General features: G+C 39.7%; 3 protein-coding genes, 2 non-coding genes and 1 pseudogene across 5 annotated transcripts; 1 reads left to right on the top strand and 5 right to left on the bottom strand.

Moving 5' to 3' along the window:
• Window positions 1-20,184: 20,184 nt before the first annotated feature.
• On the bottom strand, window positions 20,185-22,856 carry LOC147940072 (uncharacterized; annotated as a pseudogene).
• An 8,942-nt stretch (window positions 22,857-31,798) lies between these two features.
• On the bottom strand, window positions 31,799-31,905 carry LOC147940071 (small nucleolar RNA R71). Its single transcript, XR_015564808.1, has one exon. It is a non-coding gene; the product is annotated as a small nucleolar RNA R71 (small nucleolar RNA).
• Window positions 31,906-38,568: 6,663 nt separating this feature from the next.
• Window positions 38,569-38,675, bottom strand: LOC147940070 (small nucleolar RNA R71). Its single transcript, XR_015564809.1, has one exon. It is a non-coding gene; the product is annotated as a small nucleolar RNA R71 (small nucleolar RNA).
• Window positions 38,676-57,603: 18,928 nt separating this feature from the next.
• LOC147940069 (uncharacterized) lies at window positions 57,604-59,934 on the bottom strand. The gene is made up of 3 exons (XM_087461130.1): window positions 59,248-59,934; window positions 58,869-59,097; window positions 57,604-58,277 (listed from the first exon to the last, which is right to left on the bottom strand). The coding sequence occupies exons 1-3, from the start codon at window positions 59,932-59,934 to the stop codon at window positions 57,604-57,606; spliced, it is 1,590 nt and encodes a 529-aa protein (XP_087317256.1).
• A 2,633-nt stretch (window positions 59,935-62,567) lies between these two features.
• LOC147940068 (uncharacterized) lies at window positions 62,568-64,898 on the bottom strand. The gene is made up of 2 exons (XM_087461129.1): window positions 63,833-64,898; window positions 62,568-63,241 (listed from the first exon to the last, which is right to left on the bottom strand). Exons 1-2 carry the CDS (start codon window positions 64,896-64,898, stop codon window positions 62,568-62,570), a joined length of 1,740 nt encoding a protein of 579 aa, XP_087317255.1.
• Window positions 64,899-66,000: 1,102 nt separating this feature from the next.
• LOC147940067 (uncharacterized) lies at window positions 66,001-69,457 on the top strand. Its single transcript, XM_087461128.1, has 5 exons — window positions 66,001-66,037; window positions 66,248-66,838; window positions 67,936-68,027; window positions 68,069-68,950; window positions 69,221-69,457. The coding sequence occupies exons 1-5, from the start codon at window positions 66,001-66,003 to the stop codon at window positions 69,455-69,457; spliced, it is 1,839 nt and encodes a 612-aa protein (XP_087317254.1).
• The last annotated feature ends 2,433 nt before the right edge of the window (window positions 69,458-71,890 follow it).

The following is a 71,890-nucleotide window of genomic DNA, read 5'->3' as shown; positions in this document are numbered from 1 at the left end:
AAATTCAACCCGAACTCTTATAATTAGTCAAATGCATTGGATCTTTACATATATTGACCCTATAAACAGTAACAAAACTGTTTACTACTGCGAATCAATGTTTTCTCGGCTTAAGCTTGTTTTAGGATAAAAGAGGTTTAAGTGTTGTCTAAACACTTCAAATTCATCCCAAACTCTTACAATTATTCAAATGCATTCGATTGTCACATATTCTGACCCTAGAAACAGTAAAAAAAGCTGTTTACTGGTTCAAATCAAAGTTTTCTTGGTTTTAGCCTGTTTTCTCGGTTTAAGCGTGTTTTGGGATAAAACAGGTTTAAGTGTTGTCTAAACACTCCTAATTCATCCAAAACTCTTAAATTAGTCAAATGCATTGGATTTTCACACATTCTGACCCTAGAAGCAGTAACAAAGCTGTTTACTGCTTTGAATCAATGTTTTCTTGGTTTTAGCATGTTCTGGGACAAAATGGGTATAAGTGTTGTCTAAACACTCCAAATTCAACCCGAACTCTTATAATTAGTCAAATGCATTGGATTGTTACATATTTTGACACTATCAACAGTAACAAAACTATTTACTGCTTCGAATCAATGTTTTCTCGGTTTTTGCCTGTTTCGGGACAAAATGGGTATAAGTCTTGTCTAAAACTTCCAAATTCAACCTGAACTCTTATAATTAGTCAAATGCATTGGATTGTTACATATATTGACCCTATAAACATTAACAAAACTGTTTACTGCTTCGAATTAATGTTTTCTCGGTTTTAGCCTGTTTCGGGACAAAATGGGTATAAGTGTTGTCTAAACATTCCAAATTCAACCTGAACTCTTATAATTAGTCAAATGCATTGGATTGTTACATATATTGACCCTATAACCAGTAACAAAACTGTTTACTGCTTCGAATTAATGTTTTCTCGGTTTTAGCCTGTTTCGGGACAAAATGGGTATAATTATTGTCTAAACACTTCAAATTCATCCCAAACTCTTACAATTAGTGAAATGCATTAGATTGTCACACATTCTGACCCTAGAAACAGTACCAAAGCTGTTTACTACTTCAAATCAATGTTTTCTCGGTTATAGCTTGTTTCGGGACAATATGGGTATAATTGTTGTCTAAACACTTCAAATTCAACCCGAACTCTTATAATTAGTCAATTGCGAATCAATTGTTGTCTAAACACTTCAAATTGTTGTCTAAACACTGCGAATCAATGTTTTCTCGGCTTAAGCTTGTTTTAGGATAAAAGAGGTTTAAGTGTTGTCTAAACACTTCTAATTCATCCCAAACTCTTACAATTATTCAACTGCATTCGATTGTCACACATTCTGACCCTAGAAACAGTAACAAAGCTGTTTACTGCTTCGAATCAATGTTTCACTGTTTTAGTCTGTTTTCTCGGTTTAAGCGTGTTTTGGGATAAAATAGGTTTAAGTGTTGTCTAAACACTCCTAATTCATCCAAAACTCATAAATTAGTCAAATGTATTGGATTGTCACACATTCTGACCCTAGAAGCAGTAACAAAGCTGTTAACTGCTTTGAATCAAAGTTTTCTTGGTTTTAGCATGTTCCGGGACAAAATGGGTATAAGTGTTGTCTAAACACTCCAAATTCAACCCTAACTCTTATAATTAGTCAAATGCATTGGATTGTTACATATTTTGACACTATCAACAGTAACAAAACTATTTACTGAAAGTTTTAGATTCAAGGAGTAAGAGAGGAAGACAAAGTGTATTGAGAGTAAGTGAGTTTGCGGTTTTAGGTTTAGTGATTGGATAGGAGTGTAAGAGAATAGAAAGAGAACTATAGAAGAAGAAAATAGCTTCTTACTTGATATGGTACCTAGATACAACCTACTTATAGTCATTTACAAAGAGGATATTCTAATAAGATGCTGTACACGATTTTGCACAAGGATAGCGACATATCCTTCCTTAACCTATACATGTGATATATGTTTGACTTAAGGCCTCCCACTTGCCTCAAACTCGCCAACGGCTAATAGGAGAAGGATCTAGATGTTCCTTTGCTTTAGAAGGCTTCTCAACATGGGCTGGACTTGTTTAGACGCCTCATGGTACGGATGGCCCATCGCATTGTACGGACAATATGGGTATGGCCGGATCAAGTGTGGCCGGATCAAGTGTGGCCGGCCTAAGCATCTCAAGCTCAGCCCAAAGAGACCTAAACTTCCCAAAGTGTTTGGTGAACTCCATGTCTTCTTGGCTTAGGTTGTTAATGGCCCTCTTGATCTCAAATACTCGGTTTATGTTGTTGGTGTTGCCGAACACATTTTGTAATGTGTCCCACAGATCCTTGGCCGTCTCGCAGTATGAGTAGGCTTCAAGTATTGGCGCATCAAGAGAGTTTTGAATGATGGCAAGAACACTTTGGTCTTCTTGAAACCATTTGTCTCCACCACTTGTGACCGCTTCTTTGCCGTCTACGGTGGACTCTTCCCTTGGAGCCTCACTCGTGGTAATATGGGTCCAAAGCCCTCGGCCGCATAGCGCCGTCTTTGTGGTCCTCGCCCACAGCAAGTAGTTCTCTCCTTTGAGAGTAACTGGAACGATCAAGGTCTTGGTACCTTCCATGGTGTTTTGTCCGCTGGTCAATAGCTTTATCCAATGGTTAAAAGAAATCGCTTCTTGTGATTGAAACAGAAATGTTGGGAAGTAATAGGAGCGGAAGTGATGAATGGATGAGAGATTGAGAACTAGGAGCAACTTGGCTCTGATACCATGAAAGTTTTAGATTCAAGGAGTAAGAGAGGAAGACAAAGTGTATTGAGAGTAAGTGAGTTTGCGGTTTTAGGTTTAGTGATTGGATAGGAGTGTAAGAGAATAGAAAGAGAAGTATAGAAGAAGAAAATAGCTTCTTACTTGATATGGTACCTAGATATAACCTACTTATAGTCATTTACAAAGAGGATATTCTAATAAGATGTTGTACACGATTTTACACAAGGATAGCGACATCGCCTAACTTAACCTATACATGTGATATATGTTTGACTAAAGGCCTCCCACTTGCCTTAAACTTGCCAACGGCTAATAGGAGAAGGATCTAGATGTTCCTTTGCTTTAGAAGGCTTCTCAACATGGGCTGGACTTGTTTAGACGCCTCAAGGTACGGATGGCCCATCGCATTGTACGGACGGTGCTTGTACGGACGGTATGGTACGGATGGTGCTTGTACAGCCGGTATGGTACAGATGGTGCTTGTGTGTGTGAGTTCTCATATTTACTGCTTCGAATCAATGTTTTCTTGGTTTTAGCTTGTTTCGGGACATAATGGGTATAAGTCTTGTCTAAACATTCCAAATTCAACCTGAACTCTTATAATTAGTCAAATGCATTGGATTGTTACATATATTGACCCTATAAACAGTAACAAAACTGTTTACTGCTTCGAATTAATGTTTTCTCAGTTTTAGCCTGTTTTCTCGGTTTAAGCCTGTTTTGGGATAAAACAGGTTTAAGTGTTGTCTAAACAACACAAATTCATCCCAAACTCTTACAATTAGTCAAATACATTGGATTGTCACACATTCTGACCCTAGAAGCAGTAACAAAGCTGTTTACTGCTTCAAATCAAAGTTTTCTTGGTTTTAGCATGTTTCGGGACAAAATGGGTATAATTTTTGTCTAAACACTTCAAATTCATCCCAAACTCTTACAATTAGTCAAATGCATTGGATTGTCACACATTATGACCCTAGAAACAGTAACAAAGCTGTTTACTACTTCAAATCAATGTTTTCTCGGTTATAGCTTGTTTCGGGACAATATGGGTATAATTGTTGTCTAAACTTTTCAAATTCAACCCGAACTCTTATAATTAGTTAATTACATTGGATTGTTATACATTCTGACCCTAGAAACAGTAACAAAGCTGTTTACTCCTTTGAATCAATCTTTTCTTGGTTTTAGCCTATTTCGGGACAAAATGGGTATAAGTGTTGTCGAAACACTCCAAATTCAACCCGAACTTTTATAATTAGTCAAATGCATTGGATTGCTACATATTTTGATCCTATAAACAGTAACAAAGCTGTTTACTGCTTCGAATCAATGTTTTATCGGTTTTAGCCTGTTTCGGGACAAAATGGGTATAAGTGTTGTCTAAACATTCCAAATTCAACCCGAACTCTTATAATTAGTCAAATGCATTGGATCGTTACATATGTCGACCCTATAAACAGTAACAAAACTGTTTACTGCTTCGAATCAATGTTTTCTCGGTTTTAGCCTGTTTTCTCGGCTTAAGCTTGTTTTAGGATAAAAGACCTTTAAGTGTTGTCTAAATACTTCAAATTCATCCCAAACTCTTACAATTATTCAAATGCATTTGATTGTCACACATTCTGACCCTAGAACAGTAACAAAGCTTTTTACTGCTTCGAATCAATATTTCACTGTTTTAGCCTGTTTTCTCGGTTTAAGCGTGTTTTGGGACAAAACAGGTTTAAGTGTTGTCTAAACACTCCTAATTCATCCAAAACTCTTAAATTAGTCAAATGCATTGGATTGTCACACATTCTGACCCTAGAAGCAGTAACAAAGCTGTTTACTGCTTTGAATCAATGTTTTCTTGGTTTTAGCATGTTCCGGGACAAAATGGGTATAAGTGTTGTCTAAACACTCCAAATTCAACCCGAACTCTTATAATTAGTCAAATGCATTGGCTTGTTACATATTTTGACACTATCAACAGTAACAAACTATTTACTGCTTCGAATCAATGTTTTCTTGGTTTTAGCTTGTTTCGGGACAAAATGGGTATAAGTCTTGGCTAAACATTCCAAATTCAACCTGAACTCTTATAATTAGTCAAATGCATTGGATTGTTACATATATTGACCCTATAAACAGTAACAAAACTGTTTACTGCTTCGAATTAATGTTTTCTCAGTTTTAGCCTGTTTCGGGATAAAATGGGTAAAAGTGTTGTCTAAACACTCCAAATTCAACCCGAACTCTTATAATTAGTCAAATGCATTGGATTGCTACATATTTTGACCCTATAAACAGTAACAAAGCTGTTTACTGCTTCGAATCAATGTTTTATCGGTTTTAGCCTGTTTTGGGACAAAATGGGTATAAGTGTTGTCTAAACATTCCAAATTCAACCCGAACTCTTGTAATTAGTCAAATGCATTGGATCGTTACATATATTGACCCTATAAACAGTAACCAAACTGTTTACTGCTTCGAATCAATGTTTTCTCGGTTTTAGCCTGTTTTCTCGGCTTAAGCTTGTTTTGGGATAAAAGAGGTTTAAGTGTTGTCTAAACACTTCAAATTCATCCCAAACTCTTGCAATTATTCAAATGGATTCGATTGTTACACATTTTGACCATAGAAACAGTAACAAAGGTGTTTACTGTAAGTTTAGACACAAAAGAGAGTAAGAAGATCGAGTGTGTATAACAAGAGAGTTTGTGTTCGGTTGAGTGAGTCTACGAGAGAAGGAGAGAGTGTAAGTGACAAAGTGTAGAAGAAGAAAGAAACTTTCTTGCTTAATTTAGTTCATGGGTACATACCTAATATAGACATAAGCTAGAGGAATATTCTACAAGATGCTACACGGTTTTACATAGTGAAAGCGACCTATACAATCCTTAACTACACATGTGACTACTTAGTTGACTTCTCCCTTCCCACTTGCATCAAATCGCCAACGGCCACCTTGGGAAGGATCTAGAGGCTTGATTTGAGTCTCACACAAGTCATGGAAGGCTTTTCATGGGCTTTCACTTGAGATGGTATGAGTGGCCCGGTGAGGATTGTACGGACGGCCCGGTGAGGATTGTACGGACGGCCCGGTCATGGTTGTACGGACGGCGACTGTACGGTCATGGTGATCATGATCCCAAATTACACTCCCCCTCAAGCTTAGTCATTTGACCCTATGACACAAGCTTGAACCATTGATCACCTACCTCATTAAAAACCTTAGTATAGAAAACCTCTTGGGAAAAACTATACTTAAGGGAAAAAGAGTGTAGGATCTCAAGGTTTGGTGAGGTGCATGAGTCCAAGCTTTGAGTGTGTGTACTCACACACTTGAGGGCTGGCCGACTTGGTGAAAACATCGGCTAGTTGCTTGGAGCTCTCGGTATGGCATGGAAGGGTTACGCCTACTTGGATTTGCTCTCGGACTTTGTCGCAATCAACTTCAATGTGCTTGGTTCTCTCGTGAAACACTGAGTTGGTTGCAATGTGAATAGCTGCTTCATTATCACAGTGCATTGTGATCGGCTTCATAATGTTGACTCCAAGATCTTTGAGTAGGTTCTTGAGCCACATCAATTCTGTAGTCAGCTTGCGCATCGCTCTATACTCGGACTCGACGCTTGATAGAGACACTACCTTATGTTTTTTGCTTTTCCATGTTACTAGGTTGCCTCCAAGGAAGGTGCAGTAGCCGCTGGTTGATCTACGGTCTTCTTTGTCTCCAGCATAGTCCGCGTCACAATATCCCACGAGCTCCGTGTTGTTATTGCACCCCATCCATATTCCTTGGCCCGGCGTTCCTTTAATGTACTTGAGGATCCAGTTGACTATGTTCCAGTGGTGCACCTTCGGAGCTTGCATATGTTGACTAGCCTGGTTCACAGCAAAACAAATATTGGGTCTAGTGATGGTCAAGTAAATAAGCTTACCAACCAATCGCCAATATTGTGTCACATTCTTGAACGGTTGGTCCTCGGGCTCCCCCTCATGGCAAACCTTGTAGTTCTCATCCAATGGTGTAGTGACCGGTCTTGATCCGAGCTTTCCTACTTCATTTAAGAGGTCAATAGCATATTTTCTTTGAGATAGGTATAATCCCTCTTCCGAGCGACACACTTCTATCCCTAGGAAATATTTCAACTCACCAAGGTCCTTAATATCAAAAACTGACTTTAAATATGCCTTAGTTTCTTGAATCCCTACCGTGTCATTCCCGGATATGATTATGTCATCAACATATACAAGAATGACAATGATACCTTGGTCACTTGGGTATGTAAAAAGAGTGTGGTCAGATTCTGATCTCCTGAATCCACGCTTGGTCAAGGTTGAGCTTAGTTTATGGTACCACGCCCTTGGCGATTGCTTCAGGCCATAGATCGCTTTTTTGAGTTTGAATACCTTGCCAGGACTAACCGCGTCCTCTAGGCCCGGTGGTGCTCTCATGTATACTTCTTCTTCCAGTTCGCCTTGTAGGAACGCATTCTTCACGTCCATCTGCCACAGCTCCCATTTCAGGTTGACGGCCAAAGAGAGAACTACACGGACCGTGTGTAGTTTGGCTACCGGGGCAAACGTATCCTGATAGTCCTCCCCGTACGTTTGCGTGAAGCCTCTTGCCACAAGACGAGCTTTGTACCGTTCGATCTCCCCGTTACTTCGATATTTGATCGTGAAGATCCATTTGGACATCACTGCCTTCTTTCCTTTGGGTAGGTCAATCTCATCCCACGTGTGGTTTTTCTCCATGGCCATTCGTTCGTCTTGAACGGCATCACGCCATACCTTGTGGTCTTTAGCTTCCTCATACGTTTGTGGGATCCAGTGGCTATCAACCTGAGTGAGAAAGACTTGGTGTTCTTCCGGTAAATGGGCTAACGTGCACATGGCTTGAATTGGGTGAGCTACGGCAGCATTGTTGTAGTACACTCGCGTGTTTTGCCAGTGAGATGGTGGGAACTTGAGTCTTTGGCTACATCTCAAGGGGATAGCTTCCTCACGGCCATCATCTTCGTTGCCACTGTCATGTTGCACAATGGTTTCTTCCAGATGAACCTCATCCTCAAGATTCTCCGGGTGAGCCGTTTCATGATCGGATGGAGCTAGTGGTGTGGATTGGTTGGTAGACTCGCTGGGGCTGCTTTCTATAGGTGGCTCAGGCTCTCCTGGTGGATTCGGCTCGGGTGAAATGGGGGCGTCCCGATCATTTGAGACACCTAGCCGTTCGAGGATGATCCGGAGGTTCATTGCCCGATCGGATGTAGAGTTTGATAAGTCTCGTAGGTCTTCCCAATTTTTCTTACTATAGTACCCTTGAGACTCCAAGAACTTCACATCCCAAGAGACTACAACCCTTTTGGCTTCATGATCATAGCATTTATACCCCTTTTGTGTAGTCGAATAGCCAATGAACATTGCTTTGGTGCTTTTGGCCTCAAGTTTATCGCGTAACTCACCTGGTCTCAACACAAAGCAAGTACACCCAAATACTCGTAAGTGATCAAATGTAGGTTTATCATTGTTCAATACCTCAAATGGCGAGAGATCATGTAGGATCTTTGTAGGGATCCGGTTAATGAGGTAGCAGGCTGCAAGGGCTGCGTCTCCCCAAAACCTCCGAGGAACGTTGGTGTGAAACATCATGGACTGGGCGACTTCCATTAGATGTCTGTTCTTTCGTTCAGCCACACCATTTTGTTGTGGAGTATAAGGACAGCTGGTTTGATGAATAATTCCATGGTTGGTCAAGTGTTGTTTGAAGGCATGACTAGTATATTCACCACCATTGTCTGAGCTTAAGATTTTGATCTTAGCATTGTAATGGTTAGTGACATACTTTTGAAAACTAATAAAAGCTTCAAGGACCCGATCCTTAGTAGGTAAAAGAGTTAACCAGGTATATTTAGACTTCTCATCAATAAAAGTGACAAAATACTTTTGATTTTCTCTAGATAGACAAGGTGATGTCCAAACATCAGAATGAACCAAATCAAAACAATTTTCATAAATAGTAATAGACTTAGGAAAAACAGATTTGCAATGTTTACCAAGAATACAAGCCTCACACTCATCATTTTTAAAAGAAATATTAGGAAACATCAGATTTAAAGCTCTAGTGTGAGGATGTCCTAGCCTAGCATGTAAAATAGAATCACTAGGTTTAATAATAGCCGACTTAAAACATGATGCAGAAGAAGAAGATAGGTTCAAGTCCTCAAGCACATAAAGGTCCTCCTTGGAACCTCCTTGGCCAAGAACTTTACTTGTCTCAATATCCTGAAAATGAACCTTGTTAGGACCAAATATTGCATAACAATTTAAATCAGTGGTGGCCCTCTTAACTGAGAGTAAGTTAGATGTGAAATTTGGCATATACAAGGCTTTAGTTTTCTTATCAAACAATTTCAAATTTCCTATGCCCTTAACTGGTACCTTTTCACCATTAGCTATCACAACATTACCATTAGCAGGTTTAATATCACTAATCAACCTAGAATCACTAATCATATGATGTGATGCACCAGAATCAACTATAAGCGGTTTAGCTTGATTTAGAGCAAGATAGGAGTTACCGGAGTTTTCTTTAAGGGCCTTAATGAGGGCGTCGAGGTCAGACTTCCTCACAAGGTCAGTGTTGGCTGCTAGGGCAGTTCCGTTCAGGTCAGACACTCGTGGGTTTGCCTCGGCGCTTGGTGGCTCCACAGTCGCTTGATGAGCTCTTGGTGCCCCACGGTTGTTCATAGATCGGCTGGTTAGGAGATGTGGGTGGAGAATCCAACACTGATTCTTGAAGTGGCCCGGCTTCTTACAATGGTTGCATACTGGAGGGTTCTTGTCGTCACCTCGGTAGTAGCCCTTGTTTTCGGTTGCTCCATCAGCCTTGTTAGCGGTTATAAGCTCCCCCTTGCTTCCAAACAGCCCCATGGAACCATGTTCCTTTTGAATCTGGCTGCACACGTCCTCTAGGCTAGGGAGCTTGTCTGACCTCAATATGTGCTTGATGAGGTCGTTGTAGGATGGGTTTAGCGTGAGGAGGAGGCCGAACACCTTGTCTTGCTCGCGCCTCTCGTTCAAGATGGCCGGATCAAGTGTAGCTGGCCTAAGCATCTCAAGCTCTGCCCAAAGGGACCGAAACTTCCCAAAGTGTTTGGTGAACTCCATGTCTTCTTGGCTTAGGTTGTTGATGGCTCTCTTGATCTCAAATACTCGATTTAGGTTGGTAGTGTTACCAAAAACATTTTGCAAGGTATCCCATAGATCCTTGGCCGTTTCACAATACGAGTAGGCCTCGAGTATTGGAGCATCGAGAGAGTTTTGTATGATGGCTAGAACACTTTGGTCTTCTTGAAACCATTTTTCTTCACCACTTGCGGCTACAGCTTTGCCGTCTTCGGTTGGCTCTCCTTTTGGAGCTTCACTTGATGTAATATGGGTCCAAAGCCCTCGGCCGCATAGAGCCGTCTTTGTGGTCCTTGCCCACAACAAATAGTTCTCTCCTTTGAGAGTAACTGGAACAATCAAGGTCTTGGTGCCTTCCATGGAGTTTTGTCCGCTGGTCAATGCTATTATCCAACGGTTAAAGAGGAATGACTTTCAAGTCGGAACGAGAATAAAAAGGGATATGAGGCGGAAGTATAAGGTGGGTGAGAAGTTCAGACTTAGGAGCGAAATGGCTCTGATACCATGTAAGTTTAGACACAAAAGAGAGTAAGAAGATCGAGTGTGTATAACAAGAGAGTTTGTGTTCGGTTGAGTGAGTCTACGAGAGAAGGAGAGAGTGTAAGTGACAAAGTGTAGAAGCAGAAAGAAACTTTCTTGCTTAATTTAGTTCATGGGTACATACCTAATATAGACATAAGCTAGAGGAATATTCTACAAGATGCTACACGGTTTTACATAGGGAAAGCGACCTATACAACCCTTAACTACACATGTGACTACTTAGTTGACTTCTCCCTTCCCACTTGCATCAAATCGCCAACGGTCACCTTGGGAAGGATCTAGAGGCTTGATTTGAGTCTCACACAAGTCATGGAAGGCTTTCCATGGGCTTTCACTTAAGATGGTATGAGTGGCCCGGTGAGGATTGTACGGACGGCCCGGTCATGGTTGTACGGACGGCGACTGTACGGTCATGGTGATCATGATCCCAAATTACATTTACTTCTTCGAATCAATGTTTTCTCGGTTTTAGCAAGTTTTCTCGGTTTAAGCCTGTTTTGGGATAAAACAGGATTAAGTGTTGTCTAAACAACCCAAATTCATCCCAAACTCTTACAATTAGTAAAATGCATTGGATTGTCACACATTCTGATCCTAGAAACAGTAACAAATCTGTTTACTGCTTCAAATCAAAGTTTTCTTGGTTTTAGCATGTTTCGGGACAAAATGGTTATAATTTTTGTCTAAACACTTCAAATTCATCCCTAAATCTTACAATTAGTCAAATGCATTGGATTGTCACACATTTTGACCCTAGAAACAGTAACAAAGCTGTTTACTACTTCAAATCATTGTTTTCTCGGTTATAGCGTGTTTCGGGACAATATGGGTATAATTATTGTCTAAACACTTCAAATTCAACCCGAACTCTTATAATTAGTCAATTGCATTAGATTGTTATATATTCTGACCCTAGAAACAGTAACAAAGCTGTTTACTGCTTTGAATCAATATTTTCTTGGTTTTAGCCTGTTTCGGGACAAAATGGGTATAAGTGTTGTCTAAACACTCCAAATTCAACCCGAACTCTTATAATTAGTCAAATGCATTGGATTGCTACATATTTTGACCCTATAAACAGTAACAAAGCTGTTTACTGCTTCGAATCAATGTTTTATCAGTTTTAGCCTGTTTCGGGACAAAATGAGTATAAGTGTTGTCTAAACATTCCAAATTCAACCCGAACTCTTATAATAGTCAAATGCATTGGATCGTTACATATATTGACCCTATAAACAGTAACAAAACTGTTTACTGCTTCGAATCAATGTTTTCTCGGTTTTAGCCTGTTTTCTCGGCTTAAACTTGTTTTAGCATAAAAGAGGTTTAAGTATTGATCAAGGAGAGAAGAACATTCGACCAAGGGGTGTCCGTACGATTACCTGTACGGACGTCCGTACGAGTGTGTGGTGAATGGGCTACGGTCCAACAAGAATGATGGACTAAAGAGACCATAGGAGATGCAAGTTTAGTAGGAAGAAGGATCTAGAAGAGGCAGCACACAAAATATCTCAAGTATCTTAGCGCATGGTTGGTGAGAAGAGTCACATGTGTGGGTTAAGAGAAGTCAAACTTCGGACCCATCACTTTCACTATGCCCTTGATCGAGAGAAGCTTCCTTTATGTCCCTTTCCTCATTAATGCTCTCATAACGGCTATATGTCGATTGTATGGCTATAATAAGCCTTATACACACATTTGTAAACAACTAATCTAAGTCATATTCTCTTTTTCTTATTCTTTGTGTTCTTACGACTCTCTCTCTCTCTCTCAAGTCTTTGATTCCGCAAGTCTAACATGGTATTAGAGCTAGGTTGTTGTTCTTGACAATTTAACTCTTCTATTCTTCTCATTCTTCAATTCTTCCCACTAGATTCTTGCTCTCGTTTCGTTTTATTCTCCGGATAAAGTCTTTATCCAACGGTCCATAGCACACAAGTATGGAAAACTCAAAACCACTTGTGTTACCAACCATTCTCAAAGGGGGAAACTACCTCCGGTGGTCAAGAACCACCAAAACCGCACTATGTGGTCGCGGACTATGGAGCCATATCAATGGTGGTAAAGCTCCAAGAAATGCCACCAAGGAAGATGGCAAAGAAAACATCAAAGAAGATGAAGAAGAGGCTAGACTCGAAGAAGAAGCCAAATGGTTCCAAGAAGATCAAACCGTCCTCTCCATCCTACAAAACTCTCTCGAAGCTCCAATACTCGAGGCGTACTCATACTGTGAGACTGCAAGCGAGCTATGGGAGACTCTTAAGAATGTCTTCGGCAACATCTCAAACCTAACCCGTGTCTTTGAGGTCAAGAAAGCAATAAATGACTTAAACCAAGAAGATATGGAGTTTAACAAACACTTCGACAAGTTTAGACCTCTTTAGGCCGAGTTCGAGATGCTTAGGCCAAACACAATGGATTCGGTTGTGCTCAATGAACGGAGGGAACAAGACAAAGTGTTTGCTCTTCTCCTAACCCTCAATCCGACGTTCAATAACCTCATCAAGCATATCTTGAGGTCGGACAAGCTTCCCAGCCTAGATGAGGTTTGTTCTCAAATCCAAAAGGAACAAGGGTCTTTAGGCCTCTTTAGTGGAAAGGGGGAGCTTGTCACTGCGAACAAGGGAGTGTTTAAGCCGTAAGATCGAGGACCTAAGGGAGGATGCGAACATTGCAAGAGGAAGAACCACACCAAAGAGAAATGTTGGTTCCTACACCCTCACCTTCGTCCTTGGAACAACAACAACGGTCCGAGGGCTAATCTGACTCACTCCAAGGAAGAACAAGGTCAAGCCGGTTCATCAAAAGGAGGGGAGGAGATAGCATCCGGAGACTATGTGAAGAAGTTGGACCTAGAGGCCTTCTTCAAGTCATTGGCTCTTAAGGAGCCGAGTGGTAAAACCTTCTTTACCTTGAAACCTAATAGCTCTCTAGTAGTAGATTCGGGTGCTTCCCATCACATGATTAGTAACTCGAATTTGCTAAACAACATAGAACCAGCTAGAGGCAATGTTATAATTGCTAATGGAGATAGAATACCAATTCAAGGAATAGATGATTTGAAACTGTTTAATAAAGAGTCTAAGACGTTTTACATGCCTAAGTTCACCTCTAATCTCTTATCGGTTAAGAGAGCCACTAATGATCTTAATTGTTATGCTATATTTGGGCCTAATGATGTTCACTTTCAGGATATTGAGACTGGAAAACTGATTGGTGAAGGTGGAACCAAAGATGACCTCTATATTATTGAAGATAGTTCACCAAGCTCACCCAAATCATTTTCTCTTAGTTCTCATGTTGGTGTTTCTTTTAATGTTATGTGGCATGCTAGATTAGGTCATCCTCATTCTAGAGCTCTTGAATTGATGATACCTAATGTTTCTTTTGATCATTCTAGTTGTGAAGCTTATATCCTTGGTAAACATTGTAAGACAGTATTTTCTAAGTCTACCACCTTTTATGAAAAATGCTTTGACTTAGTTCATTCTGATGTTCGGACATCACCTTGTGCCTCTAGGGATAACAACAAGTATTTTGTGACTTTCATAAATGAAAAATCAAAGTATACTTGGGTTACTTTACTTCCTTCCAAGGATAGAGTGATTGATGCCTTCACTAACTTCCAAAATTATGTTACTAACCAATTTAATGCTAAGATTAAAGTGTTTAGAACAGATAATGGAGGCGAGTATACTAGCAATCGATTCAAAGAACACCTAGCAAAGCATGACATTATACATCAAACAAGCTGCCCATATACCCCCCAACAGAACGGAGTGGCTGAAAGAAAGAACCGACATTTGATGGAGGTGGCGAGATCAATGATGTTTCACACCAATGTTCCTAGGAAATATTGGGGAGATGCCGTGATGACAGCATGTTATCTCATCAATCGAATCCCAACAAAGATCTTAGATGATCGTTCTCCATTTGAGGTATTAAATCAATTTAAACCATCCATTAGTCATCTAAAAGTATTTGTTTGGTATTAGTGCCGGGGGAACTCAGAAACAAACTAGAAGCCAAGAGCATAACATGTATCTTCCTAGGCTATTCGATAACTCAAAAGGGATACAAATGCTTCGATCCTATCAACAAGCGCACTTGGGTGTCTCGTGATGTCAAGTTCCTTGAGGAACAAGGATACTTTCAAAAGAAAGATTGGGATGAGCTTAAGGACCTTGCAACCCCTAATGATCAGTCAACCAGCCTTCGGTTCCTTCTAGATCATCTTGGTGCACCATCAACTACAAACACAACGATGTCCCAGGATTCTACACCTGACTCAACCGGCGAGACAAACACGAATCTACCTCAACCTTCGATGAACGAGTCGCACGATCCTATGGTTCCTGAGTCGGAGGGGGAGAACACCATGATCGAAGAAGAAGTAGAGACAATAGAGCCGTCAGAGCCGTCTTCTATCTCAACCGATCAGATCGATCCGCCTCCGCAACCGAGACGTAGCACTAGAATCAGGTCACATCCATCAACATGGAAAGACAAAAGAGTCTACTATAACAATGAGGCCATTGCTCATCCAATTCAAGCCGTCTGCTCACTTGTTCTTCTACCGAACGATCACCAAGCTTTTCTCGGGAAAATAGATGAGCACCATATACCACAAACGTATGAAGAAGCCAAGGAGAGTAAAGTGTGGTTGGATGCAGTCAATGATGAAATGGGAGCTATGAACCGAAACCATACATGGGACGAAGCCGAACTTCCTCCGGGCAAGAAAGCCGTGAGTTCCAAGTGGGTCTTTACAATCAAGTTCTTAAGCAATGGAGATATAGAAAGGTACAAAGCTAGACTGGTAGCAAGGGGCTTTACTCAAACATACGGAGAAGACTATAAGGACACTTTTGCACCGGTAGCTAAGCTCTCGACTGTAAGGGTTATCCTCCCTATTGCTATGAATCTGTCTTGGGACCTATGGCAGATGGATGTCAAAAACGCCTTCTTACAAGGAGAATTAGAGGAAGAAGTGTATATGACACCACCGCCTGGTCTTGAAGAAACGATCAAACCTGGAAAGGTTTTGCGCTTAAGGAAAGCAATATATGGTTTAAAACAGTCACCGAGAGCCTGGTACCATAAACTTAGCTCCACACTAAAAGATCATGGGTTCAAGAGATCACACTCGGATGCTACCCTATTCACACTACAAAATGCTAAAGGTATAGTGGTTGTTCTCATATATGTAGATGATCTAATCATCACAGGAGACAACCAAGAAGGTATTAAAGAAGTTAAAGCTCATTTGAATTCAGTGTTTGATATAAAAGATCTTGGAGAACTCAAGTATTTTCTTGGGATTGAAGTCTACCGTTCTCCGGAAGGTCTCTTTCTTTCTCAAAGAAAATACACCCTTGATTTACTATGTGAGACAGGGAAACTAGGAGCAAAGTCTGTGGACACACCACTTCCAGATGGTTACCAACCTGAGCGAAAGGGGGAGAGAAAGGATCCTCCTCATGATAATCCCTCTCGCTACCGTCGACTTGTAGGTAAGCTAATCTATTTAACACTTACTAGACCTGACATTTGCTATGCTGTGAATCAGGTAAGCCAATACATGAAGAATCCTACAACATATCATTGGAGTCTATTGGAGAGAATACTACATTATCTCAAAGGGAGCCCTGGGCAAGGCATTTGGATGGGAAATAATTCAAACACCGACCTTGTGGGCTATTGTGATGCTGATTGGGGTGGTGATAAGACAGATAGGAAGTCAATAACCGGCTATTGCACATTCATAGGAGGTAATCTTGTTATTTGGAAGTCGAAGAACCAAAAGGTAGTGTCAATGTCAAGTGCCGAATCAGAGTATAGAGCAATGAGGAAGCTCACAACCGAACTTACATGGCTCAATGGTCTAATTGAAGAGCTCGGCATCAGCATGAACACCCCTATTCCCATGCACTGCGACAACCAAGCAGCCATTCACATTGCAACGAACTCAGTCTTTCATGAAAGGACTAAGCACATCGAATTGGATTGTCACAAAGTTCGTGAGAAGATTGAAGAAGGAGTCACACTACCCTATTACACACCAAGCAAGGATCAACTGGCAGATATCTTTACCAAGGCCGCAAGTCATCAAGTCTGTGCTCACATTCACAACAAGCTTGGACTTGTGGACCTAACACACCCTTGATCTCAAGTCCTCTGGCCATGACCATTACACTCTTTTTCCCTCAATATATTTTTGTCCCATGTGGTTTTATATATTGAGGTTTTTAACGAGGTAATGTGTTACGGCATTCCAAGTTTAGCCATCTCACTCGGCTAAACTTGAGCGGGAGTATTGATCAAGGAGAGAAGAACATTCGACCAAGGGGTGTCCGTACGATTACCTGTACGGACGTCCGTACGAGTGTGTGTTGAATGGGCTACGGTCCAACAAGAATGATGGACTAAAGAGGCCATAGGAGATGCAAGTTTAGTAGGAAGAAGGATCTAGAAGAGGCAGCACACAAAATATCTCAAGTATCCTAGCGCATGGTTGGTGAGAAGAGTCACATGTGTGGGTTAAGAGAAGTCAAACCTCGGACCCGTCACTTTCACTATGCCCTTGATCGAGAGAAGCTTCCTTTATGTCCCTTTCCTCATTAATGCTCCCATAACGGCTATATGTCGATTGTGTATAATAAGCCTTATACACACATTTGTAAACAACTAATCTAAGTCATATTCTCTTTTTCTTATTCATTGTGTTCTTACGACTCTCTCTCTCTCTTTCTCAAGTCTTTGATTCCGCAAGTCTAACATTAAGTGTTGTCTAAACACTTCAAATTCATCCCAAACTCTTACAATTATTCAAATGCATTCGATTGTCACACATTCTGACCCTAGAAATAGTAACAAAGCTATTTACTGCTTCGAATCAATGTTTCACTGTTTTAGCCTGTTTTCTCGGTTTAAGCGTGTTTTGGGATAAAACAGGTTTAAGTGTTGTCTAAACACTCCTAATTCATCCAAAACTCTTGAATTAGTCAAATGCATTGGATTGTCACACATTCTGACCCTAGAAGCAGTAACAAAGCTGTTTACTGCTTTGAATCAATGTTTTTTTGGTTTTAGCATGTTCCGGGACAAAATGGGTATAAGTGTTGTCTACACACTCCAAATTCAACCCGAACTCTTATAATTAGTCAAATGCATTGGATTGTTACAAATTTTGACACTATCAACAGTAACAAAACTATTTACTGCTTCGAATCAATGTTTTCTTGGTTTTAGCCTGTTTCGGGACAAAATGGATATAAGTCTTGTCTAAACATTCCAAATTTAACCTAAACTCTTATAATTAGTCAAATGCATTGGATTGTTACATATATTGACCCTATAAACGGTAACTAAACTGTTTACTGCTTCGAATTAATGTTTTCTCGGTTTTAGCCTGTTTCGGGACAAAATGGGTATGAGTGTTGTCTAAACACTCCAGATTCAAAGAGTAAGAGAGGAAGACAAAGTGTATTGAGAGTAAGTGAGTTTGCGGTTTTAGGTTTAGTGATTGGATAAGAGTGTAAGTGAATAGAAAGAGAAGTATAGAAGAAGAAAATAGCTTCTTACTTGATATGGTACCTAGATACAACCTAATTATAGTCATTTACAAAGAGGATATTCTAATAAGATGTTGTACACGATTTTACACAAGGATAGCGACATCTCCTTCCTTAACCTATACATGTGATATATGTTTGACTTAAGACCTCCCACTTGCCTCAAACTCGCCAACGGCTATTAGGAGAAGGATCTATATGTTCCTGTGCTTTAGAAGGCTTCTCAACATGGGCTGGACTTGTTAAGACGCCTCATGGTAGGGATGGCCCATCACATTGTACGGACGGTGCTTGTACGGACGGTATGGTACGGATGGTGCTTGTACGGACGGTATGGTACGGATGGTGCTTGTACGGACGGTGTGTGTGTGTGAGTTCTCATACTCCCCCTCAAGCTTAAGCGACTTATTGTCGATAAAGCTTGAAGATCACGAACACCTACCTCATTAAAAACCTTAGTATAGAAAACCACTTGGGAAAAACTATACTTGAGGGAAAAAGAGTGTAGGTGCCATGTGAGGATGCTCATGGCCGAGTGAGGTCTATAAGACCAAGTTTAGAGTGAATATACTCACACACTTGTGGACTGGCTGCCTTGGTGAGAATGTCAGCTAGCTGTTCAGAACTTTTAGTGTGGCAAGGGAGAGTGACACCAAGTTGAATTTGCTCTCTTACCTTGTGACAATCAACCTCTATGTGTTTTGTCCTTTCGTGAAACACAGAATTAGTGGCTATGTGAATGGCTGCCTCATTATCACAATGCATTGTGATAGGTTTTGATGACTCAACTCCAAGATCCTTTAGTAAAGCTTTCAGCCACATCAGTTCGGTAGTCAGTTTTCTCATGGCCATATACTCGGCTTCGGCGCTTGAAAGGGATACCACCTTTTTCTTCTTGCTCTTCCAAGTGACAAGGTTTCCTCCTAGGAACGTGCAATATCCTGTGGTTGATCGACGATCGTCACGGTCTCCAGCGTAATCCGCATCACAATATCCTACTAACTCTATGTTCTCATTGTGTCCCATCCAAATTCCTTGTCTTGGTGCTCCTTTGATATATTTGAGGATGCGATTCACCATGTTCCAATGATGGACAGTAGGGTTTTGCATGTGTTGGCTAGCCTAGTTCACAGCAAAACAAATATCAGGTCGAGTAATGGTAAGGTATATAAGCTTACCCACTAATCTCCGATATCGCATGACATCTTCAAATGGAGCCGCCTCAAGCTCCCCCTTGCCTCCTGCCTTATAGTTTTCTTCAAGTGGTGTTGTCACAGCCTTTGAACCAAGCTTTCCTGCTTCACTTAAGAGATCAAGTGCATATTTTCTTTGTGATAAGAATAATCCCTCATTAGTCCTATATACCTCTATCCGAAAAAAATATTTGAGCTCTCCAAGGTCTTTAATGTCAAAAACTGATTTAAGGAAATCTTTAGTATCTTTAATACCTACCTTGTCATTTCCAGTTATGATGATATCATCAACATATACTAGAATGACTACAATACCTTTATCGCTTGGTAGTTTGAAGAGGGTATGATCAGCTTCAGATTTGCAAAAGCCTCTTCTAAGTAGGGTAGTGCTCAATTTGTGGTACCATGCTCTTGGTGACTGTTTTAAACCATAGATGGCCTTGTGGAGCTTAAAGACTTTTCCCGGGCCAATGGTGTCTTCCAAACCAGGTGGTGGTCTCATGTAGACCTCATCTTCAAGTTCCCCTTGTAAGAACGCATTTTTAACGTCCATTTGCCAAAGCTCCCAGTCCAAGTTGGTGGCCAGTGATAGAACAACTCGAACAGTGTGTAGTTTGGCCACCGGAGCAAACGTATCAAGATAGTTCTCCCCGTACGTTTGCGTGAACCCATGTGCGACTAGGCGGGCCTTATGGCGTTCAATCTCCCCGTCACTCTTGTATTTGATAGTAAAGATCCAGCGTGATGTGACTGCCTTCTTCCCTTTGGGTAAGTCAGCTTCATCCCATGTGTGATTTTTCTCCATGGTCAGTTTCTCCGCATGAACCGCATCGCGCCACACCTTGTGTTCCTTAGCCTCATCATAAGTTTGTGGAACCCAATGCTTATCAATTTGTCCAAGAAAGACTTGGTGTTCCATAGGAAAATGAGCAAGAGTGCACACTGCTTAAATGGGTTGGGCAACGGCCATGTTGTTGTAGTACACTCGAGTGTTCTTCCAGTGAGATGGGTCAAACTTGAGACGCTGGCTCCGTCGTAGTGGTATGACTTCCTCATGATCATTGTTTTCATGGTCATCCTCGTTTTGGTCGGTTGTTTCCTCAGGATGCATTTCCTCCTCGAGGCTTTGTGATAGTTCGTCATTGGGCGCGGACGAGTCATCGGAAGTGGGCTGAGTAGGGACTGTATCTGAACCAGTTGGGTTGGAGTCAGTAGGTGGAGCACCTTCTTCTGGTGCGTTTGGCCCGGAGGGATTGTCAGCGTCCCGATTGGTTTCGACCCCTAACCTTTCAAGTATGATCCGGAGGTTCTTGGCACGATCGGATGGTGAGGTCGATAATTCTCTAAGTTCATCCCAATTTTTCTGGTCATAATATCGTCGAGTTTCCACAAACTTCACATCACGAGACACCAACTTTCGGCTAGCTTCAGGATCATAGCATTTATAGCCTTTTTGTGTGGTAGAGTAACCAAGAAACATGCTCTTGGTACTCTTGGTGTCAAGCTTGTCGCGTAATTCTCCTGGTTTTAACACAAAACACACACAACCAAACACACGTAAGTGATCAACAGTGGGTTTCTCTTTGTTTAGTACCTCAAATGGTGATTGGTCTTGTAGAATTTTTGTTGGAATGCGGTTGATGAGATAACATGCCGCAAGAACTGCATCTCCCCAAAAACGTTTTGGAACATTTGTGTGGAACATCATTGAGCGGGCCACCTCCATTAAGTGTCTATTCTTTCGTTCAGCTACACCATTTTGTTGTGGAGTATATGGGCAGCTTGTTTGATGAATTATGCCATGGTTGGTGAGGTGTTGTTTGAAGGTATGACTTGTGTATTCTCCACCATTAACTGATCTCAAAATCTTTATTTTTGCATTATAGTGGTTAGTCACATAATTTTGAAAGCTAATAAATGCTTCAAAAACTCTATCTTTAGTAGGAAGAAGTGTGAGCCATGTATATTTAGATTTCTCATCAATGAATATAACAAAATACTTTTGATTTTCTCTAGACAAGCAAGGGGATGTCCACACATCAGAGTGAACCAAATCAAAGCAATTTTCATAAATAGTCAATGATTTAGGAAAAACAGATTTGCAATGTTTACCAAGGATACAAGCCTCACACTCATCATTTTTAAAAGAAATATTTGGAAATATTAATTCTAGAGGTCTAGAATGAGGATGTCCTAGTCTAGCATGCCACATAACATTGTTTTCTTGAACATTAACTGAACTAAAACAGGATGAATTTGAAGAAGAAGATAGGTTTAGGTCCTTAAGCAAGTAGAGGTCATCTTGAGTGACACCTTGGCCAAGAACTTTACTTGTTTCAATATCCTGAAAATACACATTATTAGGACCAAAAATAGCATAACAATTTAAATCAGTGGTGGCTCTTTTAACCGATAAGAGATTGGAGGTAAAGTTAGGCATATAAAATGCTTTAGAGGATTTATCAAATAGTTTTAAGTTTCCTATTCCCTTAACAGGTACTTTCTCACCATTAGCTATAGTCACATTCCCTATGGCAGGTTTAATGTCACTAATTAACTTAGGGTCACTAATCATATGGTGTGATGCACCAGAATCTACAATGAGAGGTTTATTTGGTTTTTGAGCAAGAAATGAGTTACCGGAGGCCTCCTTGAGGGCTTTGATGAGAGCATCAAGGTCTGATTTCTTCACCAATTCAGAAGAGGCAGCTAGAGCAACTCCATTACCTCCGGAGACTTGGTGGCCTGAATCGGAAGTCGTTGCTTCTCCCACCATTGTTGCTTGATGCGCTCGTGGTGGCCCTCCTCGGTTGTTCATGGACCGATTGACTCAGAGATGAGGGTGAAGGATCCAGCACCGGCTCTTGAAATGGCCAACCTTCTTACAATGGTCACAAATAGGTGGTTTTTTTTGTCATCATGTTTGAAGTAGCCTTTATTTGCAGAAGCTATCTCCACTTTGTTGGCCGTTACAGGCTCTCCTTTGCTCCCAAACAACCCCATGGAGCCATGCTCCTTTTGGATCTGGCTACACACATCATCTAGGGTAGGGAGCTTATCTGACCTCAAGATATGTTTGATGAGGTCATTGTAAGAAGGATTTAGTGTGAGAAGTAGACCAAACACCTTGTCCTGCTCTCGCCTTTTGTTCAGTATGGCCGGATCAAGTGTGGCCGGCCTAAGCATCTCAAGTTCAGCCCAAAGAGACCTAAACTTCCCAAATTGTTTGGTGAACTCCATGTCTTCTTGGCTTAGGTTGTTAATGGCCCTCTTGATCTCAAATACTCGGTTTAAATTGGTGGTGTTGCCGAACACATTTTGTAATGTGTCCCACAGATCCTTGGCCGTCTTGCAGTATGAGTAGGCTTCAAGTATTGGAGCATCAAGAGAGTTTTGAATGATGGCAAGAACACTTTGGTCTTCTTGAAACCATTTGTCTCCACCACTTGTGACCGCTTCTTTGCCGTCTACGGTGGACTCTTCCCTTGGAGCCTCACTCGTGGTAATATGGTTCCAAAGCCCTCGGCCGCATAGTGCCGTCTTTGTGGTCCTCGCCCACAACAAGTAGTTCTCTCCTTTGAGAGTAACTGGAACGATCAAGGTCTTGGTGCCTTCCATGGTGTTTTGTCCGCTGGTCAATAGCTTTATCCAACGGTTAAAAGAAATCGCTTCTTGCGATTGAAACAGAAATGTAGGGAAGTAATAGGAGCGGAAGTGATGAATGGATGAGAGATTGAAAACTAGGAGCAACCTGGCTCTGTTTAGTGATTGGATAAGAGTGTAAGTGAGTTTGCGGTTTTAGGTTTAGTGATTGGATAAGAGTGTAAGTGAATAGAAAGAGAAGTATAGAAGAAGAAAATAGCTTCTTACTTGATATGGTACCTAGATACAACCTAATTATAGTCATTTATAAAGAGGATATTCTAATAAGATGCTGTACACAATTTTACACAAGGATAGCGACATCTCCTTCCTTAACCTATACATGTGATATATGTTTGACTTAAGACCTCCCACTTGCCTCAAACTCGCCAACGGCTAATAGGAGAAGGATCTAGATGTTCCTTTGCTTTAGAAGGCTTCTCAACATGGGCTGGACTTGTTAAGACGCCTCATGGTACGGATGGCCCATCGCATTGTACGGACGGTGCTTGTACGGACGGTGCTTGTACGGACGGTATGGTACGGATGGTGCTTGTACGGACGGTATGGTATGGATGGTGCTTGTACGGACGGTGTGTGTGTGTGAGTTCTCATACCAAATTCAACCCGAACTCTTATAATTAGTCAAATGCATTGGATTGCTACATATTTTGACCCTATAAACAGTAACAAAGCTGTTTACTGCTTCGAATCAATGTTTTCTCGGTTTTAGCCTGTTTCGGGACAAAATGGGTATAAGTGTTGTCTAAATATTCCAAATTCAACCCGTACTCTTATAATTAGTCAAATACATTGGATCGTTACATATATTGACCCTATAAACAGTAATAAAACTGTTTACTGCTTCGAATCAATGTTTTCTCGGTTTTAGCCTGTTCTCTCGGCTTAAGCTTGTTTTGGGATAAAAGAGGTTTAAGTGTTGTCTAAACACTTCAAATTCATCCCAAACCCTTACAATTATTCAAATGGATTCGATTGTTACACATTTTGACCCTTGAAACAGTAACAAAGGTGTTTACTTCTTCGAGTCAATGTTTTCTCGGTTTTAGCCAGTTTTCTCGGTTTAAGCCTGTTTTGGGATAAAACAGGTTTACTTGTTGTCTAAACAACCCAAATTCATCCCAAACTCGTACAATTAGTCAAATGCATTGGATTGTCACACATTCTGACCCTAGAAACAGTAACAAATCTGTTCACTGCTTCAAATCAAAGTTTTCTTGGTTTTACATTTTTCGGGACAAAATGGGTATAATTTTTGTCTAAACACTTCAAATTCATCCCTAACTCTTACAATTAGTCAAATGCATTGGATTGTCACACATTCTGACCCTAGAAACAGTAACAAAGCTGTTTACTACTTCAAATCAATGTTTTCTCGGTTATAGCTTGTTTCGGGACAATATGGGTATAATTGTTGTCTAAACACTTCAAATTCAACCCGAACTCTTATAATTAGTCAATTGCATTGGATTGTTATACATTCTGACCCTAGAAACAGTAACAAAGCTGTTTACTGCTTTGAATCAATCTTTTCTTGGTTTTAGTCTGTTTCGGGACAAAATGGGTATAAGTGTTGTCTAAACACTCCAAATTCAACCCGAACTCTTATAATTAGTCAAATGCATTGGATTGCTACATATTTTGACCCTATAAACAGTAACAAAGCTGTTTACTGCTTCGAATCAATTTTTTCTCGGTTTTAGCCTGTTTCGGGACAAAATGGGTATAAGTGTTGTCTAAACATTCTAAATTCAACCCGAACTCTTATAATTAGTCAAATGCATTGGATCGTTACATATATTGACCCTATAAACAGTAACAAAACTGTTTTCTCGGCTTTAGCCTGTTTTCTCGGCTTAAGCTTGTTTTGGGATAAAAGAGGTTTAAGTGTTGTCTAAACACTTCAAATTCATCCCAAACTCTTACAATTATTCAAATGGATTCGATTGTTACACATTTTGACCCTTGAAACAGTAACAAAGGTGTTTACTTCTTCGAATCAATGTTTTCTCGGTTTTAGCCGGTTTTCTCGGTTTAAGCCTGTTTTGGGATAAAACAGGTTTACGTGTTGTCTAAACACTCCTAATTCATCCAAACTCTTATAATTAGTCAAATGCATTGGATTGTCACACATTCTGACCCTAGAAGCAGTAACAAAACTGTTTACTGCTTCGAATTAATGTTTTCTCGGTTTTAGCCTGTTTCGGGACAAAATGGGTATAAGTGTTGTCTAAACACTCCAAATTCAACCCGAACTTTTATAATTAGTCAAATGCATTGGATTGCTAAATATTTTGACCCTATAAACAGTAACAAAGCTGTTTACTGCTTCGAATCAATGTTTTCTCGGTATTAGCCTGTTTCGGGACAAAATGGGTATAAGTGTTGTCTAAACATTCCAAATTCCACCCGAACTCTTATAACTAGTCAAATGCATTGGATCGTTACATATATTGACCCTATAAACAGTAACAAAACCGTTGAGTGCTTTGACTTTTTGTATTTTTAGGGCTTCTACCTCATCTCCTATATAAGGCCCTTGTACCTGCAGCCACCAGAGAGTCCAGCTTTTTAGAGAGTCTAAAACCTAGTTTTTACCTTTTTTAGATTTATTCCTTTTGCACTTTCTTTTATTTTTAGATTTTGTACTTGTTTAAGAAAGAAAGACTAGATTCTTGTATTTTGTTGGTTTCATAACTTTCAAGATATTAAGATTTCGAGTTTTATTTCTTCATCAATATTGTAGATCTCTGTTTCATCTTTCTAATGATGCAAGTTTCAATATTTTCTGGTTTTTGACTTATTTCACCATGTGTTCTTGTGAGTAGTTTGTTTAGGACCTTGAGGATGGGTTAGGCTGGGTTGATCTTGTGGTTTATTTGATTTGGTCAAGCTTGATTGTTGTAGATCTCTTCTAGGCAAGATGTTCTTAATGCTGATTTCAAGCATCTTAGCATCACACCAATGTCTAAGGAGCATAGATAAGGCTAGATCTAGAGCTTACCATTAGGCTTGCTAAGAGATTAGAAGTCTTGTTTGGTTTGAGATGTATTGCTTAATGCCTGCTTGTGTAGATTCTTTACTTTGTGAGAACAAGTCTAGAAATGCATAGGTTTGATTGTTTCTTGCCATGAGAGTGGATTAAACATGTCTTAGAATAGTATGTTTAGAGATCAGCTCAAAGTTTGCTTGAGATTTGTTGACCAAGTTAGATAACCACAATGATTAGTTCAGCCCATGAATCCCTCCTCAAGGCCTTCTTTCTCTATTAATATCTTAGTCTAAATATCATTGATTGCTTGTTGTTTGATTCGTTTTTGCATTGCTCTGTTTTTATTGTGTTGCTCTGTTTTCACGTTTAGTCTAGCTCAACCCTGTACTCGACCTACACTCGGTCGAGTGCTGCTCGAGTTCGTCCCCAGAACTTGTGTTTATGATTTGTGATTGTCTTGTTTCATTCCTGTTTCATTTCTATTGCATTCACTTAGTTTTCTGTTCATTACTTGTCTTGCATTAGTTCATCAGCATAGTGTCTATTTCTGTTCTAGTTTCATTATAGCTTTAATTTGTCTGTTATGTTTATTAGAATATAAGAAGGAGAAGAGAGAAAGAGGCCGGTAAGGCCGAGCTATGGAAGAAGAAGAGAAGCGGCCGGGAAGGCTGCCAACACAAGAAGAGTGGCCGGTAAGGTCATGTGGGCCGTGTGAAGAATGAGAGAGGTCAGCAAGGCCATAAGTGCAATGTGAGAAGAGTTGTGAAGCAAAAGCCTTATAAGAAGAAGAGGCCCAAGAAGAAGTCTCACAAAGGAAAGAAGGGAAGGAAGAAAGCATGTGAGACCTTGGTTGGTGAAGCATAGCGAGACAACCAAGGGAAGGAGCTGTCCCTTTCACTATGCACCCACTTGAGCCCAACGGCTATATGTCCCTTTCATCTCTCACTTATGTCTAACGGTCATATGCACTTTCAATTCATATATTAAGATGTGTAATCTCTCTTCTATGTAACTAATACAACACAACCAATTCATCAATAAGAGAAACCGAATTCCTCTCTACACTCGTGTTTATGTTCTCTTCTTCAATGTAGTGAGCTTAGGAATAATGGTTAGAGGCTGCCCTTAAGGCAGCCTGTTCTCTCCCCAAATCTCACCTAAACTCTTCTTATTTACTCTTTTATTTAGCCTAGATTACTGATTCTTAATCCTCTTTCTCCTAAGTACACAAATCTAAGTGTTGTGTTACTAGAAGTGGATAAGTCTCAAACTAGTGCTTCTTCTTCATAGATCCACTTACTCTCTAGTATTTGGGTTCTATCAAGCTGTTTTATGAGGAGTTCATCACAAGTTGATAACCTCTTCTTCCCCTTGAGATCGAGTCCTTTTGTTGTGGGTATAAGGAGATTCAATCATTGGGAGATTGTCTCTCCTTCGTTAAGAGCATTCTCTCTTGAAATCCCAACATGGTATCAGAGCAGAGTTATGTTCTTGGTGATTCAAACTTGTTCTCAAGTCAGTGTTCTATTCTCTCTTAGGAGTTAGTTCGCTTAGCTTAAGTTTCTTTAAAGCTTTAATTTTGCCTTTGTTGTTAAATCGATTCTCTAGCAGCTCAATGTTGAGAAAGCTTGGTCTCTGGTCTTGTTAGAGTTTGTAGACCGAGTATGTGAAGAGAAATCGATTTGTTAAAGCCTCATCTTTATGCTTTACTGATTTGGTAAAAGCTTGTTTCAAATGAGGTGGTGATGAACCAATGAGCAAATTGTTTGTGTTCATGGTACGGATTCACGTGTTTAAGCTTGTATGAGCCACGAAAATCTTATCCTCTCAGCTGAATCAATTAGATTAAAGCTGTTTCAGAGATGCATTCTTTTAACCGATGGACAAAAGGTTGTTCCAAAGGCTCTTTTATTTCTTATTTACTTTTGACCACGAAAAGCATCTTCTATATGTTATTTTCGTGGATCTTAAGGCCTTAAGCTCTTGGAGAACACTCTGTTTAGGTGATTCTACCTTGAGTTATGTCTCTAAACCATGGGAGATTCAAAATCCAACGGTTCTTAGAAGCTCCAGCCACTAAAACGCCCATGTTCTTGAGTAAACAAACACCATAGAGTGATACTCTCTAAAGTTCTGGGCTGTTCAAGGCTGTTTTAAAGCTTCTTTCAACTCGAGAAAACAGAGTATGCTCTGTCTACGCAAAGCAAAACAGAGTCAAACTCTGTCCATAAGAACTCTTGAGCAAATTCCCCCCATTCTTCCATACTCTTTAATACTTTATACTCTTGGTTACTTATTCTCTATTCTCCCTTATACTCTTGCTTATTCTCTAAATTCTCTTTTATTTTCAGTAATATACTCTATTCTCTAATCTCTCACAATCTCTTGTTTAGAATCTGTCCCATTGTATTTGGTTTCAGTTTCAACCTTGAAGATTGTGTTGAGCTCGCTTGCTATCTCAAGAAGAAGTGGCAAGGTTTAAGGCTACAAGAAAGCCACAAGTTGGCGCATCACAATGCTTGGAAGTTAAAACCAATGGCCATGAAGCTTCAGAGACCGCAGACAAGCCCAACCATAGTACTAAGCCGGATGACTTGAACATGACAGTCCAGAGAGGCTGACCGGAGGAAGCAGACCGGAACTGACTATGGTGGAAGATCTAGTGGAGAAGAAAGCTGGTGGAAGGTGATGAATCAGCTCCAAAAGCATGTGTGGTAGTGTCAATGTCTTTCAGAGCTGGACCGCCTAGTCAAAACATCCCTTAGCCAGGCGGGTCTCTCCGATAGGCGGGTTTTGATGTAAAACTGGCCGGGTTAGACCACTTGAAGTTAGGGAGTGTATGTCTGAGCTTAGATGAGGAATGGTCGGTCCATTGTTTGAGCTGAAGGAGAATTTACACAAACCTTCAAGATTGGCTTTCATTCACCATTCAAGTCAATCTTGAGGGGGAGAAAGGTGTAAAATTCTCTAATGAAGGCACTAAACGCTTACGGGGGAGTTAGAACCATTCGCAACCAGAAATGATGTCCTCTTAGGCAAATCTAACCAAGTCAAAACTCAAGGGAACACCAAGAGGAAGTCTGGCTGGCGAACTCAAGAAGTTGTTCAAGAGGGATGGTCTATGGTAGATGATCAAGGGGAGAAGAAAGCTGGTGCGAAATGTTGAATCAATCTCACGTTTGATAAGTGTCAAAGATTGGATGTGCACAAGACTGTAAGGAAGGTCATGCGCAAGGTTTCAAGTGAAATGATGACGTTTCAGCTCATCATCAAGTAAAGGTTGCAGAGGAGATCCAATTTAAATTGACTTCACCGCGTTCTTCACAAAAGTTCTAGACCATAGAGTCCTCTTGCCAGTGGAAGTGAAATCATATCAATCCGAGCAGCCGTTCAAAAGTTATGCCCGAATTAGTGGGCATATATCATTCTGACGCGACTTTAAAGAAGCGGTCTCAAGAAGAGAGTTCAAACCGCAACAAAGATCAACTCTCTCTTTTCCATCAAAGACACCAAAAAGGCTGTGCTCTAAACCCTACTCTATTTAAATTATTTCCTTAAATTCATTATCTTAGCTCCATCACTAGTCTTTACTCTTTCATATGTTCTCTTAAATTGTCACATAACATACACTTATTCTTTCTTCTTTATCACTTGTTTAAAGGGTAAAGGGGATTATGAGAGCTTCAAAGAAATTCGAAAAGTGCAAGGATGAAGTGTGTTAAAGACAAGAAGGGCTAAGGAAGTGTAGCGGTTCAAAGAACTGAAGAGAAGAGAGCTGGTTCTTTACAAACCAAGATCAAGAGACATCAAGGACAGTGAAGGCTATACTCTTTTTCCCTCAACAAAGTTTTATCCCAAGTGGTTTTCTTTGTTAAGGTTTTTTAATGAGGTAGTCGACACTAGTCCACTCTTGATCTTTGGTCCTCATGGTGTCCCGACGATCAAGCGTGCGGGGGAGTATTAGAATATAAGAAGGAGAAGAGAGAAAGAGGCCGGTAAGGCCGAGCTATGGAAGAAGAAGAGAAGCGGCCGGGAAGGCTGCCAACACAAGAAGAATGGCCGGTAAGGTCATGTGGGCCGTGTGAAGAATGAGAGAGGTCAGCAAGGCCATAAGTGCAATGTGAAAAGAGTTGTAAAGCAAAAGCCTTATAAGAAGAAGAGGCCCAAGAAGAAGTCTCACAAAGGAAAGAAGGGAAGGAAGAAAGCATGTGAGACCTTGGTTGGTGAAGCATAGCGAGACAACGAAGGGAAGGAGCTGTCCCTTTCACTATGCACCCACTTGAGCCCAACGGCTATATGTCCCTTTCATCTCTCACTTATGTCTAACGGTCATATGCACTTTCAATTCATATATTAAGATGTGTAATCTCTCTTCTATGTAACTAATACAACACAACCAATTCATCAATAAGAGAAACCGAATTCCTCTCTACACTCGTGTTTATGTTTTCTTCTTCAATGTAGAGAGCTTAGGAATAATGGTTAGAGGCTGCCCTTAAGGCAGCCTGTTCTCTCCCCAAATCTCACCTAAACTCTTCTTATTTACTCTTTTATTTAGCCTAGATTACTGATTCTTAATCCTCTTTCTCCTAAGTACACAAATCTAAGTGTTGTGTTACTAGAAGTGGATAAGTCTCAAACTAGTGCTTCTTCTTCATCGATCCACTTACTCTCTAGTATTTGGGTTCTATCAAGCTGTTTTATGAGGAGTTCATCACAAGTTGATAACCTCTTCTTCCCCTTGAGATCGAGTCCTTTCGTTGTGGGTATAAGGAGATTCAATCATTGGGAGATTGTCTCTCCTAAGAGCATTCCCTCTTGAAATCCCAACACTGTTTGCATTTAGTATCTTGTTCTAGTTGGTTTTACTTTCTGCATTTCATATCTCATTATAGGATTGTTAGTGACAAACAATCTTTACAATTGGCTTGACTTAGACTCATATGCACATCTTGATTGTTCACAAACACTCAGATTGGATTCACACCTCTTATACTACAATTGCATAAGGGGAATTGAAACACCCTGACATCCATTCATTCCATACATCATCATTCACCACACCACAAAAAAAGGATCAGTTTCAATTTGGCGCCGTTGCCCATTTGAGTTTGTTTTGTGACATTTAGGATCAATATTAGTCTAAGATTAAGTTCGTTTAAACACTTGTGAAGTTACTGAACTCGAATCTTCCTTTGCTTGGCTGTTTTGTGTTTCAGGTACCCACTCGACCACCTACTCGACCACCACTCGACCGAGCTGTGATCGAGCACTTGATCGAGCCAGAAGCCGGATCCAAATAGCCATTACTTCCCAGTCGACTCGACCACCTACTCGAGCCTGCGCTCGACTGTGTACCTGTTCGAGTCTGTAGTAGAGTTTGTTGATGCACACAAGGTCAAAAGGCAAAGACAGTCTTCAACAGCCTATTGACAACATCCACAGGCTACAAATGGGTTTGAGACATAAACAAAGAAGAGTAGTTCAACAACAAAGAGATCAAGACATCATGGAGCAACCAGCTATCCATGAGCAGAGACCAAGGCACATTGGTGCAGGAGATGCACCTAATACCCACAACCAAAGGGCTGGAATTGTGCCCCCTTCAGTAGCAAACAATAACTTTGAGATCAAGAGTGGATTAATCTCAATGATACAAGCCAACAAATTTCATGGGTTGCCAATGGAGGATCCACTAGATCACCTTGATGAGTTTGACAGAATATGTGGACTCACAAAAATCAATGGAGTGAGTGAAGATGGATTCAAATTAAGGCTCTTCCCATTTTCTCTTGGAGACAAAGCTCACCTTTGGGAGAAGACTCTTCCTACTGGAGCTATCACCACATGGGATGCATGCAAGAAAGCTTTTCTGGCCAAGTTCTTCTCCAATGCAAGGACTGCTAGGTTGAGGAATGAAATTTCTGGGTTTGCTCAAAGGAATAGTGAGAGCTTTTGTGAAGCTTGGGAGAGGTTTAAAGGATTCCAGACTCAGTGTCCTCACCATGGCTTCAGCAATGAGTCACTTCTAAGCACTTTGTATAGAGGAGTGCTTCCCAAGATAAGAATGCTTCTTGATACAGCCTCTAATGGAAACTTCCTCAACAAGAATGTGGAAGAAGGATGGGAATTAGTTGAGAATCTTGTTCAATCTGATGGCAATTATAATGAGGATTATGATAGGACCATAAGGGGCTCCTCAACTGATAAAGAGGACAAGTATAAGAAGGATTTGAAGATGGTCAATGAGAAGCTTGACAAGATACTCCTAAGCCAGTCCAAGTCCATTCACTTCATTGGTGAAGAAGAAGCTCCAGTTCAAGAGGGGGAGCCTGACTTTGCTGAGTTGTGCTACATGCAAAACCAGGGAAGATTCAAAGGCTACAACCAAGGAGGTTTCAAAAACAACAATCTCTCTTATAGGAGCACCAATGTAGCCAACCCTCAAGACCAAGTCTATCCACCTCCTCAGCCTCAACAACAGCAACAAACCTACATCTCCAAGCAACAACATCAAGTGTTCCAGCCCCAATTGTGTCCCCCACCAGGGTTTCAGACTAACCAAGGCCAGGAACAAGACTTAAGAGCAATGATGCAACAGTTGTTGATTGGGCAAACACAAGGCAAGATTGAGGAAGCCAAACAGTTTGCTGAATTGAATCAAAGGCTCACATCACAGTACAATGATCTGAACATGAAGTTTGAAGGTCTCAACTCCAGAGTGAAGTATATGGAGAGCAACATTGCCTCTACTTCAGCTCCTAAACCCAACCAACTCCCTGGAAAAGCTGTTCAAAATCCAAGGGAGTTCACTGCAAAAGCCATTCATATCTCTGATGAGGAAGTCACTGAGGACAGTGAAGTCCAAGTTTGGGGGAATTCATTAGTTACTGAAGCCCCAAGTGACGTTTGTGCAAAGCAACTAAAGTCCGCTATTGCACTCGACCAGGTACTCGAACATGCACTCGACCGAGTGCATGCTCGAGTGGTCGATCGAGTTGCAGACTCAGAAGCTGTCAAGCCTGCTAAGTACATTCCTCCTACTTACAAGCCACCTCTTCCATTCCTAGGACGTTTCAAAGCACAAAAGATTAAGGAGCTTAGGGAAATCATTGAGAGAAAGGAGATGATGGCTAAGCAACAAGAAGAAAAGAGGATTTTAAAAGAAGAAGCTGTGGTTGAGGAAGTGTTGGCCATACAAGAGATCACCATTGCTTACCAAGAAGAAGAGAGAGGACCTGCCTTGGAACAGTATGATCCATATCCTCTCTACAAAGATTTTTTGCTTGATTTGTCAAAGAAGAAGGCTGAAGCTCAAGATGAGAAGGATCTTGAGGACCTTGGAGGAGTTATCATTCCAATCAAGCTTGAGGATCCAGGACCATTCTATCAGCCTTGCACAATCAGTTACCTTCACTACAACCAATGCCTTTGTGATTTGGGAGCTTCAACAAGTGTGATGCCCTACTCCATAGCACAAAAGCTTGGGAGAACTGATTTTAAATCCACCAACCTTCATATATGCCTAGCTGATGGGTCAAACAAGGAGATAGTTGGAAGGTTGGAGAATGTCCCAGTCAAGATAGGGAAGGCAAAGGTTCACACTGATTTTGTGGTGTTGGAGATGAACAAGGAACCTGAAGATCCAATCATTCTTGGAAGGCCATTCTTAGCCACTGTTGGAGCAGTTATTGATGTCAAAGAGGGTCTTGTGACCTTGAACATTGCTGAAGATATAACCATGAAATTTGACATCTATAACCCAATCAATCTGCCCTCCATCAATGATCAACCTTTTACTATCAAGGACAAAGGAGGTCAAGAAGGCTTAAGTGGTGAAGCAACTCCAAAGGCTAAGCTCTCCTTTCAAGATGATTCTGTGGAAAAGCTTAAGAGGTCAGTTCAAGAGTTGACTAGTATGGTTGAGGATCTCCAAGTTAAGCTGAACAAGAGGTCTTTAAGGAAAGCAAGACCAAGGCTCAAAATCAAGAAGAAATATGGTTTGTGTGTTAAGGGTGAGGTGATCAAGGATCAACTTCACAGTGATCAAGAAGTGCCAGGGAGGATTTCATCACCTCCTTGGTATCTAAACCAAGTCTAAAAAGGACACCAAAGTCAAGCTTAGTGACTTTAAACAAGCTCACTAGGGAGGAAGTCCCTAAGGTATCCATGTACATATTGTTTAAGGTTTTTGGTATTTTGATTTTTGTTTTGGTATTTTCATGATCAGGAAAGCAAGGGAGACCAGATAGAAGAGGAAAAGAAGACTCGTGGTCCAGCTCGACCCCCCCACTCGGGCACGTACTCGACCGAGTCCCGGTCGATTCCCATCGTCGAGCTGCCCCAATCTCCACCTCCAAGTCACCAGCAAGACCCCAACTACTCCTATGACAGCATGCAGATGGATGTGGACAACTACTTCCACAATACCTAAGGTACCACTATCACCTTCACTTGTAGATATCATTGCATTTCATATTGTGTTTTGTGATTTGTTTTTAATCTTGAATCCTCAATCAAATTTCTTTCACACAGAGGACTGTGTGATTTAAGTTTGGGGGAGGGTTTGAGATAGCATTTGACATTGTGTTTTGTGATTCTTATTTCAAATTTTTAGCATCATCATGTTAGTATTTGCATATCATCTAAGGCATAGAAAAACCCTAAAAATTTGAAATTTTTTGAAAAATCTTTATTAAAAAAAGAGTGTTCATGTAGTTTGCATTGCATATTAGGATCTTGTTTAGCTTGTTTCATATAGGATTGTATAGTATTTGCATTAGGGATCTATGATGAGTATTCCCTTGTTAGCTTGTTTATTCACTAGACTATGATCAATGCCCAAGTTAATAGTACTTTGATGCTAGTTGAGTGGTTAGAAGCATAAGATTGAACCAAGCCTTGAATTCCTACATTGCATTTGGTCTAAATTGAAGCATGTTGAGATTTGAAACCATTTCCTATTTATAAGAACCTAATATTGACTTTCAATTATCAATGTGTGCATTGCTTTAAACTCATGAATACCATATACATTTTGGATCATCTTCTTCCTTTTTACCACTCTTGTTGATCCAAGTAGCTGATTTCCTCATTAAGAATCAGTTCCCCTACCCCTAAACCAAACCTTCTTTCAAGCCATATTTATTCTTGTGTGTGTGAGGCCTATTTTTGGGATTGAGCTTGGTAGAAAGTGTTAGGTTTGAACTGACAAGAGTAAAGCCTTGTGTAGTTCTAGTTTGCATTTTTCAAACTAGATAGGACTAGGTGGTTCACTTGTTGGGTTTGGGACTTGGCTGTTATGAAAATAAAAGAGGAAAAAGAGAAAGAAAAGAGGGTAGAGTCTTTAAGAGGAGAATGTGTAAAAGTCTAGTGAAAGGATGGGAAGTAAAAAATGTTGAGAATGGTTCTAATTAAAGAAAAGAAAAGAAAGAAAAGGAAAGTCTAGCAAAGTGCTTATATGTCTTAAGAATAAGAAGAAAAGAGAACCATAGCAAATAAGTAAGAATCTTCCATCCCACTAGAAAGATCAAATAAGAAACATCTCCTAAGACTTGAAAACCAAAAGAGAAAAGGGTGAAAAAGAAAAGAAGAAGTTAAAGGGTAGAACTAGGATCATTTGGGTTTAGATTGCTAGGATAAAACACTTTGGGAGCCTTTGGGTAGACAAGGTTTTATTCTTGTATGTGTCTAGGTGTTCTTACCTTTAGCATTCTTCTAAAGCTCAATCCATTTTCATGAGAGAACCTTGGTATTGATAAGCCCTACTCTAAAAAGAGACCATCATTGTCTCAAAGCTTTTATTTCCAAGCCAAATGAGTTTAAGCATTGCATAGAATTGATTCATGTTCTTGATTAATGAATGTTAAAGGAAATGGTTGATTTGAATGCATGTGGATGTCTAAGGCTCAAATCAATAAAGATTGTGATATGCTTGTCTAAAGTCTTTAAGTATAGCTCATTCAACTTGCATCATAGTACTAGTAACTTGGACATTGATTCTAGATAGTCTATTTGCAAGCTTTAGGAGCTGAGATCCCACTTTCAAACCTCACCTACCTTCTTTTGTCTTGACTATTTGCTTGAGGGCAAGCAAAGACTAAGTTTGGGGGTGTTGATGTTCATGTATTTTACCTTGTTTTCCCTTAGTTTATTCACAACTTTTGCATCTTTTGCTATCCATTTAGGCCATTATTGTGTAGCTTTAAGACTAATCATGCATTAGAGTATAGTTGCATTGCATTTGCATCTTTTCATGCATAAACAGGTGATTTTGGAGGTTAAGGAGCATGGAAGCAATGCTGAGGAGAAGTGAAGCAATCCTAAGGAGAAAACAAGAGAGTTAAGGCTGAAGAATCAAGGTCCAGAGTCCAACTCGACCGCACACTCGACCGTGTGATGAGAAGGACTCGACCGAGTGGAGAATGCACGAGAGAAGCCAGCTCGACCAGCCACTCGGCCGAGCACTGGTCGAGTTGACCGAGCTGTTGACTGCTTTGACTTTTTGTATTTTTAGGGCTTCCACCTCATCTCCTATATAAGGCCCTTGTACCTGCAGCCACCAGAGAGTCCAGCTTTTTAGAGAGTCTAAAACCTAGTTTTTACCTTTTTTAGATTTATTCCTTTTGCAGTTTCTTTTATTTTTAGATTTTGTACTTGTTTAAGAAAGAAAGACTAGATTCTTGTATTTTGTTGGTTTCATAACTTTCAAGATATTAAGATTTCGAGTTTTATTTCTTCATCAATATTGTAGATCTCTGTTTCATCTTTCTAATGATGCAAGTTTCAATATTTTCTGGGTTTTTGACTTATTTCACCATGTGTTCTTGTGAGTAGTTTGTTTAGGACCTTGAGGATGGGTTAGGCTGGGTTGATCTTGTGGTTTATTTGATTTGGTCAAGCTTGATTGTTGTAGATCTCTTCTAGGCTAGATGTTCTTAATGCTGATCCTATATCTGAGAAGGTAGGGTTTGATTTCAAGCATCTTAGCATCACACCAATGTCTAAGGAGCATAGATAAGGCTAGATCTAGAGCTTACCATTAGGCTTGCTAAGAGATTAGAAGTCTTGTTTGGTTTGAGATGTATTGCTTAATGCCTGCTTGTGTAGATTCTTTACTTTGTGAGAACAAGTCTAGAAATGCATAGGTTTGATTGTTTCTTGCCATGAGAGTGGATTAAACATGTCTTAGAATAGTATGTCTAGAGATCAGCTCAAAGTTTGCTTGAGATTTGTTGACCAAGTTAGATAACCACAATGATTAGTTCAGCCCATGAATCCCTCCTCAAGGCCTTCTTTGTCTATTAATATCTTAGTCTAAATATCATTGCTTGCTTGTTGTTTGATTCGTTTTTGCATTGCTCTGTTTTTATTGTGTTGCTCTGTTTTCACGTTTAGTCTAGCTCGACCCTGTACTCGACCTACACTCGGTCGAGTGCTGCTCGAGTTCGTCCCCAGAACTTGTGTTTATGATTTGTGATTGTCTTGTTTCATTCCTGTTTCATTTCTATTGCATTCACTTAGTTTTCTGTTCATTACTTGTCTTGCATTAGTTCATCAGAATAGTGTCTATTTCTGTTCTAGTTTCATTATAGCTTTAATTTGTCTGTTCTGTTTGCATTTAGTATATTGTTCTAGTTGGTTTTACTTTCTGCATTTCATATCTCATTATAGGATTGTTAGTGACAAACAATCTTTACAATTGGCTTGACTTAGACTCATATGCACATCTTGATTGTTCACAAACACTGAGATTGGATTCACACCTCTTATACTACAATTGCATAAGGGGAATTGAAACACCCTGACATTCCATACATCATCATTCACCACACCACAAAAAAAGGATCAGTTTCAATTTGGCGCCGTTGCCCATTTGAGTTTGTTTTGTGACATTTAGGATCAATATTAGTCTAAGATTAAGTTCGTTTAAACACTTGTGAAGTTACTGAACTCGAATCTTCCTTTGCTTGGCTGTTTTGTGTTTCAGGTACCCACTCGACCATCTACTCGACCACCACTCGACCGAGCTGTGATCGAGCACTTGATCAAGCCAGAAGCCGGATCCAAATAGCCATTACTTCCCAGTCGACTCGACCACCCACTCGAGCCTGCGCTTGACCGTGTACCTGTTCGAGTCTGTAGTAGAGTTTGTTGATGCACACAAGGTCAAAAGGCAAAGACAGTCTTCAACAGCCTATTGACAACATCCACAGGCTACAAAAGGGTTTGAGACATAAGCAAAGAAGAGTAGTTCAACAACAAAGAGATCAAGACATCATGGAGCAACCAGCTATCCATGAGCAGAGACCAAGGCACATTGGTGCAGGAGATGCACCTAATACCCACAACCAAAGGGCTGGAATTGTGCCCCCTTTAGTAGCAAACAATAACTTTGAGATCAAGAGTGGATTAATCTCAATGATACAAGCCAACAAATTTCATGGGTTGCCAATGGAGGATCCACTAGATCACCTTGATGAGTTTGACAGAATATGTGGACTCACAAAAATCAATGGAGTGAGTGAAGATGGATTCAAATTAAGGCTCTTCCCATTTTCTCTTGGAGACAAAGCTCACCTTTGGGAGAAGACTCTTCCTACTGGAGCTATCACCACATGGGATGCATGCAAGAAAGCTTTTCTGGCCAAGTTCTTCTCCAATGCAAGGACTGCTAGGTTGAGGAATGAAATTTCTGGGTTTGCTCAAAGGAATAGTGAGAGCTTTTGTGAAGCTTGGGAGAGGTTTAAAGGATTCCAAACTCAGTGTCCTCACCATGGCTTCAGCAATGAGTCACTTCTAAGCACTTTGTTTAGAGGAGTGCTTCCCAAGATAAGAATGCTTCTTGATACAGCCTCTAATGGAAACTTCCTCAACAAGAATGTGGAAGAAGGATGGGAATTAGTTGAGAATCTTGCTCAATCTGATGGCAATTATAATGAGGATTATGATAGGACCATAAGGGGCTCCTCAACTGATAAAGAGGACAAGTATAAGAAGGATTTGAAGATGGTCAATGAGAAGCTTGACAAGATACTCCTAAGCCAGTCCAAGTCCATTCACTTCATTGGTGAAGAAGAAGCTCCAGTTCAAGAGGGGGAGCCTGACTTTGCTGAGTTGTGCTACATGCAAAACCAGGGAAGATTCAAAGGCTACAACCAAGGAGGTTTCAAAAACAACAATCTCTCTTATAGGAGCACCAATGTAGCCAACCCTCAAGACCAAGTCTATCCAACAACAACATCAAGTGTTCCAGCCCCAATTGTGTCCCCCACCAGGGTTTCAGACTAACCAAGGCCAGGAACAAGACTTAAGAGCAATGATGCAACAGTTGTTGATTGGGCAAACACAAGGCAAGATTGAGGAAGCCAAACAGTTTGCTGAATTGAATCAAAGGCTCACATCACAGTACAATGATCTTAACATGAAGTTTGAGGGTCTCAACTCCAGAGTGAAGTATATGGAGAGCAACATTGCCTCTACTTCAGCTCCTAAACCCAACCAACTCCCTGGAAAAGCTGTTCAAAATCCAAGGGAGTTCACTGCAAAAGCCATTCATATCTCTGATGAGGAAGTCACTGAGGACAGTGAAGTCCAAGTTTGGGGGAATTCATTAGTTACTGAAGCCCCAAGTGACGTTTGTGCAAAGCAACTGGAGTCCGCTATTGCACTCGACCAGGTACTCGAACAGCCACTCGACCGAGTGCATGCTCGAGTGGTCGATCGAGTTGCAGACTCAGAAGCTGTCAAGCCTGCTAAGTACATTCCTCCTGCTTACAAGCCACCTCTTCCATTCCCAGGACGTTTCAAAGCACAAAAGATAAAGGAGCTTAGGGAAATCATTGAGAGAAAGGAGATGATGGCTAAGCAACAAGAAGAAGAGAGGATTTTAAAAGAAGAAGCTGTGGTTGAGGAAGTGTTGGCCATACAAGAGATCACCATTGCTTACCAAGAAGAAGAGAGAGGACCTGCCTTGGAACAGTATGATCCATATCCTCTCTACAAAGATTTTTTGCTTGATTTGTCAAAGAAGAAGGCTGAAGCTCAAGATGAGAAGGATCTTGAGGACCTTGGAGGAGTTATCATTCCAATCAAGCTTGAGGATCCAGGACCATTCTATCTGCCTTGCACAATCAGTTACCTTCACTACAACCAATGCCTTTGTGATTTGGGAGCTTCAACAAGTGTGATGCCATACTCCATAGCACAAAAGCTTGGGAGAACTGATTTTAAATCCACCAACCTTCATATATGCCTAGCTGATGGGTCAAACAAGGAGATAGTTGGAAGGTTGGAGAATGTCCCAGTCAAGATAGGGAAGGCAAGGGTTCACACTCGGTCGAGTGCTGCTCGAGTTCGTCCCTAGAACTTGTGTTTATGATTTGTGATTGTCTTGTTTCATTCCTGTTTCATTTCTATTGCATTCACTTAGTTTTCTGTTCATTACTTGTCTTGCATTAGTTCATCAGCATAGTGTCTATTTCTGTTCTAGTTTCATTATAGCTTTAATTTGTCTGTTCTGTTTGCATTTAGTATCTTGTTCTAGTTGGTTTTACTTTCTGCATTTCATATCTCATTATAGGATTGTTAGTGACAAACAATCTTTACAATTGGCTTGACTTAGACTCATATGCACATCTTGATTGTTCACAAACACACAGATTGGATTGACACCTCTTATACTACAATTGCATAAGGGGAATTGAAACATCCTGACATCCATTCATTCCATACATCATCATTCACCACACCACAAAAAAAGGATCAGTTTCATGCTTCGAATCAATGTTTTCTCGGTTTTAGCCTGTTTTCCCGGCTTAAGCTTGTTTTGGGATAAAAGAGGTTTAATTGTTGTCTAAACACTTCAAATTCATCCCAAACTCTTACAATTATTCAAATGCATTCGATTGTCACACATTCTGACCCTAGAAACAGTAACAAAGCTGTTTACTGCTTCGAATTAATGTTTTCTCTGGTTTAGTCTGTTTTCTCGGTTTAAGCGTGTTTCGGGATAAAACAGGTTTAAATGTTGTCTAACCACTCCTAATTCATCCAAAACTCTTAAAATTAGTCAAGAGCATTGGATTGTCACACATTCTGACCCTAGAAGCAGTAGCAAAGCTGTTTACTGCTTTGAATCAATGTTTTCTTGGTTTTAGCATGTTTCGGGACAAAATGGGTATCAGTGTTGTCTAAACATTCCAAATTCAACCCGAACTCTTATAATTAGTCAAATGCATTGGATCGTTACATATATTGACCCTATAAACAGTAACAAAACTGTTTACTGCTTCGAATCAATGTTTTCTCGGTTTTAGCCTGTTTTCTCAGCTTAAGCTTTTTTTAGGATAAAAGAGGTTTATGTGTTGTCTAAACACTTCAAATTCATCCCAAACTCTTACAATTATTCAAATGCATTCAATGTCACACATTCTGACCCTAGAAACAGTAACAAAGCTGTTTACTGCTTCGAATCAATGTTTCACTGTTTTAGCCTGTTTTCTCGGTTTAAGCGTGTTTTGGGATAAAACAGGTTTAAGTGTTGTCTAAACACTCCTAATTCATCCAAAACTCTTATAATTAGTCAAATGCATTGGATTGTCACTTATTCTGACCCTATAAGCAGTAACAAAGCTGTTTACTGCTTTGAATCAATGTTTTCTTGGTTTTAGCATGTTTCGGGACAAAATGGGTATAAGTGTTGTCTACACACTCCAAATTCAACCCGAACTCTTATAATTAGTCAAATGCATTAGATTGTTACATATATTGACCCTATAAACAGTAACAAAACTGTTTACTGCTTCGAATCAATGTTTTCTCGGTTTTAGCCTGTTTCGGGACAAAATGGGTATAAGTGTTGTATAAACACTCCAAATTCAACCCGAACTCTTATAATTAGTCAAATGCATTGGATTGCTACATATTTTGACCCTATAAACAGTAACAAAGCTGTTTACTGCTTTGAATCAATGTTTTCTTGGTTTTAGCATGTTTCGGGACAAAATGGGTATAAGTGTTGTCTAAACATTCCAAATTCAACCCGAACTCTTATAATTATTCAAATGCATTGGATCGTTACATATATTGACCCTATAAACAGTAACAAAACTGTTTACTGCTTCGAATCAATGTTTTCTCGGTTTTAGCCTGTTTTCTCGACTTAAGCTTTTTTTAGGATAAAAGAAATCCCAAACTCTTACAATTATTCAAATGCATTCAATGTCACACATTCTGACTCTAGAAACAGTAACAAAGCTGTTTACTACTTCGAATCAATGTTTCACTGTTTTAGCCTGTTTTCTCGGTTTAAACGTGTTTTGGGATAAAACAGGTTTAAGTGTTGTCTAAACACTCCTAATTCATCCAAAACTCTTATAATTAGTCAAATGCATTGGATTGTCACACATTCTGACCCTAGAAGCAGTAACAAAGCTGTTTACTGCTTTGAATCAATGTTTTCTTGGTTTTAGCATGTTTCGGGACAAAATGGGTATAAGTGTTGTCTAAACACTCCAAATTCAACCCGAACTCTTATAATTAGTCAAATGCATTGGATTCTTACATATATTGACCCTATAAACAGTAACAAAACTGTTTACGTTTCGAATCAATGTTTTCTCGGTTTTAGCCTGTTTCGGGACAAAATGGGTATAACTGTTGTCTAAACACTCCAAATTCAACCCGAAGTCTTATAATTAGTCAAATGCATTGGATTGCTACATATTTTGACTCTATAAACAGTAACAAAGCTGTTTACTGCTTTGAATCAGTGTTTTCTTGGTTTTAGCATATTTCGGGACAAAATGGGTATAAGTGTTGTCTAAACATTCCGAATTCAACCCAAACTCTTATAATTAGTCAAATGCATTGGATCGTTACATATATTGACCCTATAAACAGTAACAAAACTGTTTACTGCTTCGAATCAATGTTTTCTCGGTTTTAGCCTGTTTTCTCGGCTTAAGCTTGTTTTAGGATAAAAGAGGTTTAAGTGTTGTCTAAACACTTCAAATTCATCCCAAACTCTTACAATTATTCAAATGCATTCGATTGTCACACATTCTGACCCTAGAAACAGTAACAAAGCTGTTTACTGGTTCGAATCAATGTTTCACAGTTTTAGCCTGTTTTCTCGGTTTAAGCGTGTTTTGGGATAAAAAAAGGTATAAGTGTTGTCTAAATACTCCTAATTCATCCCAAACTCTTACAATTAGTCAAATGCAATGGATTGTCACACATTCTGACCCTAGAACCAGTAACAAAGCTGTTTACTGTTTTGAATCAATGTTTTCTTGGTTTTAGCATGTTTCGGGACAAAATGGGTATAAGTGTTGTCTAAACACTCCAAATTCAACCCGAACTCTTATAATTAGTCAAATCCATTGGATTGTTACATATTTTGACACTATCAACAGTAACAAAACTATTTACTGCTTCGAATCAATGTTTTCTTGGTTTTACCTGTTTCGGGACAAAATAGGTATAAGTCTTGTCTAAACATTCTAAATTCAACCTGAACTCTTATAACTAGTCAAATGCATTGGATTGTTACATATATTGACCCTATAAACAGTAACAAAATTGTTTACTGCTTTGAATTAATGTTTTCTCGGTTTTAGCCTGTTTTGGGACAAAATGGGTATAAGTGTTGTCTAAACACTCCAAATTCAACCCGAACTCTTATAATTAGTCAAATGCATTGGATTGCTAAATATTTTGACCCTATAAACAGTAACAAATCTGTTTACTGCTTCGAATCAATGTTTTCTCGGTTTTAGCCTGTTTCGGGACAAAATGGGTATAAGTGTTGTCTAAACCTTCTAAATTCAACCTGAACTCTTATAATTAGTCAAATGCATTGGATCGTTACATATATTGACCCTATGAACAGTAAAAAAACTGTTTACTGCTTCGAATCAATGTTTTCTCGGGTTTAGCCTGTTTTCTCGGCTTAAGCTTGTTTTGGGATAAAAGAGGTTTAATTGTTGTCTAAACACTTCGAATTCATCCCAAACTCTTACAATTATTCAAATGCATTCGATTGTCACACATTTTGACCCTAGAAACAGTAACAAAGCTGTTTACTGCTTCGAATCAATGTTTTCTCTGGTTTAGCCTGTTTTCTCGGTTTAAGCTTGTTTCGGGATAAAACAGGTTTAAATGTTGTCTAAACACTCCTAATTCATCCAAAATTCTTACAATTAGTCAAGAGCATTGGATTGTCACACATTATGACCCTAGAAGCAGTAGCAAAGCTGTTTACTGCTTTGAATCAATGTTTTCTTGGTTTTAGCATGTTTCGGGACAAAATGGGTATAAGTGTTGTCTAAACATTCCAAATTCAACCCGAACTCTTATAATTAGTCAAATGCATTGGATCGTTACATATATTGACCCTATAAACAGTAACAAAACTGTTTACTGCTTTGAATCAATGTTTTCTCGGTTTTAGCCTGTTTTCTCGGCTTAAGCTTTTTTTAGGATAAAAGAGGTTTAAGTGTTGTCTAAACACTTCAAATTCATCCCAAACTCTTACAATTATTCAAATGCATTCAATGTCACACATTCTGACCCTAGAAACAGTAACAAAGCTGTTTACTGCTTCGAATCAATGTTTCACTGTTTTAGCCTGTTTTCTCGGTTTAAGCGTGTTTTGGGATAAAACAGGTTTAAGTGTTGTCTAAACACTCCTAATTCATCCAAAACTCTTATAATTAGTCAAATGCATTGGATTGTCACACATTCTGACCCTAGAAGCAGTAACAAAGCTGTTTACTGCTTTGAATCAATGTTTTCTTGGTTTTAGCATGTTTCGGGACAAAATGGGTATAAGTGTTGTCTAAACACTCCAAATTCAACCTGAACTCTTCTAATTAGTCAAATGCTTTGGATCGTTACATATATTGACCCTATAAACAGTAACAAAACTGTTTACTGCTTCGAATCAATGTTTTCTCGGTTTTAGCCTGTTTTCTCAGCTTAAGCTTTTTTTAGGATAAAAGAGGTTTATGTGTTGTCTAAACACTTCAAATTCATCCCAAACTCTTACAATTATTCAAATGCATTCAATGTCACACATGCTGACCCTAGAAACAGTAACAAAGCTGTTTACTGCTTCGAATCAATGTTTCACTGTTTTAGCCTGTTTTCTCGGTTTAAGCGTGTTTTGGGATAAAACAGGTTTAAGTGTTGTCTAAACACTCCTAATTCATCCAAAACTCTTATAATTAGTCAAATGCATTGGATTGTCACTTATTCTGACCCTATAAGCAGTAACAAAGCTGTTTACTGCTTTGAATCAATGTTTTCTTGGTTTTAGCATGTTTCGGGACAAAATGGGTATAAGTGTTGTCTAAACACTCCAAATTCAACCCGAACTCTTATAATTAGTCAAATGCATTGGATTGTTACATATATTGACCCTATAAACAGTAACAAAACTGTTTACTGCTTCGAATCAATGTTTTCTCGGTTTTAGCCTGTTTCGGGACAAAATGGGTATAAGTGTTGTATAAACACTCCAAATTCAACCCGAACTCTTATAATTAGTCAAATGCATTCGATTGCTACATATTTTGACCCTATAAACAGTAACAAAGCTGTTTACTGCTTTGAATCAATGTTTTCTTGGTTTTAGCATGTTTCGGGACAAAATGGGTATAAGTGTTGTCTAAACATTCCAAATTCAACCCGAACTCTTATAATTATTCAAATGCATTGGATCGTTACATATATTGACCCTATAAACAGTAACAAAACTGTTTACTGCTTCGAATCAATGTTTTCTCGGTTTTAGCCTGTTTTCTCGACTTAAGCTTTTTTTAGGATAAAAGAGGTTTAAGTGTTGTCTAAACACTTCAAATTCATCCCAAACTCTTACAATTATTCAAATGCATTCAATGTCACACATTCTGACTCTAGAAACAGTAACAAAGCTGTTTACTACTTCGAATCAATGTTTCACTGTTTTAACCTGTTTTCTCGGTTTAAACATGTTTTGGGATAAAACAGGTTTAAGTGTTGTCTAAACACTCCTAATTCATCCAAAACTCTTATAATTAGTCAAATGCATTGGATTGTCACACATTCTAACCCTAGAAGCAGTAACAAAGCTGTTTACTGCTTTGAATCAATGTTTTCTTGGTTTTAGCATGTTTCGGGACAAAATGGGTATAAGTGTTGTCTAAACACTCCAAATTCAACCCGAACTCTTATAATTAGTCAAATGCATTGGATTCTTACATATATTGACCCTATAAATAGTAACAAAACTGTTTACGTTTCAAATCAATGTTTTCTCGGTTTTAGCCTGTTTCGGGACAAAATGGGTATAACTGTAGTCTAAACACTCCAAATTCAACCCGAACTCTTATAGTTAGTCAAATGCATTGGATCGTTACATATATTGACCCGATAAACAGTAACAAAACTGTTTACTGCTTCAAATCAATGTTTTCTCGGTTTTAGCCTGTTTTCTCGGCTTAAGCTTGTTTTAGGATAAAAGAGGTTTAAGTTTTGTCTAAACACTTCAAATTCATCCCAAACTCTTACAATTATTCAAATGCATTCGATTGTCACACATTCTGACCCTAGAAACAGTAACAAAGCTGTTTACTGGTTCGAATCAATGTTTCACTGTTTTAGCCTGTTTTCTCGGTTTAAGCGTGTTTTGGGATAAAACAGGTTTAAGTGTTGTCTAAACACTCCTAATTCATCCAAAACTCTTATAATTAGTCAAATGCATTGGATTGTCACACATTCTGACCCTAGAAGCAGTAACAAAGCTGTTTACTGCTTTGAATCAATGTTTTCTTGGTTTTAGCATGTTTCGGGACAAAATGGGTATAAGTGTTGTCTAAACACTCCAAATTCAACCCGAACTCTTCTAATTAGTCAAATGCATTGGATCGTTACATATATTGACCCTATAAACAGTAACAAAACTGTTTACTGCTTCGAATCAATGTTTTCTCGGTTTTAGCCTGTTTTCTCAGCTTAAGCTTTTTTTAGGATAAAAGAGGTTTATGTGTTGTCTAAACACTTCAAATTCATCCCAAACTCTTACAATTATTCAAATGCATTCAATGTCACACATGCTGACCCTAGAAACAGTAACAAAGCTGTTTACTGCTTCGAATCAATGTTTCACTGTTTTAGCCTGTTTTCTCGGTTTAAGCGTGTTTTGGGATAAAACAGGTTTAAGTGTTGTCTAAACACTCCTAATTCATCCAAAACTCTTATAATTAGTCAAATGCATTGGATTGTCACTTATTCTGACCCTATAAGCAGTAACAAAGCTGTTTACTGCTTTGAATCAATGTTTTCTTGGTTTTAGCATGTTTCGGGACAAAATGGGTATAAGTGTTGTCTAAACACTCCAAATTCAACCCGAACTCTTATAATTAGTCAAATGCATTGGATTGTTACATATATTGACCCTATAAACAGTAACAAAACTGTTTACTGCTTCGAATCAATGTTTTCTCGGTTTTAGCCTGTTTCGGGACAAAATGGGTATAAGTGTTGTATAAACACTCCAAATTCAACCCGAACTCTTATAATTAGTCAAATGCATTCGATTGCTACATATTTTGACCCTATAAACAGTAACAAAGCTGTTTACTGCTTTGAATCAATGTTTTCTTGGTTTTAGCATGTTTCGGGACAAAATGGGTATAAGTGTTGTCTAAACATTCCAAATTCAACCCGAACTCTTATAATTATTCAAATGCATTGGATCGTTACATATATTGACCCTATAAACAGTAACAAAACTGTTTACTGCTTCGAATCAATGTTTTCTCGGTTTTAGCCTGTTTTCTCGACTTAAGCTTTTTTTAGGATAAAAGAGGTTTAAGTGTTGTCTAAACACTTCAAATTCATCCCAAACTCTTACAATTATTCAAATGCATTCAATGTCACACATTCTGACTCTAGAAACAGTAACAAAGCTGTTTACTACTTCGAATCAATGTTTCACTGTTTTAACCTGTTTTCTCGGTTTAAACATGTTTTGGGATAAAACAGGTTTAAGTGTTGTCTAAACACTCCTAATTCATCCAAAACTCTTATAATTAGTCAAATGCATTGGATTGTCACACATTCTAACCCTAGAAGCAGTAACAAAGCTGTTTACTGCTTTGAATCAATGTTTTCTTGGTTTTAGCATGTTTCGGGACAAAATGGGTATAAGTGTTGTCTAAACACTCCAAATTCAACCCGAACTCTTATAATTAGTCAAATGCATTGGATTCTTACATATATTGACCCTATAAATAGTAACAAAACTGTTTACGTTTCGAATCAATGTTTTCTCGGTTTTAGCCTGTTTCGGGACAAAATGGGTATAACTGTAGTCTAAACACTCCAAATTCAACCCGAACTCTTATAGTTAGTCAAATGCATTGGATCGTTACATATATTGACCCGATAAACAGTAACAAAACTGTTTACTGCTTCGAATCAATGTTTTCTCGGTTTTAGCCTGTTTTCTCGGCTTAAGCTTGTTTTAGGATAAAAGAGGTTTAAGTTTTGTCTAAACACTTCAAATTCATCCCAAACTCTTACAATTATTCAAATGCATTCGATTGTCACACATTCTGACCCTAGAAACAGTAACAAAGCTGTTTACTGGTTCGAATCAATGTTTCACTGTTTTAGCCTGTTTTCTCGGTTTAAGCGTGTTTTGGGATAAAACAGGTTTAAGTGTTGTCTAAACACTCCTAATTCATCCAAAACTCTTATAATTAGTCAAATGCATTGGATTGTCACACATTCTGACCCTAGAAGCAGTAACAAAGCTGTTTACTGCTTTGAATCAATGTTTTCTTGGTTTTAGCATGTTTCGGGACAAAATGGGTATAAGTGTTGTCTAAACACTCCAAATTCAACCCGAACTCTTCTAATTAGTCAAATGCATTGGATCGTTACATATATTGACCCTATAAACAGTAACAAAACTGTTTACTGCTTCGAATCAATGTTTTCTCGGTTTTAGCCTGTTTTCTCAGCTTAAGCTTTTTTTAGGATAAAAGAGGTTTATGTGTTGTCTAAACACTTCAAATTCATCCCAAACTCTTACAATTATTCAAATGCATTCAATGTCACACATGCTGACCCTAGAAACAGTAACAAAGCTGTTTACTGCTTCGAATCAATGTTTCACTGTTTTAGCCTGTTTTCTCGGTTTAAGCGTGTTTTGGGATAAAACAGGTTTAAGTGTTGTCTAAACACTCCAAATTCATCCAAAACTCTTATAATTAGTCAAATGCATTGGATTGTCACTTATTCTGACCCTATAAGCAGTAACAAAGCTGTTTACTGCTTTGAATCAATGTTTTCTTGGTTTTAGCATGTTTCGGGACAAAATGGGTATAAGTGTTGTCTAAACACTCCAAATTCAACCCGAACTCTTATAATTAGTCAAATGCATTGGATTGTTACATATATTGACCCTATAAACAGTAACAAAACTGTTTACTGCTTCGAATCAATGTTTTCTCGGTTTTAGCCTGTTTCGGGACAAAATGGGTATAAGTGTTGTATAAACACTCCAAATTCAACCCGAACTCTTATAATTAGTCAAATGCATTCGATTGCTACATATTTTGACCCTATAAACAGTAACAAAGCTGTTTACTGCTTTGAATCAATGTTTTCTTGGTTTTAGCATGTTTCGGGACAAAATGGGTATAAGTGTTGTCTAAACATTCCAAATTCAACCCGAACTCTTATAATTATTCAAATGCATTGGATCGTTACATATATTGACCCTATAAACAGTAACAAAACTGTTTACTGCTTCCAATCAATGTTTTCTCGGTTTTAGCCTGTTTTCTCGACTTAAGCTTTTTTTAGGATAAAAGAGGTTTAAGTGTTGTCTAAACACTTCAAATTCATCCCAAACTCTTACAATTATTCAAATGCATTCAATGTCACACATACTGACTCTAGAAACAGTAACAAAGCTGTTTACTACTTCGAATCAATGTTTCACTGTTTTAACCTGTTTTCTCGGTTTAAACATGTTTTGGGATAAAACAGGTTTAAGTGTTGTCTAAACACTCCTAATTCATCCAAAACTATTATAATTAGTCAAATGCATTGGATTGTCACTTATTCTGACCCTATAAGCAGTAACAAAGCTGTTTACTGCTTTGAATCAATGTTTTCTTGGTTTTAGCATGTTTCGGGACAAAATGGGTATAAGTGTTGTCTAAACACTCCAAATTCAACCCGAACTCTTATAATTAGTCAAATGCATTGGATTGTTACATATATTGACCCTATAAACAGTAACAAAACTGTTTACTGCTTCGAATCAATGTTTTCTCGGTTTTAGCCTGTTTCGGGACAAAATGGGTATAAGTGTTGTATAAACACTCCAAATTCAACCCGAACTCTTATAATTAGTCAAATGCATTGGATTGCTACATATTTTGACCCTATAAACAGTAACAAAGCTGTTTACTGCTTTGAATCAATGTTTTCTTGGTTTTAGCATGTTTCGGGACAAAATGGGTATAAGTGTTGTCTAAACATTCCAAATTCAACCCGAACTCTTATAATTATTCAAATGCATTGGATCGTTACATATATTGACCCTATAAACAGTAACAAAACTGTTTACTGCTTCGAATCAATGTTTTCTCGGTTTTAGCCTGTTTTCTCGACTTAAGCTTTTTTTAGGATAAAAGAGGTTTAAGTGTTGTCTAAACACTTCAAATTCATCCCAAACTCTTACAATTATTCAAATGCATTCAATGTCACATATTCTGACTCCAGAAACAGTAACAAAGCTGTTTACTACTTCGAATCAATGTTTCACTGTTTTAACCTGTTTTCTCGGTTTAAACATGTTTTGGAATAAAACAGGTTTAAGTGTTGTCTAAACACTCCTAATTCATCCAAAACTCTTATAATTAGTCAAATGCATTGGATTGTCACACATTCTGACCCTAGAAGCAGTAACAAAGCTGTTTACTGCTTTGAATCAATGTTTTCTTGGTTTTAGCATGTTTCGGGACAAAATGGGTATAAGTGTTGTCTAAACACTCCAAATTCAACCCGAACTCTTATAATTAGTCAAATGCATTGGATTCTTACATATATTGACCCTATAAACAGTAACAAAACTGTTTACGTTTCGAATCAATGTTTTCTCGGTTTTAGCCTGTTTCGGAACAAAATGGGTATAACTGTTGTCTAAACACTCCAAATTCAACCCGAACTCTTATAATTAGTCAAATGCATTGGATCGTTACATATATTGACCCTATAAACAGTAACAAAACTGTTTACTGCTTCGAATCAATGTTTTCTCGGTTTTAGCCTGTTTTCTCGGCTTAAGCTTGTTTTAGGATAAAAGAGGTTTAAGTTTTGTCTAAACACTTCAAATTCATCCCAAACTCTTACAATTATTCAAATGCATTCGATTGTCACACATTCTGACCCTAGAAACAGTAACAAAGCTGTTTACTGGTTCGAATCAATGTTTCACTGTTTTAGCCTGTTTTCTCGGTTTAAGCGTGTTTTGGGATAAAAAAGGTATAAGTGTTGTCTAAACACTCCTAATTCATCCAAAAATCTTACAATTAGTCAAATGCAATGGATTGTCACACATTCTGACCCTAGAAGCAGTAACAAAGCTGTTTACTGTTTTGAATCAATGTTTTCTTGGTTTTAGCATGTTTCGGGACAAAATGGGTATAAGTGTTGTCTAAACACTCCAAATTCAACCCGAACTCTTCTAATTAGTCAAATGCATTGGATCGTTACATATATTGACCCTATAAACAGTAACAAAACTATTTACTGCTTCGAATCAATGTTTTCTTGGTTTTACCTGTTTCGGGACAAAATAGGTATAAGTCTTGTCTAAACATTCTAAATTCAACCTGAACTCTTATAACTAGTCAAATGCATTGGATTATTACATATATTGACCCTATAAACAGTAACAAAACTGTTTACTGCTTTGAATTAATGTTTTCTCGGTTTTAGCCTGTTTTGGGACAAAATGGGTATAAGTGTTGTCTAAACACTCCAAATTCAACCCGAACTCTTATAATTAGTCAAATGCATTGGATTGCTAAATATTTTGACCCTATAAACAGTAACAAATCTGTTTACTGCTTCGAATCAATGTTTTCTCGGTTTTAGCCTGTTTCGGGACAAAATGGGTATAAGTGTTGTCTAAACCTTCTAAATTCAACCTGAACTCTTATAATTAGTCAAATGCATTGGATCGTTACATATATTGACCCTATGAACAGTAAAAAAACTGTTTACTGCTTCGAATCAATGTTTTCTCGGGTTTAGCCTGTTTTCTCGGCTTAAGCTTGTTTTGGGATAAAAGAGGTTTAATTGTTGTCTAAACACTTCGAATTCATCCCAAACTCTTACAATTATTCAAATGCATTCGATTGTCACACATTCTGACCCTAGAAACAGTAACAAAGCTGTTTACTGCTTCGAATCAATGTTTTCTCTGGTTTAGCCTGTTTTCTTGGTTTAAGCTTGTTTCGGGATAAAACAGGTTTAAATGTTGTCTAAACACTCCTAATTCATCCAAAATTCTTACAATTAGTCAAGAGCATTGGATTGTCACACATTATGACCCTAGAAGTAGTAGCAAAGCTGTTTACTGCTTTGAATCAATGTTTTCTTGGTTTTAGCATGTTTCGGGACAAAATGGGTATAAGTGTTGTCTAAACATTCCAAATTCAACCCGAACTCTTATAATTAGTCAAATGCATTGGATCATTACATATATTGACCCTATAAACAGTAACAAAACTGTTTACTGCTTTGAATCAATGTTTTCTCGGTTTTAGCCTGTTTTCTCGGCTTAAGCTTTTTTTAGGATAAAAGAGGTTTAAGTGTTGTCTAAACACTTCAAATTCATCCCAAACTCTTACAATTATTCAAATGCATTCAATGTCACACATTCTGACCCTAGAAACAGTAACAAAGCTGTTTACTGCTTCGAATCAATGTTTCACTGTTTTAGCCTGTTTTCTCGGTTTAAGCGTGTTTTGGGATAAAACAGGTTTAAGTGTTGTCTAAACACTCCTAATTAATCCAAAACTCTTATAATTAGTCAAATGCATTGGATTGTCACACATTCTGACCCTAGAAGCAGTAACAAAGCTGTTTACTGCTTTGAATCAATGTTTTCTTGGTTTTAGCATGTTTCGGGACAAAATGGGTATAAGTGTTGTCTAAACACTCCAAATTCAACCCGAACTCTTATAATTAGTCAAATGCATTGGATTGTTACATATATTGACCCTATAAACAGTAACAAAACTGTTTACTGCTTCGAATCAATGTTTTCTCGGTTTTAGCCTGTTTCGGGACAAAATGGGTATAAGTGTTGTCTAAGCACTCCAAATTCAACCCGAACTCTTATAATTAGTCAATTGCATTGGATTGTTATACATTCTGACCCTAGAAACAGTAACAAAGCTGTCTACTGCTTTGAATCAATGTTTTCTCAGTTTTAGCCTGTTTTGGGACAAAATGGGTATAATTGTTGTCTAAACACTCCAAATTCAACCCGAACTCTTATAATTAGTCAAATGCATTGGACTGCTACATATTTTGATCCTATAAACAGTACAAAAGCTGTTTACTGCTTCGAATCAATGTTTTCTCGGTTTTAGCATGTTTTCTCGGCTTAAGCTTGTTTTGGGATAAAAGAGGTTTAAGTGTTGTCTAAACACTTCAAATTCATCCCAAACTCTTACAATTATTCAAATGGATTCGATTGTTACACATTCGTACCCTAGAAACAGTAACAAAGGTGTTTACTGCTTCAAATCAATGTTTTCTCGGTTTTAGCCAGTTTTCTCGGTTTAAGCCTGTTTTGGGATAAAACAGGTTTAGTGTTGTCTAAACACTCCTAATTCATCCAAAACTCTTACAATTAGTCAAGAGCATTGGATTGTCACACATTCTGACCCTAGAAGCAGTAACAAATCTGTTTACTACTTCAAATCAAAGTTTTCTTGGTTTTAGCTTGTTTCGGGACAAAATGGGTATAATTTTTGTCTAAACCCTTCAAATTCATCCCAAACTCTTACAATTAGTCAAATGCATTGGATTGTCACACATTCGGACCCTAGAAACAGTAACAAAGCTGTTTACTACTTCAAATCAATGTTTTCTCGGTTATGGCTTGTTTCGGGACAAAATGGGTATAATTTTTGTCTAAACACTTCAAATTCAACCCGAACTCTTATAATTAGTCAATTGCATTGGATTGTTATACATTCTGACCCCAGAAACAGTAACAAATCTTTTTACTGCTTTGAATAAATCTTTTCTCGGTTTTAGCCTGTTTCGGGACAAAATGGGTGTAAGTGTTGTCTAAACACTCCAAATTCAACCCGAACTCTTATAATTAGTCAAATGCATTGGATCGTTACTTATTTTGACCCTATAAACAGTAATAAAGCTGTTACTGCTTCGAATCAATGTTTTCTCGGTTTTAGCCTGTTTTCTCGGCTTAAGCTTGTTTTGGGATAAAAGAGGTTTAAGTGTTGTCTAAACACTTCAAATTCATCCCAAACTCTTACAATTATTCAAATGCATTCGATTGTCACACATTCTGACCCTAGAAACTGTAACAAAGCTGTTTACTGCTTCGAATCAATGTTTTCTCTGTTTTAGCCTGTTTTCTCGGTTTAAGCGTGTTTTGGGATAAAACAGGTTTAAGTGTTGTCTAAACACTCCTAATTCATCCAAAACTCTTACAATTAGTCAAGAGCATTGGATTGTCACACATTCAGACCCTAGAAGCAGTAGCAAAGCTGTTTACTGCTTTGAATCAATGTTTTCTTGGTTTTAGCATGTTTCGGGACAAAATGGGTATAAGTGTTGTCTAAACACTCCAAATTCAACCCCAACTCTTATAATTAGTCAAATGCATTGGATTGTTACATATTTGGACACTATCAACAGTAACAAAACTGTTTACTGCTTTGAATCAATGTTTTCTCGGTTTTAGCTATTGACCATGTTCTATCCGGTCTAGGCCATGTCCGTACGGCCGTCCGTACAAGTGATCAATAAGGCTGTCCGTACAAGTCATTAATAAGGCCGTCCATACAAGTGATCAATAAGGCCGAGTTTAAGTTGTATAGGGAGGAGAGACGAGGCCAGTCCATCAAGAAGCCCAAGAGAAAGAGCTAGAAGTCGGCTAGTAGCCGTTAGTGGATAAGGTCACGGGTTGGTTTCTACTTAGTTTGTTTTCTCTCTTTGTGTCACTATCACCAAGTTGTCGTGTGTAAAGGGAGTAGCCCTAGTTTGTCTTGATATTTAAGGGTCTTAGGCCGACATCGTATAACACACACTTATGGAATATCACTCTATACTTGTTCTCTTTGTTCTTTAATTTGTTCCACACTCCATTCACACTCATTACTCTCACATCTCTACTTCCGCTTAAACTAACATGGTATCAGAGCATTTTTTTCGATCTTTGACTCTCTGAACCCACTCTTGTTTCTCTTTGTACTCTCTATTCTTCAAACTTACCCTATATTCTCGCTACACTCTCTTTCTATACTCGCTATTCTACTTATTCTACTCTTTTATTCTCAAATCTGTAACCATGGATAGCAACAAACCAATTGTTACTCCAGTAGTGTAAGAATTAAAGAAGAGAGATTTGTGAGTATAACCAAGAGTTTGAAATCGTATAGTGTGGGAAGAGAGTGAGGAGAGTGAGCGATTGAGAGAGAGTGTTGGAGAAAGAGAGATAAACTCTTTTTCTTGCTTTATTTAGATTATACTTACAATACATTTATAGAGAGTTACAAATGGTATATTCTCTCTAGGATACTATGCACACATATACATGGAGATAACGACATCTCCTTAACTCAACATGTGATCTCTCATTGACTTCCCACTTGTGCAACTCGCCCAATGGCTCTCGATGGAAGGTTCTCGAGGATATGCGACCGTTGGAGGCTTTCCTTAATGGACTGGACTTGTGAGAATATCAGTTGTACGGACGGCCCAGTTGGATGGTTGTACGGACGGTGGTGTGCCACTTCATACTCCCCCTCAAGCTTGACCTCAGATATTGGTCAAGCTTGACAACATAGACACCCACCTCATTAAAAACCTTAGTATAGAAAACCTCTTGGGAAAAACTATACATAAGAGAAAAAGAGTGTAGGTGCCAAGCAAAGAACTCATGGTCGAGTTAGGTCCATGAGACCAAGTTTTGAGTGAATGTATTCACACACTTGTGGACTTGCTGCTTTGGTGAGAATGTCAGCAAGCTGTTCCTTGCTTTCGGTATGACACGGTAGGACCACTCCAAGCTTGATTTGCTCTCGAACTTTATGGCAATCCACTTCAATATGCTTGGTTCTCTCATGGAACACCGAATTGGTTGCGATATGAATGGCGGTCTCATTATCACAATGCATTGTGATTGGTTTGGTTTTGTTCACGGTAGATCCTTGAGAAGAGCCTTGAGCCACATCAGTTCCGTTGTAAGTTTCCTCATAGCTCTATATTCGGATTCGGCACTTGAAAGTGATACAACCTTTTACTTCTTGCTCTTCCAAGTTACCAAGTTCCCTCCAAGAAACGTGCAATAGCCAGTGGTAGAGCGGCGATCTCCACGATCTCCGGCATAGTCAGCATCACAATAGCCTACTAGTTCTGTGTTGTTGTTACGCCCCATCCAAATGCCTTGTCCCGGCGAGCCTTTGATGTATTTGAGGATTCGAGTCACCATGTTCCAGTGATGGATCGTCGGATTCTTCATATGTTGGCTCGCCTGGTTCACAGCAAAGCAAATGTCAGGCCGAGTGATGGTTAAGTAGATAAGCTTACCTACTAGACGCCGGTAGAGGCTAACATCCTTGAATGGGGCTGTATTGAGCTCCCCCTGTCCTCCAGCCTTGTAGTTTTCTTCAAGAGGTGTTGACACTGCCTTTGATCCTAATTTACCTGTCTCATTCAACAAATCAAGTGCATATTTCCTTTGTGATAAGAATAAACCTTCATCCGATCTATACACTTCTATCCCAAGGAAATATTTCAATTCTCCAAGATCTTTTATGTCAAAGACTGATTTCAAGAAGGTTTTAGTGTCTTGAATACCTACGGTGTCACTTCTAGTGATGATGATATCATCAACATACACTAGAATGACTACTATACCTTTGGTGCTTGATAATGTGAATAGGGTGTGGTCAGCCTCGGATTTACGAAATCTTTTGTCAAGAAGTGTGGTGCTTAGCTTATGGTGTCATGCCCTTGGAGACTGTTTCAAGCCATAAATCGCTTTGTTGAGCTTTAACACCTTTCCCGGACCGATGGTGTCTTCTAAACCTGGTGGTGGCCGCATGTATACTTCATCTTCAATTTCTCCTTGTAAGAAGGCATTCTTAACATCCATTTGCCACAGCTCCCAATCGAGGTTGTGGCGAGAGAGAGTACCACTCGAACAGTATGAAGCTTAGCCACCGGAGCAAACGTATCAAGATAGGCCTCCCCATACGTTTGCGTGAATCCCCAAGCTACAAGACGCGCCTTATAGCGTTCGATCTCCCCATTACTTTTATACTTGATAGTGAAGATATACCGTGACGTGACTACCTTCTTGCCCTTGGGTAAATCGGCTTCGTCCCATGTGTGGTTTTGTACCATGGCTGTGTTTTCGGCATTGACCGCTTCTCGTCATACCTTATGGTTCTTAGCCTCATCATAGGTCCGTGGAATCCAGTTTTCATCAATATGGCCAAGAAAGACTTGATGATCCTGAGGAAATTGCACAAGGGAACATACGGCTTGAATAGGATGTGCGACGGCCATGTTGTTGTAGTAGACGCGAGTGTTCTTACAATTGGTGGGAGGAAACTTGAGGCGCTGGCTTCGTCGAAGAGGAATTATAGTCCCAGCATCAGAGTCATCATGTTCGTGTGTGACTGGTTCCTCGGCCGGAACTTCATTGATAAGAGGCGGCTCGACATTGTCGTCCGTAGGTGATTCCTCGGGTGGAGATACCTCTGTTGGCGGGTCTGATGCCTCAAGATCAGGTTCAGTCGATGGCTCAGGCTGAGTGGGTGATGTTGACCCGGCTGGTTCGGTGGTGACCTGATCATTTTCGATGCCTAGTCGCTCAAGGATAACACGTAGGTTTAGTGTCCGGTCGGATGGGGAGGTTGATAGATTGTGAAGCTCGTCCCAGTTTTTCTCATCATAGAAACCTTGTGGTTCCACAAACTTGACATCACGAGAGACTAGGACTCTCCTCGTCGCCGGCTCATAGCACTTATACCCTTTTTGTGTAGTGGAATAGCCGATAAACATGCTTTTAACGCTCTTGGCATCAAGCTTATCTCGTAGTTCACCTGGTCGCAACACATAACAAACACAACCAAACACCCTTAAATGATCAAACGTAGGTTTTTCCTTGTTTAATACCTCAAATGGGGATATGTCGTTAAGGATCTTTGTTGGTGTGTGGTTGATAAGATAACAGGCTGCGAGTACGGCATCTCCCCAAAAACGCTTTGGAACCCTTGTGTGAAACATCATAGACCTTGCTACCTCCATGAGATGCTTGTTCTTCCTCTCATCCACTCCATTTTGTTGTGGTATGTACGGACAACTAGTTTGGTGAATGATTCCATGTTTGGCTAGATATTGTTTGAAGGCATGGCTTGTGTACTCTCCACCATTATCTGATCTCAAAATTTTAATCTTTGCATTGTAGTGGTTAGTAACATAATTTAGAAAATTAGTAAAAGCCTCAAGAACTCTATCCTTGGAGGGAAGTAAAGTCAACCAAGTATATTTTGATTTTTCATCAATAAAAGTAACAAAATAATTTTGATTTTCTCTAGATAAGCAAGGAGATGTCCAAACATCAGAATGAACCAAATCAAAAAAATTCTCATAAATAGTAATAGACTTGGGAAAAACAGATTTGCAATGTTTACCAAGGATACAAGCCTCACAATTTTCATTCTTAAATGACATATTAGGCAACATAAGTTCTAATGCCCTAGACTGAGGATGTCCTAGTCTAGCATGCCAAATAGCACTATTAGCCTTAACAATAATTGAACTAAAACAAGAGGAACTAGAAGGAGCTAAGTTCAAATCCTCAAGCACATAGAGGTCGTCTTTCGATGTTCCTTGGCCGAGGACTTTACTTGTGTCAATATCCTGAAAATGAACATCATTAGGACCAAATATAGCATAACAATTTAGATCATTGGTAGCTCTCTTGACTGATAATAAATTTGAAGTGAAGGTAGGCATGAAAAAGGCTTTAGAGTTTTTGTTAAACAGTTTCAAGTTACCAATGCCTTTAACTGGAACTTTATCACCATTAGCAATAACTACATTACCATTTGCGGGTTCAATTTCACTAATCAACCTAGAGTCACTAATCATGTGATGTGATGCTCCAGAGTCAATAATAAGAGGTGTAGAGGAGTTTGAGGCAAGATTAGAGTTACCGGATGCCTCTTTGAGGGCTTTGATGAGGGCGTCAAGGTCCGAATTCCTCACCAGCTCCAAAGACGCCGCTAATGCCGCTCCATTCCCCTCAAGGGTTTGGCCACTTGGTGTTGAGGTAGTTGCCTCTCCGACCATGTTCGCTTGGTGAGCTCTTGGTCCACCTCGGCTTGTTCCTCCACGGTTTATGCGGAGGTGTGGGTGGAGAATCCAGCAGCGACTCTTGAAATGGCCAGACTTCTTACAATGCTCGCAAAATGGTGTGTTCTTGTCATCATGCTTGTAGAAGCTTCTGTTTGCGGAGGCCACCTCTGCCTTGTTGGCGGTTACTAGCTCCCCCTTGCCTCCAAATAGCCCCATGGAACCATGTTCCTTTTGAATTTGGTTGCATACGTCGTCTAGGCTAGGGAGCTTATCGGATCGCAGGATGTGCTTGATAAGGTCGTTGTAGGAAGGGTTTAAGGTCAAGAGTAAGCCAAACACCTTATCTTGTTCACGCCTTTCGTTTAAGATGGGTGGATCTATCGTCGCCGGCCGGAGCATCTCTAGTTCAGCCCAAAGAGATCTAAGCTTCCCAAAGTGCTTGGTGAACTCCATGTCTTCTTGGTTGAGATTGTTGTTGGCTCTCTTAATTTCAAAGATTCGGTTCACATTGGTAACATTCCCAAAGACATTCTTGAGAGTGTCCCACAAGTCCTTTGCGGTTTTGCAATAGGAGTAAGCTTCAAGGATAGGAGCATCTAGAGAGTTTTGAATAATGGCTAGAACTCCTTGATCTTCTTGAAACCACTTGCTTCTTTAATCTATGACAACATCCTTGCCGTCTTTGGTGGTCTCACCACTTGGAGCTTCGCTCGTTTCAACATGGGACCAAAGTCCTCGGCCACATAGGGCTGTCTTCATGGTCCTTGCCCACAGTAAGTAGCTCTCTCCTTTGAGAGTAACCGGAACAATCATGGTTTTGGTGTGTTCCATGGTAAACTCGTTGGTTTAAGTGTTTGTCCAACGGTTAAAAGAAAAGGGAGTTTTAAGAACAAAGATTTTGAGAACAAAACGAGTTGATGCGGAAGATTGTGATGGAAATGGAGTCAAGAAACAGGAACAATCAGCTCTGATACCATGTAAGAATTAAAGAAGAGAGATTTGTGAGTATAACCAAGAGTTTGAAATCGTATAGTGTGGGAAGAGAGTGAGGAGAGTGAGCGATTGAGAGAGAGTGTTAGAGAAAGAGAGATAAACTCTTTTTCTTGCTTTATTTAGATTATACTTACAATACATTTATAGAGAGTTACAAATGGTATATTCTCTCTAGGATACTATGCACACATATACATGGAGATAACGACATCTCCTTAACTCAACATGTGATCTCTCATTGACTTCCCACTTGTGCAACTCGCCCAATGGCTCTCGATGGAAGGTTCTCGAGGATATGCGACCGTTGGAGGCTTTCCTTAATGGACTGGACTTGTGAGAATATCAGTTGTACGGACGGCCCAGTTGGATGGTTGTACGGACGGTGGTGTGCCACTTCATACTCCCCCTCAAGCTTGACCTCAGATATTGGTCAAGCTTGACAACATAGACACCCACCTCATTAAAAACCTTAGTATAGAAAACCTCTTGGGAAAAACTATACATAAGAGAAAAAGAGTGTAGGTGCCAAGCAAAGAACTCATGGTCGAGTTAGGTCCATGAGACCAAGTTTTGAGTGAATGTATTCACACACTTGTGGACTTGCTGCTTTGGTGAGAATGTCAGCAAGCTGTTCCTTGCTTTCGGTATGACACGGTAGGACCACTCCAAGCTTGATTTGCTCTCGAACTTTATGGCAATCCACTTCAATATGCTTGGTTCTCTCATGGAACACCGAATTGGTTGCGATATGAATGGCGGTCTCATTATCACAATGCATTGTGATTGGTTTGGTTTTGTTCACGGTAGATCCTTGAGAAGAGCCTTGAGCCACATCAGTTCCGTTGTAAGTTTCCTCATAGCTCTATATTCGGATTCGGCACTTGAAAGTGATACAACCTTTTACTTCTTGCTCTTCCAAGTTACCAAGTTCCCTCCAAGAAACGTGCAATAGCCAGTGGTAGAGCGGCGATCTCCACGATCTCCGGCATAGTCAGCATCACAATAGCCTACTAGTTCTGTGTTGTTGTTACGCCCCATCCAAATGCCTTGTCCCGGCGAGCCTTTGATGTATTTGAGGATTCGAGTCACCATGTTCCAGTGATGGATCGTCGGATTCTTCATATGTTGGCTCGCCTGGTTCACAGCAAAGCAAATGTCAGGCCGAGTGATGGTTAAGTAGATAAGCTTACCTACTAGACGCCGGTAGAGGCTAACATCCTTGAATGGGGCTGTATTGAGCTCCCCCTGTCCTCCAGCCTTGTAGTTTTCTTCAAGAGGTGTTGACACTGCCTTTGATCCTAATTTACCTGTCTCATTCAACAAATCAAGTGCATATTTCCTTTGTGATAAGAATAAACCTTCATCCGATCTATACACTTCTATCCCAAGGAAATATTTCAATTCTCCAAGATCTTTTATGTCAAAGACTGATTTCAAGAAGGTTTTAGTGTCTTGAATACCTACGGTGTCACTTCTAGTGATGATGATATCATCAACATACACTAGAATGACTACTATACCTTTGGTGCTTGATAATGTGAATAGGGTGTGGTCAGCCTCGGATTTACGAAATCTTTTGTCAAGAAGTGTGGTGCTTAGCTTATGGTGTCATGCCCTTGGAGACTGTTTCAAGCCATAAATCGCTTTGTTGAGCTTTAACACCTTTCCCGGACCGATGGTGTCTTCTAAACCTGGTGGTGGCCGCATGTATACTTCATCTTCAATTTCTCCTTGTAAGAAGGCATTCTTAACATCCATTTGCCACAGCTCCCAATCGAGGTTGTGGCGAGAGAGAGTACCACTCGAACAGTATGTAGCTTAGCCACCGGAGCAAACGTATCAAGATAGGCCTCCCCATACGTTTGCGTGAATCCCCAAGCTACAAGACGCGCCTTATAGCGTTCGATCTCCCCATTACTTTTATACTTGATAGTGAAGATATACCGTGACGTGACTACCTTCTTGCCCTTGGGTAAATCGGCTTCGTCCCATGTGTGGTTTTGTACCATGGCTGTGTTTTCGGCATTGACCGCTTCTCGTCATACCTTATGGTTCTTAGCCTCATCATAGGTCCGTGGAATCCAGTTTTCATCAATATGGCCAAGAAAGACTTGATGATCCTGAGGAAATTGCGCAAGGGAACATACGGCTTGAATAGGATGTGCGACGGCCATGTTGTTGTAGTAGACGCGAGTGTTCTTACAATTGGTGGGAGGAAACTTGAGGCGCTGGCTTCGTCGAAGAGGAATTATAGTCCCAGCATCAGAGTCATCATGTTCGTGTGTGACTGGTTCCTCGGCCGGAACTTCATTGATAAGAGGCGGCTCGACATTGTCGTCCGTAGGTGATTCCTCGGGTGGAGATACCTCTGTTGGCGGGTCTGATGCCTCAAGATCAGGTTCAGTCGATGGCTCAGGCTGAGTGGGTGATGTTGACCCGGCTGGTTCGGTGGTGACCTGATCATTTTCGATGCCTAGTCGCTCAAGGATAACACGTAGGTTTAGTGTCCGGTCGGATGGGGAGGTTGATAGATTGTGAAGCTCGTCCCAGTTTTTCTCATCATAGAAACCTTGTGGTTCCACAAACTTGACATCACGAGAGACTAGGACTCTCCTCGTCGCCGGCTCATAGCACTTATACCCTTTTTGTGTAGTGGAATAGCCGATAAACATGCTTTTAACGCTCTTGGCATCAAGCTTATCTCGTAGTTCACCTGGTCGCAACACATAACAAACACAACCAAACACCCTTAAATGATCAAACGTAGGTTTTTCCTTGTTTAATACCTCAAATGGGGATATGTCGTTAAGGATCTTTGTTGGTGTGTGGTTGATAAGATAACAGGCTGCGAGTACGGCATCTCCCCAAAAACGCTTTGGAACCCTTGTGTGAAACATCATAGACCTTGCTACCTCCATGAGATGCTTGTTCTTCCTCTCATCCACTCCATTTTGTTGTGGTATGTACGGACAACTAGTTTGGTGAATGATTCCATGTTTGGCTAGATATTGTTTGAAGGCATGGCTTGTGTACTCTCCACCATTATCTGATCTCAAAATTTTAATCTTTGCATTGTAGTGGTTAGTAACATAATTTAGAAAATTAGTAAAAGCCTCAAGAACTCTATCCTTGGAGGGAAGTAAAGTCAACCAAGTATATTTTGATTTTTCATCAATAAAAGTAACAAAATAATTTTGATTTTCTCTAGATAAGCAAGGAGATGTCCAAACATCAGAATGAACCAAATCAAAAAAATTCTCATAAATAGTAATAGACTTGGGAAAAACAGATTTGCAATGTTTACCAAGGATACAAGCCTCACAATTTTCATTCTTAAATGACATATTAGGCAACATAAGTTCTAATGCCCTAGACTGAGGATGTCCTAGTCTAGCATGCCAAATAGCACTATTAGCCTTAACAATAATTGAACTAAAACAAGAGGAACTAGAAGGAGCTAAGTTCAAATCCTCAAGCACATAGAGGTCGTCTTTCGATGTTCCTTGGCCGAGGACTTTACTTGTGTCAATATCCTGAAAATGAACATCATTAGGACCAAATATAGCATAACAATTTAGATCATTGGTAGCTCTCTTGACTGATAATAAATTTGAAGTGAAGGTAGGCATGAAAAAGGCTTTAGAGTTTTTGTTAAACAGTTTCAAGTTACCAATGCCTTTAACTGGAACTTTATCACCATTAGCAATAACTACATTACCATTTGCGGGTTCAATTTCACTAATCAACCTAGAGTCACTAATCATGTGATGTGATGCTCCAGAGTCAATAATAAGAGGTTTAGAGGAGTTTGAGGCAAGATTAGAGTTACCGGATGCCTCTTTGAGGGCTTTGATGAGGGCGTCAAGGTCCGAATTCCTCACCAGCTCCAAAGACGCCGCTAATGCCGCTCCATTCCCCTCAAGGGTTTGGCCACTTGGTGTTGAGGTAGTTGCCTCTCCGACCATGTTCGCTTGGTGAGCTCTTGGTCCACCTCGGCTTGTTCCTCCACGGTTTATGCGGAGGTGTGGGTGGAGAATCCAGCAGCGACTCTTGAAATGGCCAGACTTCTTACAATGCTCGCAAAATGGTGTGTTCTTGTCATCATGCTTGTAGAAGCTTCTGTTTGCGGAGGCCACCTCTGCCTTGTTGGCGGTTACTAGCTCCCCCTTGCCTCCAAATAGCCCCATGGAACCATGTTCCTTTTGAATTTGGTTGCATACGTCGTCTAGGCTAGGGAGCTTATCGGATCGCAGGATGTGCTTGATAAGGTCGTTGTAGGAAGGGTTTAAGGTCAAGAGTAAGCCAAACACCTTATCTTGTTCACGCCTTTCGTTTAAGATGGGTGGATCTATCGTCGCCGGCCGGAGCATCTCTAGTTCAGCCCAAAGAGATCTAAGCTTCCCAAAGTGCTTGGTGAACTCCATGTCTTCTTGGTTGAGATTGTTGTTGGCTCTCTTAATTTCAAAGATTCGGTTCACATTGGTAACATTCCCAAAGACATTCTTGAGAGTGTCCCACAAGTCCTTTGCGGTTTTGCAATAGGAGTAAGCTTCAAGGATAGGAGCATCTAGAGAGTTTTGAATAATGGCTAGAACTCCTTGATCTTCTTGAAACCACTTGCTTCTTTAATCTATGACAACATCCTTGCCGTCTTTGGTGGTCTCACCACTTGGAGCTTCGCTCGTTTCAACATGGGACCAAAGTCCTCGGCCACATAGGGCTGTCTTCATGGTCCTTGCCCACAGTAAGTAGCTCTCTCCTTTGAGAGTAACCGGAACAATCATGGTTTTGGTGTGTTCCATGGTAAACTCGTTGGTTTAAGTGTTTGTCCAACGGTTAAAAGAAAAGGGAGTTTTAAGAACAAAGATTTTGAGAACAAAACGAGTTGATGCGGAAGATTGTGATGGAAATGGAGTCAAGAAACAGGAACAATCAGCTCTGATACCATGTAAGAATTAAAGAAGAGAGATTTGTGAGTATAACCAAGAGTTTGAAATCGTATAGTGTGGGAAGAGAGTGAGGAGAGTGAGCGATTGAGAGAGAGTGTTAGAGAAAGAGAGATAAACTCTTTTTCTTGCTTTATTTAGATTATACTTACAATACATTTATAGAGAGTTACAAATGGTATATTCTCTCTAGGATACTATGCAGACATATACATGGAGATAGCGACATCTCCTTAACTCAGCATGTGATCTTTCATTGACTTCCCACTTGTGCAACTCGCCCAACGGCTCTCCATGGAAGGTTCTCGAGGATATGCGACCGTTGGAGGCTTTCCTTAATGGACTGGACTTGTGAGAATGTCAGTTGTACGGACGGCCCAGTTGGATGGTTGTACGGACGTCCGTACGGCCATACGGACGGTGGTGTGCCACTTCATAAGTAGTGCTCGAAGGAGCAAATTACTTGTTGTGGAAGAGGACCACCAAGACTGCACTTAGTGGCTGAGGGCTATGGATCCATGTTGAAATGGACCAACTTCCCAAGAAAGCTACTAAGGAAGACGGTAAAGAAGAAAAAGAAGAAGACAAGGAGGCTGATCTAGAGAAGGAAGTCAAGTGGTTCCAAGAAGATCAGACCGTGCTTGCTATTCTTCAAAACTCGTTAGACGCACCAATCCTTGAAGCCTATTCATATTGCGAGACGGCCAAGGAGTTATGGGAGACGCTAGCGAATGTTTATGGGAACGTGACCAACTTGACTCGAGTGTTTGAAGTCAAGAAGGCGATTAACGGTCTTCATCAAGAAGACTTAGAGTTCACTAAGCATTTTGGGAAGTTTAGGTCCCTATGGGCCGAGCTTGAAATGCTTCGACCAAGCACAATCGATCTAGCCATCCTCAATGAGAGAAAAGAGCAGGATAAGGTCTTTGGCCTCCTTCTCACTCTCAATCCGGCGTTTAACGACCTCATTAAGCACATTCTTCGTGGCGACAAGTTACTGACCCTGGAAGATGTGTGTTCTCAAGTTCAAAAAGAACAAGGGTCGTTAGGTCTCTTTAGCGGCAAAGAAGACTTGGTCACCGCTAACAAAGGCGTCTACAAGCATGAGGAGAGAAAAGTGGTGGTTTGTGACCATTGCAAGAAGAGGGGACATGTGAAGGACAAATGTTGGATTCTTCACCCCCACCTCAAGCCAGCGAAGTTCAAGGCAAATATCTCTCAAGAAGGCTCAAGCGGGCAAGGTGCGAGTGCAGCGAACCAAGGAAATGCAATGACCACGGCCATGGCTGCACTGTATGGAGACCTTGTGCGGAAATCTGACTTGGAGGCTCTCATCAAGTCCATTACCGCATTAAAGGACTCTCGTACCACCTTTTTTGCTTCAAAACCTAGTAAATCTCTTGTTGTAGACTCAGGGGCTTCTCATCACATGATAAGTAATCCTAGTCTTATAAGCAACATAAAACCGGCTGTTGGTAGTGTTATTATTGCTAATGGTGACCGTATACCTGTTAAAGGAGTAGGAGATTTAAAACTTTTTGATAAGAACTCAAAAGCCTTCTTTATGCCTAATTTTACATCTAATCTCTTATCAGTTAAGAGAGCAACTACTGATTTAAATTGTTATACTATTTTTGGACCTAATAGTGTACATTTTCAGGATATTGAAACTGGAAAGTACTTGGACAAGGAGATGCTAGAGGAGACCTCTATGTCTTAGAGAAAATTTCACCAAGTTCCTCTAATTCGTTTTCCCTTATGTCAAGTCTTAGTAGTATTTCGAGTGATGTGTGGCATGCTAGGCTAGGCCACCCACACTCTCGTGCCTTTGAATTAATGTTGCCTAATGTTTCTTTTGATAACTCTAGTTGTGAGCATTGTTTTGACTTAGTGCCTAAATCTAATACCATTTATGAGCATTGTTTTGACTTAGTGCATTCTGATGTGTGGACATCTCCATGTTTATCTAGAGACAATAACAAGTATTTTGTGACTTTTATTGATGAAAAATCTAAGTACACATGGCTTACCTTGTTACCCTCTAAAGATAGAGTTTATGATGCATTTGTTAAATTTCATAATTATGTCACTAATCACTTCAATGCTAAAATTAAGGTACTTAGATCAGACAATGGGGGAGAATATACAAGTCACAGACTTAAAGAGCACTTAGAGAAACATGGCATTCTTCAACAAACTAGTTGTCCCTATACTCCTCAACAAAATGGGGTTGCTGAGAGGAAGAATCGCCATCTCATGGAGGTTCCGCGATCAATGATGTTTCACTTGAATGTACCAAAGAGGTTTTGGGGAGATGCGGTGATGACTGCCTGCTACTTAATCAACCGAACACCAACTAAGATCCTTCATGACTCATCTCCATTTGAAATACTTAATAAGACTAAACCCTCTCTAGATCACTTACGAGTTTTTGGATGTGTGTGTTTCGTCTTGATTCCAGGAGAACAAAGAAGTAAACTCGATGCAAAGAGCACCAAGTGCATGTTCATTGGCTATTCTACAACACAGAAGGGTTACAAGTGTTATGATCCGGTTCATGGCCGTATGTATGTCTCTCGTGATGTGACAAAAAGGATGGTGAGAGCTTGAAAGACCTATCTCACTCTACCTCCGACAGAGCCGCCAACTTGCAATTTCTTCTTGATCACCTTGGGACTACTACACCAACACATCCCGAGGTAGCCATAGATCATGCTTCGGACGTCCAACCGCAGCCAGAGAGAAGTGATGGAGCTCCAACACCATCTGAGCCAGTTCCTGACACTACACCATCCGCACAGCCCAACGAAAGTCACTCGGTATCCCCAGTCACCAATGATGCTGGTGCGGTCGATCATCAACAAGATACCACACTTGTTGTTCAGCCTTCACAACCTAGGCGAAGTGAACGTATCAAGTCTCATCCGTCCACTTGGAAAGATAAACGGGTGTACTACAATAATCAAGCGGTCGCACATCCTATTCAAGCCGTATGTTCGCTTGCCCTGTTCCCACCGGATCATGTGGCCTTTTTGGGCAAGATCGACAGTCAGTTCATCCCCCAGACCTATGATGAGGCCAAAGATCATCAAGTTTGGGTTGATGTCATGGCAGATGAGACCGGTGCTATGATACGTAACCATACATGGGACGAAGCTGACCTACCTCCAGGAAAACGGGCTGTCAGCTCACGGTGGATCTTCACCATCAAGTTTTTGAGTAATGGCTACATCGAACGTCACAAGGCACGCCTTGTGGCCCGTGGCTTTACTCAAACCTATGGGGCCGACTACACTGACACGTTCGCACCGGTCGCCAAGCTTGACACTGTTCGCGTGGTCCTCTCCCTGGCCACCAACTTGTCATGGGATCTTTGGCAAATGGATGTTAAAAGCGCATTTCTTCAGGGGGAGCTGGAAGAGGAGGTCTACATGTACCCACCACCGGGCTTAGAAGATATTGTCGCCCCGGGCAAGGTCCTCCGACTCCGTAAGGCCATCTATGGCTTAAAACAATCTCCTCGGGCCTGGTATCACAAGCTGAGTTCGACGCTTAAAGCCCATGGTTTCAAACGCTCCTAAGCTGATCACACATTATTCACCGGACGTACCGCTGATGGTCTTGTGGTCGTCCTCATTTACGTTGATGATATTATTCTTACCGGAGATTAAAAAGATTGTATTCAAACTACTAAAGCCTTCCTTCACTCTGCTTTTGACATCAAGGATCTGGGTGAACTCAGATAGTTTCTTGGTATTGAACTATACCGCTCTCCGGAGGGCTTATTTCTATGTCAACGCAAGTATGCCCTTGATCTCTTGAGTGAAACCGACAAACTGGGTGTCAAACCGGTCTCCCCTCCTCTTCCGGAGGATTATCAGGCCCAGCGAAAGGGGGAGCATAAACAGCGGCAGAAAAATGAAGCTGAGGGTGCTCCGCTTGATCCACTAGACGCACCATATGAAGATGTAACTTGTAGGTAAGTTAATTTCTCTCACCATTACACGACCTGACTTGTGTTATGCTGTGAATCAGGTCAATTCATCCCAAACTCTTAAAATTAGTCAAATGCATTGGATTGTCACACATTTATACCATAGAAACACAAACAAAGCTGTTTACTGCTTCGAATTAATGTTTTCTCGGTTTTACCCTGTTTTGGGACAAAATGGGTATAAGTCTTGTCTAAACACTCCAAATTCAACCCGAACTCTTAAAATTAGTCAAATGCATTGGATTGTTACACATTTTGACCCTAGAAGTAGAAACAAAGCTGTTTACTGCTTCAAATCAATGTTTTTTCAGTTTAAGCCTGTTTTGGGATAAAACAGGGTTAAGCGTTGTCTAAACACTCCAAATTCATCCCAAAGTCCTTCAATTAGTCAAATGCATTGGATTGTCACACATTCTGAACCTAGAAACAGTAACAAAGCTAATAGCTGTTTCGAATTAATAATTTCTTGGTTTTAGCCTGTTCCGGGACAAAATGGGTATAAGTGTTGTCTAAACACTCCAAATTCATCCCGAACTCTCACAATTAGTTAAATGTATTGGATTGTCACAGATTTTGACCCTAGAAACAAAAACAAAGCTGTTTACTGCTTCAAATTAATGGTTTCTCGGTTTTAGCTTGTTTTCTCGTTTTAAGCCTATTTTGGGACAGAATGGGTATAAGTGTTGTCTAAACACTCCAAATTCATCCTAAACTCTTACAATTAGTCAAATGCATTGGATTGTCACAGATTATGACCCTAGAAACAGTAACAAGTCTGTTTACTTCTTCGAAACAATATTTTCACGGTTTTTGCATCTTTCGGGACAAAATGGGTATAAGTGTTGTCTAAACACTCCAAATTCATCTTGAACTCTTATAATTTGTCAAATGCATTGGAGTGTTACATATTTTTACCCTAGAAACAGTAACATAGCTGTTTACTGCTTCAAATCAATGTTTTCTCGGTTTTAGCCTGTTTTCTCGGTTTAAGCCTGTTTTGAGATAAAACTGGTTTAAGTGTTATCTACACACACCAAATTCATCCCAAACTCATAAAATTAGTCAAATGAATTGGGTTGTCACCCATTCAGACACTAAAAACAGTAACAAATCTATTTACTGCTTCGAATCAATGTTTTCTCGGTTTTAGCCTGTTTCGGGACAAAATGGATATAAGTGTTGCCTAAACACTCCAAATTCATCCCAAAGTCTTAAAATTAGTCAAATGCATTGGATTGTCACATAATTTGACCCTAGAAACACAAACAAAGCAGTTTACTGCTTCAAATTAATGTTTTCTCGGTTTTAGCCTGTTTTCTCGTTTTAACCCTGTTTTGGGACAAAATGGGTATAAGTCTTGTCTAAACACTCCAAATTCAACCCGAACTCTTAAACTTAGTCAAATGCATTGGATTGTTACATATTTTGACCCTAGAAACAGTAACAAAGCTCTTTACTGCTTCGAATCAATGTTTACACGGTTTTAGCCTGTTTCAGGACAAAATGAGTATAAGTGTTGTCTAAACACTCCAAATGCATCCCAAACTCTTAACATTAGTCAAATGCACTGGATTGTCACCCATTTTCACCCTAGAAACAGTAACAAATCTATTTACTGCTTCGAATCAATGTTTTCTCGATTTTAGCCTGTTTCGGGACAAAATGGGTATATGTGTTGCCTAAACATTCCAAATTCATCCCGAAGTCTTAAAATTAGTCAAATGCATTGGATTGTCACATACTTTGACCCTAGAAACACAAACAAAGCTGTTTACTGCTTCAAATTAATGTTTTCTCGGTTTTAGCCTGTTTTCTCGGCTTAAGCTTGTTTTGGGATAAAACAAGTTTAAGTGTTGTCTAAACATTTCAAATTCATCCCAAACTCTTACAATTAGTCAAATGCATTGGATTGTCACATATTCTGACCCTAGAAACAGTAACAAAGCTGTTTACTATTTCAAATCAATGTTTTCTTTTTTTTAGCTTGTTTCGGGACAAAATGGGTATAATTGTTGTCTAAGCACTCCAAATTCATCCCAAACTCTTAAAATTAGTCAAATGCATTGGATTGTCCCACATTTTGACCCTATAAACACAAACAAAGCTGTTTACTGCTTCGAATTAATGTTTTCTCGGTTTTACCCTTTTGGGACAAAATAGGTATAAGTCTTGTCTAAACACTCCAAATTCAACCCGAACTCTTAAAATTAGTCAAATGCATTGGATTGTTACATATTTTGACCCTAGAAATAGAAACAAAGCTGTTTACTGCTTTAAATCAATGTTTTTCAGTTTAAGCCTGTTTTGGGATAAAACAGGGTTAAGCGTTGTCTAAACACTCCAAATTCATCCCAAAATCCTTCAATTAGTCAAATGCATTGGATTGTCACACATTCTGAACCTAGAAACAGTAACAAAGCTA

The sequence above is a fragment of the Camelina sativa genome, chromosome 8 (genome assembly GCF_030686135.1).
Source record: "Camelina sativa cultivar CO46 ecotype springtype chromosome 8, ASM3068613v1".
Taxonomy (NCBI): domain Eukaryota; kingdom Viridiplantae; phylum Streptophyta; class Magnoliopsida; order Brassicales; family Brassicaceae; genus Camelina; species Camelina sativa.
This window is presented reverse-complemented; position numbering and strand designations above follow the sequence as displayed.

Excerpts from the sequence above, each read along its gene's own strand:
- LOC147940069 (XM_087461130.1), bottom strand. The coding sequence starts at position 59,934 with ATGCTCCGGCCGGCGACGATAGATCCACCCATCTTAAACGAAAGGCGT. Across the intron at positions 59,098-59,247 it reads CTAATGGTGATAAAGTTCCA|GATATTGACACAAGTAAAGT; the intron begins GTTAAAGGCATT and ends GTTCATTTTCAG. Across the intron at positions 58,278-58,868 it reads TTGTGAGGCTTGTATCCTTG|GTGAACTACGAGATAAGCTT; the intron begins GTAAACATTGCA and ends TGTTGCGACCAG.
- LOC147940068 (XM_087461129.1), bottom strand. The coding sequence starts at position 64,898 with ATGCTCCGGCCGGCGACGATAGATCCACCCATCTTAAACGAAAGGCGT. Across the intron at positions 63,242-63,832 it reads TTGTGAGGCTTGTATCCTTG|GTGAACTACGAGATAAGCTT; the intron begins GTAAACATTGCA and ends TGTTGCGACCAG.
- LOC147940067 (XM_087461128.1), top strand. The coding sequence starts at position 66,001 with ATGGACCAACTTCCCAAGAAAGCTACTAAGGAAGACG. Across the intron at positions 66,839-67,935 it reads TACCGCATTAAAGGACTCTC|GAGAACAAAGAAGTAAACTC; the intron begins GTACCACCTTTT and ends TCTTGATTCCAG. Across the intron at positions 68,028-68,068 it reads GTTACAAGTGTTATGATCCG|GATGGTGAGAGCTTGAAAGA; the intron begins GTTCATGGCCGT and ends TGTGACAAAAAG.